The sequence below is a fragment of the Symphalangus syndactylus genome, chromosome 7 (genome assembly GCF_028878055.3).
Source record: "Symphalangus syndactylus isolate Jambi chromosome 7, NHGRI_mSymSyn1-v2.1_pri, whole genome shotgun sequence".
NCBI classification, from domain to species: Eukaryota; Metazoa; Chordata; class Mammalia; order Primates; family Hylobatidae; genus Symphalangus; species Symphalangus syndactylus.
In genome coordinates this window covers 152,679,821-152,751,909 of record NC_072429.2, presented here as the reverse complement: position 1 = coordinate 152,751,909, position 72,089 = coordinate 152,679,821, and positions in this window count along the sequence as shown.

The following is a 72,089-nucleotide window of genomic DNA, read 5'->3' as shown; positions in this document are numbered from 1 at the left end:
TCAGAAAGAAGTTTCACAGAATGCTTCTGTGTAGTTTATATTTGAATATATTCCTTTTTCCACTACTACGCTCTTAGCGCTCCAAATGTCCAGTTGCATTTTCTAGAGAAAGAGTGTTCAGATCTGCTCAATCAAAAGTATGGTTTAACTCTGTTAGCTGAATGCACAGATCAGAAAGAAGTTTCACCGAATGATTCTGTGTAGTTTATATTTGAAGACATTCCTTTTTCCACTATTACCCTCTTAGCGCTCCGAATCTCCACTTGCATTTTCTACAAAAAGAGTGTTTCATAACTGCTCAATCAAAAACATGTTTTATCTCTGTTAACTGAATTTACAGATCAGAAATAAGTTTCACAGAATGCATCTGTGTAGTTTTTATTTGAAGATATTCTTTTTCCCAATGAAGGCCTCTTAGCGCTTAGCATGTCCAATTGCAGTTTCTACAGAAAGAGTGTTTCAGAACGGCTCAATCAAAAGTAAGGTTCAACTCTGTTAGTTGAATGCACAGAACAGAAAGAATTTTCACAGAATGCTACTGTGTAGTTTATATTTGAATATATTCCTTTTTCAACTATTACCCTCTTAGCGCTACGAATGTCCAGTTGCATTTCCTACAGACAGAGTGTTTCAAAACTGCTCAATCATAAGTATGGTTTAACTCTGTTAGCTGAATGCTCAGATCAGAAAGAAGTTTCACAGAATGCTTCTGTGTAGTTTATATTTGAATATATTCCTTTTTCCACTACTACTCTCTTAGCGCTCCAAATGTCCAGTTGCATTTTCTACAGAAAGAGTGTTCAGATCTGCTCAATCAAAAGTATGGTTTAACTCTGTTAGCTGAATGCACAGATCAGAAAGAAGTTTCACCGAATGATTCTGTGTAGTTTATATTTGAAGTCATTCCTTTTTCCACTATTACCCTCTTAGCGCTCCGAATCTCCACTTGCATTTTCTACAAAAAGAGTGTTTCATAACTGCTCAATCAAAAATATGTTTTATCTCTGTTAACTGAATTTACAGATCAGAAATAAGTTTCACAGAATGCATCTGTGTAGTTTTTATTTGAAGATATTCTTTTTCCCAATGTAGGCCTCTTAGCGCTTAGCATGTCCAATTGCAGTTTCTACAGAAAGAGTGTTTCAGAAAGGCTCAATCAAAAGTAAGGTTCAACTCTGTTAGTTGAATGCACAGAACAGAAAGAATTTTCACAGAATGCTACTGTGTAGTTTATATTTGAAGACATTCATTTTTCCACTATTACCCTCTTAGCGCTCCGAATCTCCACTTGCATTTTCTACAAAAAGAGTGTTTCATAAATGCTCAATCAAAAATATGTTTTATCTCTGTTAAATGAATTTACAGATCAGAAATAAGTTCCACAGAATGCATCTGTGTAGTTTTTATTTGAAGATATTCTTTTACCCAATGTAGGCCTCTTAGCGCTTAGCATGTCCAATTGCAGTTTCTACAGAAAGAGTGTTTCAGAACGGCTCAATCAAAAGTAAGGTTCAACTCTGTTAGTTGAATGCACAGAACAGAAAGAATTTTCACAGAATGCTACTGTGTAGTTTATATTTGAATATATTCCTTTTTCAACTATTACCCTCTTAGCGCTACGAATGTCCAGTTGCATTTCCTACAGACAGAGTGTTTCAAAACTGCTCAATCATAAGTATGGTTTAACTCTGTTAGCTGAATGCTCAGATCAGAAAGAAGTTTCACAGAATGCTTCTGTGTAGTTTATATTTGAATATATTCCTTTTTCCACTACTACTCTCTTAGCGCTCCAAATGTCCAGTTGCATTTTCTACAGAAAGAGTGTTCAGATCTGCTCAATCAAAAGTATGGTTTAACTCTGTTAACTGAATGCACAGATCAGAAAGAAGTTTCACAGAATGATTCTGTGTAGTTTATATTTGTAGACATTCCTTTTTCCACTATTACCCTCTTAGCGCTCCGAATCTCCACTTGCATTTTCTACAGAAAGAGTGTTTAAGACCGGCACAATCAAAACTAAGGTTCAACTCTTTTAGTTGAACCAACAGAACAGAAAGAAGTTTCACACAATTCTTCTGTGTAGTTTTTATTTGTAGACATTCTTTTTCCCAATATAGGCCTCTTAGCGCTCAGAATGTCCTATTGCAGTTTCTAGAGAAAGAGTGTTTCAGAACGGTTCAATCAAAAGTAAGGTTCAACTCTGTTAGTTGAATGCGCAGAACAGAAAGAAGTTTCATACAATGCTTCTGTGTAGTTTATATTTGAACATATTCTTTTTTCCACTATTACCCACTTAGCGCTACGAATGTCCAGTTGCATTTTCTACAGACTGACTGTTTCAAAACTGCTCAATCAAAAGTATGGTATAACTCTGTTAGCTGAATGCTCAGATCAGAAAGAAGTTTCACAGAATGCTTCTGTGTAGTTTATATTTGAATATATTCCTTTTTCCACTACTACGCTCTTAGCGCTCCAAATGTCCAGTTGCATTTTCTAGAGAAAGAGTGTTCAGATCTGCTCAATCAAAAGTATGGTTTAACTCTGTTAGCTGAATGCACAGATCAGAAAGAAGTTTCACCGAATGATTCTGTGTAGTTTATATTTGAAGACATTCCTTTTTCCACTATTACCCTCTTAGCGCTCCGAATCTCCACTTGCATTTTCTACAAAAAGAGTGTTTCATAACTGCTCAATCAAAAACATGTTTTATCTCTGTTAACTGAATTTACAGATCAGAAATAAGTTTCACAGAATGCATCTGTGTAGTTTTTATTTGAAGATATTCTTTTTCCCAATGAAGGCCTCTTAGCGCTTAGCATGTCCAATTGCAGTTTCTACAGAAAGAGTGTTTCAGAACGGCTCAATCAAAAGTAAGGTTCAACTCTGTTAGTTGAATGCACAGAACAGAAAGAATTTTCACAGAATGCTACTGTGTAGTTTATATTTGAATATATTCCTTTTTCAACTATTACCCTCTTAGCGCTACGAATGTCCAGTTGCATTTCCTACAGACAGAGTGTTTCAAAACTGCTCAATCATAAGTATGGTTTAACTCTGTTAGCTGAATGCTCAGATCAGAAAGAAGTTTCACAGAATGCTTCTGTGTAGTTTATATTTGAATATATTCCTTTTTCCACTACTACTCTCTTAGCGCTCCAAATGTCCAGTTGCATTTTCTACAGAAAGAGTGTTCAGATCTGCTCAATCAAAAGTATGGTTTAACTCTGTTAACTGAATGCACAGATCAGAAAGAAGTTTCACAGAATGATTCTGTGTAGTTTATATTTGTAGACATTCCTTTTTCCACTATTACCCTCTTAGCGCTCCGAATCTCCACTTGCATTTTCTACAGAAAGAGTGTTTAAGACCGGCACAATCAAAACTAAGGTTCAACTCTTTTAGTTGAACCAACAGAACAGAAAGAAGTTTCACACAATTCTTCTGTGTAGTTTTTATTTGTAGACATTCTTTTTCCCAATATAGGCCTCTTAGCGCTCAGAATGTCCTATTGCAGTTTCTAGAGAAAGAGTGTTTCAGAACGGTTCAATCAAAAGTAAGGTTCAACTCTGTTAGTTGAATGCGCAGAACAGAAAGAAGTTTCATACAATGCTTCTGTGTAGTTTATATTTGAACATATTCTTTTTTCCACTATTACCCACTTAGCGCTACGAATGTCCAGTTGCATTTTCTACAGACTGACTGTTTCAAAACTGCTCAATCAAAAGTATGGTATAACTCTGTTAGCTGAATGCTCAGATCAGAAAGAAGTTTCACAGAATGCTTCTGTGTAGTTTATATTTGAATATATTCCTTTTTCCACTACTACGCTCTTAGCGCTCCAAATGTCCAGTTGCATTTTCTAGAGAAAGAGTGTTCAGATCTGCTCAATCAAAAGTATGGTTTAACTCTGTTAGCTGAATGCACAGATCAGAAAGAAGTTTCACCGAATGATTCTGTGTAGTTTATATTTGAAGACATTCCTTTTTCCACTATTACCCTCTTAGCGCTCCGAATCTCCACTTGCATTTTCTACAAAAAGAGTGTTTCATAACTGCTCAATCAAAAACATGTTTTATCTCTGTTAACTGAATTTACAGATCAGAAATAAGTTTCACAGAATGCATCTGTGTAGTTTTTATTTGAAGATATTCTTTTTCCCAATGTAGGCCTCTTAGCGCTTAGCATGTCCAATTGCAGTTTCTACAGAAAGAGTGTTTCAGAACGGCTCAATCAAAAGTAAGGTTCAACTCTGTTAGTTGAATGCACAGAACAGAAAGAATTTTCACAGAATGCTACTGTGTAGTTTATATTTGAAGACATTCCTTTTTCCACTATTACCCTCTTAGCGCTCCGAATCTCCACTTGCATTTTCTACAAAAAGAGTGTTTCATAAATTCTCAATCAAAAATATGTTTTATCTCTGTTAAATGAATTTACAGATCAGAAATAATTTCCACAGAATGCATCTGTGTAGTTTTTATTTGAAGATATTCTTTTACCCAATGTAGGCCTCTTAGCGCTTAGCATGTCCAATTGCAGTTTCTACAGAAAGAGTGTTTCAGAACGGCTCAATCAAAAGTAAGGTTCAACTCTGTTAGTTGAATGCACAGAACAGAAAGAATTTTCACAGAATGCTACTGTGTAGTTTATATTTGAATATATTCCTTTTTCAACTATTACCCTCTTAGCGCTACGAATGTCCAGTTGCATTTCCTACCGACAGAGTGTTTCAAAACTGCTCAATCATAAGTATGGTTTAACTCTGTTAGCTGAATGCTCAGATCAGAAAGAAGTTTCACAGAATGCTTCTGTGTAGTTTATATTTGAATATATTCCTTTTTCCACTACTACTCTCTTAGCGCTCCAAATGTCCAGTTGCATTTTCTACAGAAAGAGTGTTCAGATCTGCTCAATCAAAAGTATGGTTTAACTCTGTTAACTGAATGCACAGATCAGAAAGAAGTTTCACAGAATGATTCTGTGTAGTTTATATTTGGAGACATTCCTTTTTCCACTATTATCCTCTTAGCGCTCCGAATCTCCACTTGCATTTTCTACAGAAAGAGTGTTTAAGAACGGCACAATCAAAACTAAGGTTCAACTCTTTTAGTTGAACCAACAGAACAGAAAGAAGTTTCACACAATTCTTCTGTGTATTTTTTATTTGTAGACATTCTTTTTCCCAATATAGGCCTCTTAGCGCTCAGAATGTCCTATTGCAGTTTCTAGAGAAAGAGTGTTTCAGAACGGCTCAATCAAAAGTAAGGTTCAACTCTGTTAGTTGAATGCGCAGAACAGAAAGAAGTTTCATACAATGCTTCTGTGTAGTTTATATTTGAACATATTCTTTTTTCCACTATTACCCACTTAGCGCTACGAATGTCCAGTTGCATTTTCTACAGACAGAGTGTTTCAAAACTGCTCAATCAAAAGTATGGTTTAACTCTGTTAGCTGAATGCTCAGATCAGAAAGAAGTTTCACAGAATGCTTCTGTGTAGTTTATATTTGAATATATTCCTTTTTCCACTACTACGCTCTTAGCGCTCCAAATGTCCAGTTGCATTTTCTAGAGAAAGAGTGTTCAGATCTGCTCAATCAAAAGTATGGTTTAACTCTGTTAGCTGAATGCACAGATCAGAAAGAAGTTTCACCGAATGATTCTGTGTAGTTTATATTTGAAGTCATTCCTTTTTCCACTATTACCCTCTTAGCGCTCCGAATCTCCACTTGCATTTTCTACAAAAAGAGTGTTTCATAACTGCTCAATCAAAAATATGTTTTATCTCTGTTAACTGAATTTACAGATCAGAAATAAGTTTCACAGAATGCATCTGTGTAGTTTTTATTTGAAGATATTCTTTTTCCCAATGTAGGCCTCTTAGCGCTTAGCATGTCCAATTGCAGTTTCTACAGAAAGAGTGTTTCAGAAAGGCTCAATCAAAAGTAAGGTTCAACTCTGTTAGTTGAATGCACAGAACAGAAAGAATTTTCACAGAATGCTACTGTGTAGTTTATATTTGAATATATTCCTTTTTCCACTATTACCCTCTTAGCGCTCCGAATGTCCACTTGCATTTTCTACAGAAAGAGTGTTCAGAACTGCGCAATCAAAAGTATGGATTAACTCTGTTAGCTTAATGAACATATCAGAAATAAGTTTCACACAATGCTTCTGTGTAGTTTTTATTTGAAGATATTATTTTTCCCAATAGAGGCCTCTTAGCGCTCAGAATGTCCAATTGCAGTTTCTACAGAAAGAGTGTTTCAGAAAGGCTCAATCAAAAGTAAGGTTCAACTCTGTTAGTTGAATGCACAGAACAGAAAGAAGTTTCATACAATCCTTCTGTATAGTTTATATCTGAACATACTCTTTTTTCCACTATTACACACTTAGCGCTACGAATGTCCAGTTGCATTTTCTACAGACAGAGTGTTTCAAAACTGCTCAATCAAAAGTATGGTTTAACTCTGTTAGCTGAATGCTCAGATCAGAAAGAAGTTTCACAGAATGCTTCTGTGTAGTTTATATTTGAATATATTCCTTTTTCCACTACTACTCTCTTAGCGCTCCAAATGTCCAGTTGCATTTTCTACAGAAAGAGTGTTCAGATCTGCTCAATCAAAAGTATGGTTTAACTCTGTTACCTGAATGCACAGATCAGAAAGAAGTTTCACAGAATGATTCTGTGTAGTTTATATTTGCAGACATTCCTTTTTCCACTATTAACCTCTTAGCACTCCGAATCTCCACTTGCATTTTCAACAGAAAGAGTGTTTAAGAACGGCTCAATCAAAACTAAGTTTCAACTCTTTTAGTTGAACAAACAGAACAGAAAGAAGTTTCACACAATGCTTCTGTGTAGTTTTTATTTGTGGACATTCTTTTTCCCAATATAGGCCTCTTAGCGCTCAGAATGTCCAATTGCAGTTTCTACAGAAAGAGTGTTTCAGAACGGCTCAATCAAAAGTAAGGTTCAACTCTGTTAGTTGAATGCACAGAACAGAAAGAAGTTTCATACAATGCTTCTGTGTAGTTTATATTTGAACATATTCTTTTTTCCACTATTACCCACTTAGCGCTACGAATGTCCAGTTGCATTTTCTACAGACAGACTGTTTCAAAACTGCTCAATCAAAAGTATGGTTTAACTCTGTTAGCTGAATGCTCAGATCAGAAAGAAGTTTCACAGAATGCTTCTGTGTAGTTTATATTTGAATATATTCCTTTTTCCACTACTACGCTCTTAGCGCTCCAAATGTCCAGTTGCATTTTCTAGAGAAAGAGTGTTCAGATCTGCTCAATCAAAAGTATGGTTTAACTCTGTTAGCTGAATGCACAGATCTGAAAGAAGTTTCACCGAATCATTCTGTGTAGGTAATATTTGAAGACATTCCTTTTTCCACTATTACCCTCTTAGCGCTCCGAATCTCCACTTGCATTTTCTACAAAAAGAGTGTTTCATAACTGCTCAATCAAAAATATGTTTTATCTCTGTTAACTGAATTTACAGATCAGAAATAAGTTTCACAGAATGCATCTGTGTAGTTTTTATTTGAAGATATTTTTTTTCCCAATGTAGGCCTCTTAGCGCTTAGCATGTCCAATTGCAGTTTCTACAGAAAGAGTGTTTCAGAACGGCTCAATCAAAAGTAAGGTTCAACTCTGTTAGTTGAATGCACAGAACAGAAAGAATTTTCACAGAATGCTACTGTGTAGTTTATATTTGAAGACATTCCTTTTTCCACTATTACCCTCTTAGCGCTCCGAATCTCCACTTGCATTTTCTACAAAAAGAGTGTTTCATAAATGCTCAATCAAAAATATGTTTTATCTCTGTTAAATGAATTTACAGATCAGAAATAAGTTCCACAGAATGCATCTGTGTAGTTTTTATTTGAAGATATTCTTTTACCCAATGTAGGCCTCTTAGCGCTTAGCATGTCCAATTGCAGTTTCTACAGAAAGAGTGTTTCAGAACGGCTCAATCAAAAGTAAGGTTCAACTCTGTTAGTTGAATGCACAGAACAGAAAGAATTTTCACAGAATGCTACTGTGTAGTTTATATTTGAATATATTCCTTTTTCAACTATTACCCTCTTAGCGCTACGAATGTCCAGTTGCATTTCCTACAGACAGAGTGTTTCAAAACTGCTCAATCATAAGTATGGTTTAACTCTGTTAGCTGAATTCTCAGATCAGAAAGAAGTTTCACAGAATGCTTCTGTGTAGTTTATATTTGAATATATTCCTTTTTCCACTACTACTCTCTTAGCGCTCCAAATGTCCAGTTGCATTTTCTACAGAAAGAGTGTTCAGATCTGCTCAATCAAAAGTATGGTTTAACTCTGTTACCTGAATGCACAGATCAGAAAGAAGTTTCACAGAATGATTCTGTGTAGTTTATATTTGGAGACATTCCTTTTTCCACTATTAACCTCTTAGCGCTCCGAATCTCCACTTGCATTTTCAACAGAAAGAGTGTTTAAGAACGGCTCAATCAAAACTAAGTTTCAACTCTTTTAGTTGAACAAACAGAACAGAAAGAAGTTTCACACAATGCTTCTGTGTAGTTTTTATTTGTGGACATTCTTTTTCCCAATATAGGCCTCTTAGCGCTCAGAATGTCCAATTGCAGTTTCTACAGAAAGAGTGTTTCAGAACGGCTCAATCAAAAGTAAGGTTCAACTCTGTTAGTTGAATGCACAGAACAGAAAGAAGTTTCATACAATGCTTCTGTGTAGTTTATATTTGAACATATTCTTTTTTCCACTATTACCCACTTAGCGCTACGAATGTCCAGTTGCATTTTCTACAGACAGACTGTTTCAAAACTGCTCAATCAAAAGTATGGTTTAACTCTGTTAGCTGAATGCTCAGATCAGAAAGAAGTTTCACAGAATGCTTCTGTGTAGTTTATATTTGAATATATTCCTTTTTCCACTACTACGCTCTTAGCGCTCCAAATGTCCAGTTGCATTTTCTAGAGAAAGAGTGTTCAGATCTGCTCAATCAAAAGTATGGTTTAACTCTGTTAGCTGAATGCACAGATCAGAAAGAAGTTTCACCGAATCATTCTGTGTAGGTAATATTTGAAGACATTCCTTTTTCCACTATTACCCTCTTAGCGCTCCGAATCTCCACTTGCATTTTCTACAAAAAGAGTGTTTCATAACTGCTCAATCAAAAATATGTTTTATCTCTGTTAACTGATTTTACAGATCAGAAATAAGTTTCACAGAATGCATCTGTGTAATTTTTATTTGAAGATATTTTTTTTCCCAATGTAGGCCTCTTAGCGCTTAGCATGTCCAATTGCAGTTTCTACAGAAAGAGTGTTTCAGAACGGCTCAATCAAAAGTAAGGTTCAACTCTGTTAGTTGAATGCACAGAACAGAAAGAATTTTCACAGAATGCTACTGTGTAGTTTATATTTGAAGACATTCCTTTTTCCACTATTACCCTCTTAGCGCTCCGAATCTCCACTTGCATTTTCTACAAAAAGAGTGTTTCATAAATGCTCAATCAAAAATATGTTTTATCTCTGTTAAATGAATTTACAGATCAGAAATAAGTTCCACAGAATGCATCTGTGTAGTTTTTATTTGAAGATATTCTTTTACCCAATGTAGGCCTCTTAGCGCTTAGCATGTCCAATTGCAGTTTCTACAGAAAGAGTGTTTCAGAACGGCTCAATCAAAAGTAAGGTTCAACTCTGTTAGTTGAATGCACAGAACAGAAAGAATTTTCACAGAATGCTACTGTGTAGTTTATATTTGAATATATTCCTTTTTCAACTATTACCCTCTTAGCGCTACGAATGTCCAGTTGCATTTCCTACAGACAGAGTGTTTCAAAACTGCTCAATCATAAGTATGGTTTAACTCTTTTAGCTGAATGCTCAGATCAGAAAGAAGTTTCACAGAATGCTTCTGTGTAGTTTATATTTGAATATATTCCTTTTTCCACTACTACTCTCTTAGCGCTCCAAATGTCCAGTTGCATTTTCTACAGAAAGAGTGTTCAGATCTGCTCAATCAAAAGTATGGTTTAACTCTGTTAACTGAATGCACAGATCAGAAAGAAGTTTCACAGAATGATTCTGTGTAGTTTATATTTGGAGACATTCCTTTTTCCACTATTACCCTCTTAGCGCTCCGAATCTCCACTTGCATTTTCTACAGAAAGAGTGTTTAAGAACGGCACAATCAAAACTAAGGTTCAACTCTTTTAGTTGAACCAACAGAACAGAAAGAAGTTTCACACAATTCTTCTGTGTAGTTTTTATTTGTAGACATTCTTTTTCCCAATATAGGCCTCTTAGCGCTCAGAATGTCCTATTGCAGTTTCTAGAGAAAGAGTGTTTCAGAACGGTTCAATCAAAAGTAAGGTTCAACTCTGTTAGTTGAATGCGCAGAACAGAAAGAAGTTTCATACAATGCTTCTGTGTAGTTTATATTTGAACATATTCTTTTTTCCACTATTACCCACTTAGCGCTACGAATGTCCAGTTGCATTTTCTACAGACTGACTGTTTCAAAACTGCTCAATCAAAAGTATGGTTTAACTCTGTTAGCTGAATGCTCAGATCAGAAAGAAGTTTCACAGAATGCTTCTGTGTAGTTTATATTTGAATATATTCCTTTTTCCACTACTACGCTCTTAGCGCTCCAAATGTCCAGTTGCATTTTCTAGAGAAAGAGTGTTCAGATCTGCTCAATCAAAAGTATGGTTTAACTCTGTTAGCTGAATGCACAGATCAGAAAGAAGTTTCACCGAATGATTCTGTGTAGTTTATATTTGAAGACATTCCTTTTTCCACTATTACCCTCTTAGCGCTCCGAATCTCCACTTGCATTTTCTACAAAAAGAGTGTTTCATAACTGCTCAATCAAAAACATGTTTTATCTCTGTTAACTGAATTTACAGATCAGAAATAAGTTTCACAGAATGCATCTGTGTAGTTTTTATTTGAAGATATTCTTTTTCCCAATGTAGGCCTCTTAGCGCTTAGCATGTCCAATTGCAGTTTCTACAGAAAGAGTGTTTCAGAACGGCTCAATCAAAAGTAAGGTTCAACTCTGTTAGTTGAATGCACAGAACAGAAAGAATTTTCACAGAATGCTACTGTGTAGTTTATATTTGAAGACATTCCTTTTTCCACTATTACCCTCTTAGCGCTCCGAATCTCCACTTGCATTTTCTACAAAAAGAGTGTTTCATAAATGCTCAATCAAAAATATGTTTTATCTCTGTTAAATGAATTTACAGATCAGAAATAATTTCCACAGAATGCATCTGTGTAGTTTTTATTTGAAGATATTCTTTTACCCAATGTAGGCCTCTTAGCGCTTAGCATGTCCAATTGCAGTTTCTACAGAAAGAGTGTTTCAGAACGGCTCAATCAAAAGTAAGGTTCAACTCTGTTAGTTGAATGCACAGAACAGAAAGAATTTTCACAGAATGCTACTGTGTAGTTTATATTTGAATATATTCCTTTTTCAACTATTACCCTCTTAGCGCTACGAATGTCCAGTTGCATTTCCTACAGACAGAGTGTTTCAAAACTGCTCAATCATAAGTATGGTTTAACTCTGTTAGCTGAATGCTCAGATCAGAAAGAAGTTTCACAGAATGCTTCTGTGTAGTTTATATTTGAATATATTCCTTTTTCCACTACTACTCTCTTAGCGCTCCAAATGTCCAGTTGCATTTTCTACAGAAAGAATGTTCAGATCTGCTCAATCAAAAGTATGGTTTAACTCTGTTAACTGAATGCACAGATCAGAAAGAAGTTTCACAGAATGATTCTGTGTAGTTTATATTTGGAGACATTCCTTTTTCCACTATTATCCTCTTAGCGCTCCGAATCTCCACTTGCATTTTCTACAGAAAGAGTGTTTAAGAACGGCACAATCAAAACTAAGGTTCAACTCTTTTAGTTGAACCAACAGAACAGAAAGAAGTTTCACACAATTCTTCTGTGTATTTTTTATTTGTAGACATTCTTTTTCCCAATATAGGCCTCTTAGCGCTCAGAATGTCCTATTGCAGTTTCTAGAGAAAGAGTGTTTCAGAACGGCTCAATCAAAAGTAAGGTTCAACTCTGTTAGTTGAATGCGCAGAACAGAAAGAAGTTTCATACAATGCTTCTGTGTAGTTTATATTTGAACATATTCTTTTTTCCACTATTACCCACTTAGCGCTACGAATGTCCCGTTGCATTTTCTACAGACAGAGTGTTTCAAAACTGCTCAATCAAAAGTATGGTTTAACTCTGTTAGCTGAATGCTCAGATCAGAAAGAAGTTTCACAGAATGCTTCTGTGTAGTTTATATTTGAATATATTCCTTTTTCCACTACTACGCTCTTAGCGCTCCAAATGTCCAGTTGCATTTTCTAGAGAAAGAGTGTTCAGATCTGCTCAATCAAAAGTATGGTTTAACTCTGTTAGCTGAATGCACAGATCAGAAAGAAGTTTCACCGAATGATTCTGTGTAGTTTATATTTGAAGTCATTCCTTTTTCCACTATTACCCTCTTAGCGCTCCGAATCTCCACTTGCATTTTCTACAAAAAGAGTGTTTCATAACTGCTCAATCAAAAATATGTTTTATCTCTGTTAACTGAATTTACAGATCAGAAATAAGTTTCACAGAATGCATCTGTGTAGTTTTTATTTGAAGATATTCTTTTTCCCAATGTAGGCCTCTTAGCGCTTAGCATGTCCAATTGCAGTTTCTACAGAAAGAGTGTTTCAGAAAGGCTCAATCAAAAGTAAGGTTCAACTCTGTTAGTTGAATGCACAGAACAGAAAGAATTTTCACAGAATGCTACTGTGTAGTTTATATTTGAATATATTCCTTTTTCCACTATTACCCTCTTAGCGCTCCGAATGTCCACTTGCATTTTCTACAGAAAGAGTGTTCAGAACTGCGCAATCAAAAGTATGGATTAACTCTGTTAGCTTAATGAACATATCAGAAATAAGTTTCACACAATGCTTCTGTGTAGTTTTTATTTGAAGATATTATTTTTCCCAATAGAGGCCTCTTAGCGCTCAGAATGTCCAATTGCAGTTTCTACAGAAAGAGTGTTTCAGAAAGGCTCAATCAAAAGTAAGGTTCAACTCTGTTAGTTGAATGCACAGAACAGAAAGAAGTTTCATACAATCCTTCTGTATAGTTTATATCTGAACATACTCTTTTTTCCACTATTACACACTTAGCGCTACGAATGTCCAGTTGCATTTTCTACAGACAGAGTGTTTCAAAACTGCTCAATCAAAAGTATGGTTTAACTCTGTTAGCTGAATGCTCAGATCAGAAAGAAGTTTCACAGAATGCTTCTGTGTAGTTTATATTTGAATATATTCCTTTTTCCACTACTACTCTCTTAGCGCTCCAAATGTCCAGTTGCATTTTCTACAGAAAGAGTGTTCAGATCTGCTCAATCAAAAGTATGGTTTAACTCTGTTACCTGAATGCACAGATCAGAAAGAAGTTTCACAGAATGATTCTGTGTAGTTTATATTTGCAGACATTCCTTTTTCCACTATTAACCTCTTAGCACTCCGAATCTCCACTTGCATTTTCAACAGAAAGAGTGTTTAAGAACGGCTCAATCAAAACTAAGTTTCAACTCTTTTAGTTGAACAAACAGAACAGAAAGAAGTTTCACACAATGCTTCTGTGTAGTTTTTATTTGTGGACATTCTTTTTCCCAATATAGGCCTCTTAGCGCTCAGAATGTCCAATTGCAGTTTCTACAGAAAGAGTGTTTCAGAACGGCTCAATCAAAAGTAAGGTTCAACTCTGTTAGTTGAATGCACAGAACAGAAAGAAGTTTCATACAATGCTTCTGTGTAGTTTATATTTGAACATATTCTTTTTTCCACTATTACCCACTTAGCGCTACGAATGTCCAGTTGCATTTTCTACAGACAGACTGTTTCAAAACTGCTCAATCAAAAGTATGGTTTAACTCTGTTAGCTGAATGCTCAGATCAGAAAGAAGTTTCACAGAATGCTTCTGTGTAGTTTATATTTGAATATATTCCTTTTTCCACTACTACGCTCTTAGCGCTCCAAATGTCCAGTTGCATTTTCTAGAGAAAGAGTGTTCAGATCTGCTCAATCAAAAGTATGGTTTAACTCTGTTAGCTGAATGCACAGATCAGAAAGAAGTTTCACCGAATCATTCTGTGTAGGTAATATTTGAAGACATTCCTTTTTCCACTATTACCCTCTTAGCGCTCCGAATCTCCACTTGCATTTTCTACAAAAAGAGTGTTTCATAACTGCTCAATCAAAAATATGTTTTATCTCTGTTAACTGATTTTACAGATCAGAAATAAGTTTCACAGAATGCATCTGTGTAATTTTTATTTGAAGATATTTTTTTTCCCAATGTAGGCCTCTTAGCGCTTAGCATGTCCAATTGCAGTTTCTACAGAAAGAGTGTTTCAGAACGGCTCAATCAAAAGTAAGGTTCAACTCTGTTAGTTGAATGCACAGAACAGAAAGAATTTTCACAGAATGCTACTGTGTAGTTTATATTTGAAGACATTCCTTTTTCCACTATTACCCTCTTAGCGCTCCGAATCTCCACTTGCATTTTCTACAAAAAGAGTGTTTCATAAATGCTCAATCAAAAATATGTTTTATCTCTGTTAAATGAATTTACAGATCAGAAATAAGTTCCACAGAATGCATCTGTGTAGTTTTTATTTGAAGATATTCTTTTACCCAATGTAGGCCTCTTAGCGCTTAGCATGTCCAATTGCAGTTTCTACAGAAAGAGTGTTTCAGAACGGCTCAATCAAAAGTAAGGTTCAACTCTGTTAGTTGAATGCACAGAACAGAAAGAATTTTCACAGAATGCTACTGTGTAGTTTATATTTGAATATATTCCTTTTTCAACTATTACCCTCTTAGCGCTACGAATGTCCAGTTGCATTTCCTACAGACAGAGTGTTTCAAAACTGCTCAATCATAAGTATGGTTTAACTCTTTTAGCTGAATGCTCAGATCAGAAAGAAGTTTCACAGAATGCTTCTGTGTAGTTTATATTTGAATATATTCCTTTTTCCACTACTACTCTCTTAGCGCTCCAAATGTCCAGTTGCATTTTCTACAGAAAGAGTGTTCAGATCTGCTCAATCAAAAGTATGGTTTAACTCTGTTAACTGAATGCACAGATCAGAAAGAAGTTTCACAGAATGATTCTGTGTAGTTTATATTTGGAGACATTCCTTTTTCCACTATTACCCTCTTAGCGCTCCGAATCTCCACTTGCATTTTCTACAGAAAGAGTGTTTAAGAACGGCACAATCAAAACTAAGGTTCAACTCTTTTAGTTGAACCAACAGAACAGAAAGAAGTTTCACACAATTCTTCTGTGTAGTTTTTATTTGTAGACATTCTTTTTCCCAATATAGGCCTCTTAGCGCTCAGAATGTCCTATTGCAGTTTCTAGAGAAAGAGTGTTTCAGAACGGTTCAATCAAAAGTAAGGTTCAACTCTGTTAGTTGAATGCGCAGAACAGAAAGAAGTTTCATACAATGCTTCTGTGTAGTTTATATTTGAACATATTCTTTTTTCCACTATTACCCACTTAGCGCTACGAATGTCCAGTTGCATTTTCTACAGACTGACTGTTTCAAAACTGCTCAATCAAAAGTATGGTTTAACTCTGTTAGCTGAATGCTCAGATCAGAAAGAAGTTTCACAGAATGCTTCTGTGTAGTTTATATTTGAATATATTCCTTTTTCCACTACTACGCTCTTAGCGCTCCAAATGTCCAGTTGCATTTTCTAGAGAAAGAGTGTTCAGATCTGCTCAATCAAAAGTATGGTTTAACTCTGTTAGCTGAATGCACAGATCAGAAAGAAGTTTCACCGAATGATTCTGTGTAGTTTATATTTGAAGACATTCCTTTTTCCACTATTACCCTCTTAGCGCTCCGAATCTCCACTTGCATTTTCTACAAAAAGAGTGTTTCATAACTGCTCAATCAAAAACATGTTTTATCTCTGTTAACTGAATTTACAGATCAGAAATAAGTTTCACAGAATGCATCTGTGTAGTTTTTATTTGAAGATATTCTTTTTCCCAATGTAGGCCTCTTAGCGCTTAGCATGTCCAATTGCAGTTTCTACAGAAAGAGTGTTTCAGAACGGCTCAATCAAAAGTAAGGTTCAACTCTGTTAGTTGAATGCACAGAACAGAAAGAATTTTCACAGAATGCTACTGTGTAGTTTATATTTGAAGACATTCCTTTTTCCACTATTACCCTCTTAGCGCTCCGAATCTCCACTTGCATTTTCTACAAAAAGAGTGTTTCATAAATGCTCAATCAAAAATATGTTTTATCTCTGTTAAATGAATTTACAGATCAGAAATAATTTCCACAGAATGCATCTGTGTAGTTTTTATTTGAAGATATTCTTTTACCCAATGTAGGCCTCTTAGCGCTTAGCATGTCCAATTGCAGTTTCTACAGAAAGAGTGTTTCAGAACGGCTCAATCAAAAGTAAGGTTCAACTCTGTTAGTTGAATGCACAGAACAGAAAGAATTTTCACAGAATGCTACTGTGTAGTTTATATTTGAATATATTCCTTTTTCAACTATTACCCTCTTAGCGCTACGAATGTCCAGTTGCATTTCCTACAGACAGAGTGTTTCAAAACTGCTCAATCATAAGTATGGTTTAACTCTGTTAGCTGAATGCTCAGATCAGAAAGAAGTTTCACAGAATGCTTCTGTGTAGTTTATATTTGAATATATTCCTTTTTCCACTACTACTCTCTTAGCGCTCCAAATGTCCAGTTGCATTTTCTACAGAAAGAATGTTCAGATCTGCTCAATCAAAAGTATGGTTTAACTCTGTTAACTGAATGCACAGATCAGAAAGAAGTTTCACAGAATGATTCTGTGTAGTTTATATTTGGAGACATTCCTTTTTCCACTATTATCCTCTTAGCGCTCCGAATCTCCACTTGCATTTTCTACAGAAAGAGTGTTTAAGAACGGCACAATCAAAACTAAGGTTCAACTCTTTTAGTTGAACCAACAGAACAGAAAGAAGTTTCACACAATTCTTCTGTGTATTTTTTATTTGTAGACATTCTTTTTCCCAATATAGGCCTCTTAGCGCTCAGAATGTCCTATTGCAGTTTCTAGAGAAAGAGTGTTTCAGAACGGCTCAATCAAAAGTAAGGTTCAACTCTGTTAGTTGAATGCGCAGAACAGAAAGAAGTTTCATACAATGCTTCTGTGTAGTTTATATTTGAACATATTCTTTTTTCCACTATTACCCACTTAGCGCTACGAATGTCCCGTTGCATTTTCTACAGACAGAGTGTTTCAAAACTGCTCAATCAAAAGTATGGTTTAACTCTGTTAGCTGAATGCTCAGATCAGAAAGAAGTTTCACAGAATGCTTCTGTGTAGTTTATATTTGAATATATTCCTTTTTCCACTACTACGCTCTTAGCGCTCCAAATGTCCAGTTGCATTTTCTAGAGAAAGAGTGTTCAGATCTGCTCAATCAAAAGTATGGTTTAACTCTGTTAGCTGAATGCACAGATCAGAAAGAAGTTTCACCGAATGATTCTGTGTAGTTTATATTTGAAGTCATTCCTTTTTCCACTATTACCCTCTTAGCGCTCCGAATCTCCACTTGCATTTTCTACAAAAAGAGTGTTTCATAACTGCTCAATCAAAAATATGTTTTATCTCTGTTAACTGAATTTACAGATCAGAAATAAGTTTCACAGAATGCATCTGTGTAGTTTTTATTTGAAGATATTCTTTTTCCCAATGTAGGCCTCTTAGCGCTTAGCATGTCCAATTGCAGTTTCTACAGAAAGAGTGTTTCAGAAAGGCTCAATCAAAAGTAAGGTTCAACTCTGTTAGTTGAATGCACAGAACAGAAAGAATTTTCACAGAATGCTACTGTGTAGTTTATATTTGAATATATTCCTTTTTCCACTATTACCCTCTTAGCGCTCCGAATGTCCACTTGCATTTTCTACAGAAAGAGTGTTCAGAACTGCGCAATCAAAAGTATGGATTAACTCTGTTAGCTTAATGAACATATCAGAAATAAGTTTCACACAATGCTTCTGTGTAGTTTTTATTTGAAGATATTATTTTTCCCAATAGAGGCCTCTTAGCGCTCAGAATGTCCAATTGCAGTTTCTACAGAAAGAGTGTTTCAGAAAGGCTCAATCAAAAGTAAGGTTCAACTCTGTTAGTTGAATGCACAGAACAGAAAGAAGTTTCATACAATCCTTCTGTATAGTTTATATCTGAACATACTCTTTTTTCCACTATTACACACTTAGCGCTACGAATGTCCAGTTGCATTTTCTACAGACAGAGTGTTTCAAAACTGCTCAATCAAAAGTATGGTTTAACTCTGTTAGCTGAATGCTCAGATCAGAAAGAAGTTTCACAGAATGCTTCTGTGTAGTTTATATTTGAATATATTCCTTTTTCCACTACTACTCTCTTAGCGCTCCAAATGTCCAGTTGCATTTTCTACAGAAAGAGTGTTCAGATCTGCTCAATCAAAAGTATGGTTTAACTCTGTTACCTGAATGCACAGATCAGAAAGAAGTTTCACAGAATGATTCTGTGTAGTTTATATTTGCAGACATTCCTTTTTCCACTATTAACCTCTTAGCACTCCGAATCTCCACTTGCATTTTCAACAGAAAGAGTGTTTAAGAACGGCTCAATCAAAACTAAGTTTCAACTCTTTTAGTTGAACAAACAGAACAGAAAGAAGTTTCACACAATGCTTCTGTGTAGTTTTTATTTGTGGACATTCTTTTTCCCAATATAGGCCTCTTAGCGCTCAGAATGTCCAATTGCAGTTTCTACAGAAAGAGTGTTTCAGAACGGCTCAATCAAAAGTAAGGTTCAACTCTGTTAGTTGAATGCACAGAACAGAAAGAAGTTTCATACAATGCTTCTGTGTAGTTTATATTTGAACATATTCTTTTTTCCACTATTACCCACTTAGCGCTACGAATGTCCAGTTGCATTTTCTACAGACAGACTGTTTCAAAACTGCTCAATCAAAAGTATGGTTTAACTCTGTTAGCTGAATGCTCAGATCAGAAAGAAGTTTCACAGAATGCTTCTGTGTAGTTTATATTTGAATATATTCCTTTTTCCACTACTACGCTCTTAGCGCTCCAAATGTCCAGTTGCATTTTCTAGAGAAAGAGTGTTCAGATCTGCTCAATCAAAAGTATGGTTTAACTCTGTTAGCTGAATGCACAGATCAGAAAGAAGTTTCACCGAATCATTCTGTGTAGGTAATATTTGAAGACATTCCTTTTTCCACTATTACCCTCTTAGCGCTCCGAATCTCCACTTGCATTTTCTACAAAAAGAGTGTTTCATAACTGCTCAATCAAAAATATGTTTTATCTCTGTTAACTGATTTTACAGATCAGAAATAAGTTTCACAGAATGCATCTGTGTAATTTTTATTTGAAGATATTTTTTTTCCCAATGTAGGCCTCTTAGCGCTTAGCATGTCCAATTGCAGTTTCTACAGAAAGAGTGTTTCAGAACGGCTCAATCAAAAGTAAGGTTCAACTCTGTTAGTTGAATGCACAGAACAGAAAGAATTTTCACAGAATGCTACTGTGTAGTTTATATTTGAAGACATTCCTTTTTCCACTATTACCCTCTTAGCGCTCCGAATCTCCACTTGCATTTTCTACAAAAAGAGTGTTTCATAAATGCTCAATCAAAAATATGTTTTATCTCTGTTAAATGAATTTACAGATCAGAAATAAGTTCCACAGAATGCATCTGTGTAGTTTTTATTTGAAGATATTCTTTTACCCAATGTAGGCCTCTTAGCGCTTAGCATGTCCAATTGCAGTTTCTACAGAAAGAGTGTTTCAGAACGGCTCAATCAAAAGTAAGGTTCAACTCTGTTAGTTGAATGCACAGAACAGAAAGAATTTTCACAGAATGCTACTGTGTAGTTTATATTTGAATATATTCCTTTTTCAACTATTACCCTCTTAGCGCTACGAATGTCCAGTTGCATTTCCTACAGACAGAGTGTTTCAAAACTGCTCAATCATAAGTATGGTTTAACTCTTTTAGCTGAATGCTCAGATCAGAAAGAAGTTTCACAGAATGCTTCTGTGTAGTTTATATTTGAATATATTCCTTTTTCCACTACTACTCTCTTAGCGCTCCAAATGTCCAGTTGCATTTTCTACAGAAAGAGTGTTCAGATCTGCTCAATCAAAAGTATGGTTTAACTCTGTTAACTGAATGCACAGATCAGAAAGAAGTTTCACAGAATGATTCTGTGTAGTTTATATTTGGAGACATTCCTTTTTCCACTATTACCCTCTTAGCGCTCCGAATCTCCACTTGCATTTTCTACAGAAAGAGTGTTTAAGAACGGCACAATCAAAACTAAGGTTCAACTCTTTTAGTTGAACCAACAGAACAGAAAGAAGTTTCACACAATTCTTCTGTGTAGTTTTTATTTGTAGACATTCTTTTTCCCAATATAGGCCTCTTAGCGCTCAGAATGTCCTATTGCAGTTTCTAGAGAAAGAGTGTTTCAGAACGGTTCAATCAAAAGTAAGGTTCAACTCTGTTAGTTGAATGCGCAGAACAGAAAGAAGTTTCATACAATGCTTCTGTGTAGTTTATATTTGAACATATTCTTTTTTCCACTATTACCCACTTAGCGCTACGAATGTCCAGTTGCATTTTCTACAGACTGACTGTTTCAAAACTGCTCAATCAAAAGTATGGTTTAACTCTGTTAGCTGAATGCTCAGATCAGAAAGAAGTTTCACAGAATGCTTCTGTGTAGTTTATATTTGAATATATTCCTTTTTCCACTACTACGCTCTTAGCGCTCCAAATGTCCAGTTGCATTTTCTAGAGAAAGAGTGTTCAGATCTGCTCAATCAAAAGTATGGTTTAACTCTGTTAGCTGAATGCACAGATCAGAAAGAAGTTTCACCGAATGATTCTGTGTAGTTTATATTTGAAGACATTCCTTTTTCCACTATTACCCTCTTAGCGCTCCGAATCTCCACTTGCATTTTCTACAAAAAGAGTGTTTCATAACTGCTCAATCAAAAATATGTTTTATCTCTGTTAACTGAATTTACAGATCAGAAATAAGTTTCACAGAATGCATCTGTGTAGTTTTTATTTGAAGATATTTTTTTTCCCAATGTAGGCCTCTTAGCGCTTAGCATGTCCAATTGCAGTTTCTACAGAAAGAGTGTTTCAGAACGGCTCAATCAAAAGTAAGGTTCAACTCTGTTAGTTGAATGCACAGAACAGAAAGAATTTTCACAGAATGCTACTGTGTAGTTTATATTTGAAGACATTCCTTTTTCCACTATTACCCTCTTAGCGCTCCGAATCTCCACTTGCATTTTCTACAAAAAGAGTGTTTCATAAATGCTCAATCAAAAATATGTTTTATCTCTGTTAAATGAATTTACAGATCAGAAATAATTCCACAGAATGCATCTGTGTAGTTTTTATTTGAAGATATTCTTTTACCCAATGTAGGCCTCTTAGCGCTTAGCATGTCCAATTGCAGTTTCTACAGAAAGAGTGTTTCAGAACGGCTCAATCAAAAGTAAGGTTCAACTCTGTTAGTTGAATGCACAGAACAGAAAGAATTTTCACAGAATGCTACTGTGTAGTTTATATTTGAATATATTCCTTTTTCAACTATTACCCTCTTAGCGCTACGAATGTCCAGTTGCATTTCCTACAGACAGAGTGTTTCAAAACTGCTCAATCATAAGTATGGTTTAACTCTGTTAGCTGAATGCTCAGATCAGAAAGAAGTTTCACAGAATGCTTCTGTGTAGTTTATATTTGAATATATTCCTTTTTCCACTACTAATCTCTTAGCGCTCCAAATGTCCAGTTGCATTTTCTACAGAAAGAGTGTTCAGATCTGCTCAATCAAAAGTATGGTTTAACTCTGTTAACTGAATGCACAGATCAGAAAGAAGTTTCACAGAATGATTCTGTGTAGTTTATATTTGGAGACATTCCTTTTTCCACTATTATCCTCTTAGCGCTCCGAATCTCCACTTGCATTTTCTACAGAAAGAGTGTTTAAGAACGGCACAATCAAAACTAAGGTTCAACTCTTTTAGTTGAACCAACAGAACAGAAAGAAGTTTCACACAATTCTTCTGTGTATTTTTTATTTGTAGACATTCTTTTTCCCAATATAGGCCTCTTAGCGCTCAGAATGTCCTATTGCAGTTTCTAGAGAAAGAGTGTTTCAGAACGGCTCAATCAAAAGTAAGGTTCAACTCTGTTAGTTGAATGCGCAGAACAGAAAGAAGTTTCATACAATGCTTCTGTGTAGTTTATATTTGAACATATTCTTTTTTCCACTATTACCCACTTAGCGCTACGAATGTCCAGTTGCATTTTCTACAGACAGACTGTTTCAAAACTGCTCAATCAAAAGTATGGTTTAACTCTGTTAGCTGAATGCTCAGATCAGAAAGAAGTTTCACAGAATGCTTCTGTGTAGTTTATATTTGAATATATTCCTTTTTCCACTACTACGCTCTTAGCGCTCCAAATGTCCAGTTGCATTTTCTAGAGAAAGAGTGTTCAGATCTGCTCAATCAAAAGTATGGTTTAACTCTGTTAGCTGAATTCACAGATCAGAAAGAAGTTTCACCGAATGATTCTGTGTAGTTTATATTTGAAGACATTCTTTTTTCCACTATTACCCTCTTAGCGCTCCGAATCTCCACTTGCATTTTCTACAAAAAGAGTATTTCATAACTGCTCAATCAAAAATATGTTTTATCTCTGTTAACTGAATTTACAGATCAGAAATAAGTTTCACAGAATGCATCTGTGTAGTTTTTATTTGAAGATATTCTTTTTCCCAATATAGGCCTCTTAGCGCTTAGCATGTCCAATTGCAGTTTCTACAGAAAGAGTGTTTCAGAACGGCTCAATCAAAAGTAAGGTTCAACTCTGTTAGTTGAATGCACAGAACAGAAAGAATTTTCACAGAATGCTACTGTGTAGTTTATATTTGAATATATTCCTTTTTCCACTATTACCCTCTTAGCGATCCGAATGTCCACTTGCATTTTCTACAGAAAGAGTGTTCAGAACTGCGCAATCAAAAGTATGGATTAACTCTGTTAGCTTAATGAACATATCAGAAATAAGTTTCACACAATGCTTCTGTGTAGTTTTTATTTGAAGATATTATTTTTCCCAATAGAGGCCTCTTAGCGCTCAGAATGTCCAATTGCAGTTTCTACAGAAAGAGTGTTTCAGAAAGGCTCAATCAAAAGTAAGGTTCAACTCTGTTAGTTGAATGCACAGAACAGAAAGAAGTTTCATACAATCCTTCTGTATAGTTTATATCTGAACATACTCTTTTTTCCACTATTACCCACTTAGCGCTACGAATGTCCAGTTGCATTTTCTACAGACAGAGTGTTTCAAAACTGCTCAATCAAAAGTATGGTTTAACTCTGTTAGCTGAATGCTCAGATCAGAAAGAAGTTTCACAGAATGCTTCTGTGTAGTTTATATTTGAATATATTCCTTTTTCCACTACTACTCTCTTAGCGCTCCAAATGTCCAGTTGCATTTTCTACAGAAAGAGTGTTCAGATCTGCTCAATCAAAAGTATGGTTTAACTCTGTTAGCTGAATGCACAGATCAGAAAGAAGTTTCACAGAATGATTCTGTGTAGTTTATATTTGGAGACATTCCTTTTTCCACTATTACCCTCTTAGCACTCCGAATCTCCACTTGCATTTTCAACAGAAAGAGTGTTTAAGAACGGCTCAATCAAAACTAAGTTTCAACTCTTTTAGTTGAACAAACAGAACAGAAAGAAGTTTCACACAATTCTTCTGTGTAGTTTTTATTTGTAGACATTCTTTTTCCCAATATAGGCCTCTTAGCGCTCAGAATGTCCAACTGCAGTTTCTACAGAAAGAGTGTTTCAGAACGGCTCAATCAAAAGTAAGGTTCAACTCTGTTAGTTGAATGCACAGAACAGAAAGAAGTTTTATACAATGCTTCTGTGTAATTTATATTTGAACATATTCTTTTTTCCACTATTACCCACTTAGCGCTACGAATGTCCAGTTGCATTTTCTACAGACAGAGTGTTTCAAAACTGCTCAATCAAAAGTATGGTTTAACTCTGTTAGCTGAATGCTCAGATCAGAAAGAAGTTTCACAGAATGCTTCTGTGTAGTTTATATTTGAATATATTCCTTTTTCCACTACTACGCTCTTAGCGCTCCAAATGTCCAGTTGCATTTTCTACAGAAAGAGTGTTCAGATCTGCTCTATCAAAAGTATGGTTTAACTCTGTTAGCTGAATGCACAGATCAGAAAGAAGTTTCACCGAATGATTCTGTGTAGTTTATATTTGAAGACATTCCTTTTTCCACTATTACCCTCTTAGCGCTCCGAATCTCCACTTGCATTTTCTACAAAAAGAGTGTTTCATAACTGCTCAATCAAAAATATGTTTTACCTCTGTTAACTGAATTTACAGATCAGAAATAAGTTTCACAGAATGCATCTGTGCAGTTTTTATTTGAAGATATTCTTTTTCCCAATGTAGGCCTCTTAGCGCTTAGCATGTCCAATTGCAGTTTCTGCAGAAAGAGTGTTTCAGAACGGCTCAATCAAAAGTAAGGTTCAACTCTGTTAGTTGAATGCACAGAACAGAAAGAATTTTCACAGAATGCTACTGTGTAGTTTATATTTGAATATATTCCTTTTTCCACTATTACCCTCTTAGCGCTCCGAATGTCCACTTGCATTTTCTACAGAAAGAGTGTTCAGAACTGCGCAATCAAAAGTATGGTTTAACTCTGTTAGCTTAATGAACATATCAGAAATAAGTTTCACACAATGCTTCTGTGTAGTTTTTATTTGAAGATATTATTTTTCCCAATAGAGGCCTCTTAGCCCTCAGAATGTCCAATTGCAGTTTCTACAGAAAGAGTGTTTCAGAAAGGCTCAATCAAAAGTAAGGTTCAACTCTGTTAGTTGAATGCACAGAACAGAAAGAAGTTTCATACAATGCTTCTGTGTAGTTTATATTTGGACATATTCTTTTTTCCACTATTACCCACTTAGGGCTACGAATGTCCAGTTGCATTTTCTACAGACAGAGTGTTTCAAAACTGCTCAATCAAAAGTATGGTTTAACTCTGTTAGCTGAATGCACAGATCAGAAAGAAGTTTCACCGAATGATTCTGTGTAGTTTATATTTGAAGACATTCCTTTTTCCGCTATTACCCTCTTAGCGCTCCGAATCTCCACTTGCATTTTCTACAAAAAGAGTGTTTCATAAATGCTCAATCAAAAATATGTTTTATCTCTGTTAAATGAATTTACAGATCAGAAATAAGTTCCACAGAATGCATCTGTGTAGTTTTTATTTGAAGATATTCTTTTTCCCTATGTAGGCCTCTTAGCGCTTAGCATGTCCAATTGCAGTTTCTACAGAAAGAGTGTTTCAGAACGGCTCAATCAAAAGTAAGGTTCAAATCTGTTAGTTGAATGCACAGAACAGAAAGAATTTTCACAGAATGCTACTGTGTAGTTTATATTTGAATATATTCCTTTTTCCACTATTACCCTCTTAGCGCTCCGAATGTCCACTTGCATTTTCTACAGAAAGAGTGTTCAGAACTGTGCAATCAAAAGTATGGTTTAAATCTGTTAGCTTAATGAACATATCAGAAATAAGTTTCACACAATGCTTCTGTGTAGTTTTTATTTGAAGATATTATTTTTCCCAATAGAGGCCTCTTAGCGCTCAGAATGTCCAATTGCAGTTTCTACAGAAAGAGTGTTTCAGAAAGGCTCAATCAAAAGTAAGGTTCAACTCTGTTAGTTGAATGCACAGAACAGAAAGAAGTTTCATACAATGCTTCTGTGTAGTTTATATTTGAACATATTCTTTTTTCCACTATTACCCACTTAGCGCTACGAATGTCCAGTTGCATTTTCTACAGACAGAGTGTTTCAAAACTGCTCAATCAAAAGTATGGTTTAACTCTGTTAGCTGAATGCTCAGATCAGAAAGAAGTTTCACAGAATGCTTCTGTGTAGTTTATATTTGAATATATTCCTTTTTCCACTACTACTCTCTTAGCGCTCCAAATGTCCAGTTGCATTTTCTACAGAAAGAGTGTTCAGATCTGCTCAATCAAAAGTATGGTTTAACTTTGTTAGCTGAATGCACAGATCAGAAAGAAGTTTCACAGAATGATTCTGTGTAGTTTATATTTGGAGACATTCCTTTTTCCACTATTACCCTCTTAGCGCTCCGAATCTCCACTTGCATTTTCTACAGAAAGAGTGTTTCAGAACGGCTCAATCAAAACTAAGGTTCAACTCTTTTAGTTGAACAAACAGAACAGAAAGAAGTTTCACACAATTCTTCTGTGTAGTTTTTATTTGTAGACATTCTTTTTCCCAATATAGGCCTCTTAGCGCTCAGAATGTCCAATTGCAGTTTCTACAGAAAGAGTGTTTCAGAACGGCTCAATCAAAAGTAAGGTTCAAGTCTGTTAGTTGAATGCACAGAACAGAAAGAATTTTCACAGAATGCTACTGTGTAGTTTATATTTGAATATATTCCTTTTTCCAATATTACCCTCTTAGCGCTCCGAATGTCCACTTGCATTTTCTACAGAAAGAGTGTTCAGAACTGCGCAATCAAAAGTATGGTTTAACTCTGTTGGCTTAATGAACATATCAGAAATAAGTTTCACACAATGCTTCTGTGTAGTTTTTATTTGAAGATATTATTTTTCCCAATAGAGGCCTGTTAGCGCTCAGAATGTCCAATTGCAGTTTCTACAGAAAGAGTGTTTCAGAAAGGCTCAATCAAAAGTAAGGTTCAACTCTGTTAGTTGAATGCACAGAACAGAAAGTAGTTTCATACGATGCTTCTGTGTAGTTTATATTTGAACATATTCTTTTTTCCACTATTACCCACTTAGCGCTACGAATGTCCAGTTGCATTTTCTACAGACAGAGTGTTTCAAAACTGCTCAATCAAAAGTATGGTTTAACTCTGTTAGCTGAATGCTCAGATCAGAAAGAAGTTTCACAGAATGCTTCTGTGTAGTTTATATTTGAATATATTCCTTTTTCCACTACTACTCTCTTAGCCCTCCAAATGTCCAGTTGCATTTTCTACAGAAAGAGTGTTCAGATCTGCTCAATCAAAAGTATGGTTTAACTCTGTTAGCTGAATGCACAGATCAGAAAGAAGTTTCACAGAATGATTCTGTGTAGTTTATATTTGGAGACATTCCTTTTTCCACTATTACCCTCTTAGCGCTCCGAATCTCCACTTGCATTTTCTACAGAAAGAGTGTTTCAGAACGGCTCAATCAAAACTAAGGTTCAACTCTTTTAGTTGAACAAACAGAACAGAAAGAAGTTTCACACAATTCTTCTGTGTAGTTTTCATTTGTAGACATTCTTTTTCCCAATATAGGCCTCTTAGCGCTCAGAATGTCCTATTGCAGTTTCTAGAGAAAGAGTGTTTCAGAACGGCTCAATCAAAAGTAAGGTTCAACTCTGTTAGTTGAATGCGCAGAACAGAAAGAAGTTTCATACAATGCTTCTGTGTAGTTTATATTTGAACATATTCTTTTTTCCACTATTACCCACTTAGCGCTACGAATGTCCAGTTGCATTTTCTACAGACAGAGTGTTTCAAAACTGCTCAATCAAAAGTATGGTTTAACTCTGTTAGCTGAATGCTCAGATCAGAAAGAAGTTTCACAGAATGCTTCTGTGTAGTTTATATTTGAATATATTCCTTTTTCCACTACTACGCTCTTAGCGCTCCAAATGTCCAGTTGCATTTTCTAGAGAAAGAGTGTTCAGATCTGCTCAATCTAAAGTATGGTTTAACTCTGTTAGCTGAATGCACAGATCAGAAAGAAGTTTCACCGAATGATTCTGTGTAATTTATATTTGAAGACATTCCTTTTTCCACTATTACCCTCTTAGCGCTCCGAATCTCCACTTGCATTTTCTACAAAAAGAGTGTTTCATAACTGCTCAATCAAAAATATGTTTTATCTCTGTTAACTGAATTTACAGATCAGAAATAAGTTTCACAGAATGCATCTGTGTAGTTTTTATTTGAAGATATTTTTTTTCCCAATGTAGGCCTCTTAGCGCTTAGCATGTCCAATTGCAGTTTCTACAGAAAGAGTGTTTCAGAACGGCTCAATCAGAAGTAAGGTTCAACTCTGTTAGTTGAATGCACAGAACAGAAAGAATTTTCACAGAATGCTACTGTGTAGTTTATATTTGAAGACATTCCTTTTTCCACTATTACCCTCTTAGCGCTCCGAATCTCCACTTGCATTTTCTACAAAAAGAGTGTTTCATAAATGCTCAATCAAAAATATGTTTTATCTCTGTTAAATGAATTTACAGATCAGAAATAAGTTCCACAGAATGCATCTGTGTAGTTTTTATTTGAAGATATTCTTTTACCCAATGTAGGCCTCTTAGCGCTTAGCATGTCCAATTGCAGTTTCTACAGAAAGAGTGTTTCAGAACAGCTCAATCAAAAGTAAGGTTCAACTCTGTTAGTTGAATGCACAGAACAGAAAGAATTTTCACAGAATGCTACTGTGTAGTTTATATTTGAATATATTCCTTTTTCCACTATTACCCTCTTAGCGATCCGAATGTCCACTTGCATTTTCTACAGAAAGAGTGTTCAGAACTGCGCAATCAAAAGTATGGATTAACTCTGTTAGCTTAATGAACATATCAGAAATAAGTTTCACACAATGCTTCTGTGTAGTTTTTATTTGAAGATATTATTTTTCCCAATAGAGGCCTCTTAGCGCTCAGAATGTCCAATTGCAGTTTCTACAGAAAGAGTGTTTCAGAAAGGCTCAATCAAAAGTAAGGTTCAACTCTGTTAGTTGAATGCACAGAACAGAAAGAAGTTTCATACAATCCTTCTGTATAGTTTATATCTGAACATACTCTTTTTTCCACTATTACCCACTTAGCGCTACGAATGTCCAGTTGCATTTTCTACAGACAGAGTGTTTCAAAACTGCTCAATCAAAAGTATGGTTTAACTCTGTTAGCTGAATGCTCAGATCAGAAAGAAGTTTCACAGAATGCTTCTGTGTAGTTTATATTTGAATATATTCCTTTTTCCACTACTACTCTCTTAGCGCTCCAAATGTCCAGTTGCATTTTCTACAGAAAGAGTGTTCAGATCTGCTCAATCAAAAGTATGGTTTAACTCTGTTAGCTGAATGCACAGATCAGAAAGAAGTTTCACAGAATGATTCTGTGTAGTTTATATTTGGAGACATTCCTTTTTCCACTATTACCCTCTTAGCGCTCCGAATCTCCACTTGCATTTTCTACAGAAAGAGTGTTTCAGAACGGCTCAATCAAAACTAAGGTTCAACTCTTTTAGTTGAACAAACAGAACAGAAAGAAGTTTCACACAATTCTTCTGTGTAGTTTTTATTTGTAGACATTCTTTTTCCCAATATAGGCCTCTTAGCGCTCAGAATGTCCAATTGCAGTTTCTACAGAAAGAGTGTTTCAGAACGGCTCAATCAAAAGTAAGGTTCAACTCTGTTAGTTGAATGCACAGAACAGAAAGAATTTTCACAGAATGCTACTGTGTAGTTTATATTTGAATATATTCCTTTTTCCACTATTACCCTCTTAGCGCTCCGAATGTCCACTTGCATTTTCTACAGAAAGAGTGTTCAGAACTGCGCAATCAAAAGTATGGTTTAACTCTGTTAGCTTAATGAACATATCAGAAATAAGTTTCACACAATGCTTCTGTGTAGTTTTTATTTGAAGATATTATTTTTCCCAATAGAGGCCTGTTAGCGCTCAGAATGTCCAATTGCAGTTTCTACAGAAAGAGTGTTTCAGAAAGGCTCAATCAAAAGTAATGTTCAACTCTGTTAGTTGAATGCACAGAACAGAAAGAAGTTTCAAACGATGCTTCTGTGTAGTTTATATTTGAACATATTCTTTTTTCCACTATTACCCACTTAGCGCTACGAATGTCCAGTTGCATTTTCTACAGACAGAGTGTTTCAAAACTGCTCAATCAAAAGTATGGTTTAACTCTGTTAGCTGAATGCTCAGATCAGAAAGAAGTTTCACAGAATGCTTCTGTGTAGTTTATATTTGAATATATTCCTTTTTCCACTACTACTCTCTTAGCGCTCCAAATGTCCAGTTGCATTTTCTACAGAAAGAGTGTTCAGATCTGCTCAATCAAAAGTATGGTTTAACCCTGTTAGCTGAATGCACAGATCAGAAAGAAGTTTCACAGAATGATTCTGTGTAGTTCAAATTTGGAGACATTCCTTTTTCCACTATTACCCCCTTAGCGCTCCGAATCTCCACTTGCATTTTCTACAGAAAGAGTGTTTCAGAACGGCTCAATCAAAACTAAGGTTCAACTCTTTTAGTTGAACAAACATAACAGAAAGATGTTTCACACAATTCTTCTGTGTAGTTTTTATTTGTAGACATTCTTTTTCCCAATATAGGCCTCTTAGCGCTCAGAATGTCCAATTGCAGTTTCTACAGAAAGAGTGTTTCAGAACGGCTCAATCAAAGTAAGGTTCAACTCTGTTAGTTGAATGCACAGAAAAGAAAGAAGTTTCATACAATGCTTCTGTGTAGTTTATATTTGAACATATTCTTTTTTCCACTATTACCCACTTAGCGCTACGAATGTCCAGTTGCATTTTCTACAGACAGAGTGTTTCAAAACTGCTCAATCAAAAGTATGGTTTAACTCGGTTAGCTGAATGCTCAGATCAGAAAGAAGTTTCACAGAATGCTTCTGTGTAGTTTATATTTGAATATATTCCTTTTTCCACTACTACGCTCTTAGCGCTCCAAATGCCCAGTTGCATTTTCAACAGAAAGAGTGTTCAGATCTGCTCAATCAAAAGTATTTTTTAACTCTGTTAGCTGAATGCACAGATCAGAAAGAAGTTTCACCGAATGATTCTGTGTAGTTTATATTTGAAGACATTCCTTTTTCCACTATTACCCTCTTAGCGCTCCGAATCTCCACTTGCATTTTCTACAAAAAGAGTGTTTCATAACTGCTCAATCAAAAATATGTTTTATCTCTGTTAACTGAATTTACAGATCAGAAATAAGTTTCACAGAATGCATCTGTGTAGTTTTTATTTGAAGATATTCTTTTTCCCAATGTAGGCCTCTTAGCGCTTAGCATGTCCAATTGCAGTTTCTACAGAAAGAGTGTTTCAGAACGGCTCAATCAAAAGTAAGGTTCAACTCTGTTAGTTGAATGCACAGAACAGAAAGAATTTTCACAGAATGCTACTGTGTAGTTTATATTTGAATATATTCCTTTTTCCACTATTACCCTCTTAGCGCTCCGAATGTCCACTTGCATTTTCTACAGAAAGAGTGTTCAGAACTGCGCAATCAAAAGTATGGTTTAACACTGTTAGCTTAATGAACATATCAGAAATAAGTTTCACACAATGCTTCTGTGTAGTTTTTATTTGAAGATATTTTTTTTCCCAATAGAGGACTCTTAGCGCTCAGAATGTCCAATTGCATTTTCTACAGAAAGAGTGTTTCAGAAAGGCTCAATCAAAAGTAAGGTTCAACTCTGTTAGTTGAATGCACAGAACAGAAAGAAGTTTCATACGATGCTTCTGTGTAGTTTATATTTGAAAATACTATTTTTTCCACTATTACCCACTTAGCGCTACGAATGTCCAGTTGTATTTTCTACAGACAGAGTGTTTCAAAACTGCTCAATCAAAAGTATGGTTTAACTCTGTTAGCTGAATGCTCAGATCAGAAAGAAGTTTCACAGAATGCTTCTGTGTAGTTTATATTTGAATATATTCCTTTTTCCACTACTACTCTCTTAGCGCTCCAAATGTCCAGTTGCATTTTCTACAGAAAGAGTGTTCAGATCTGCTCAATCAAAAGTATGGTTTAACTCTGTTAGCTGAATGCACAGATCAGAAAGAAGTTTCACAGAATGCTTCTGTGTAGTTCATATTTGGAGACATTCCTTTTTCCACTATTACCCCCTTAGCGCTCCGAATCTCCACTTGCATTTTCTACAGAAAGACTGTTTCAGAACGGCTCAATCAAAACTAAGGTTCAACTCTTTTAGTTGAACAAACAGAACAGAAAGAAGTTTCACACAATTCTTCTGTGTAGTTTTTATTTGTAGACATTCTTTTTCCCAATATAGGCCTCTTAGCGCTCAGAATGTCCAATTGCAGTTTCTACAGAAAGAGTGTTTCAGAACGGCTCAATCAAAAGTAAGGTTCAACTCTGTTAGTTGAATGCACAGAACAGAAAGTAGTTTCATACAATGCTTCTGTGTAGTTTATATTTGAACATATTCTTTTTTCCACTATTACCCACTTAGCGCTACGAATGTCCAGTTGCATTTTCTACAGACAGAGTGTTTCAAAACTGCTCAATCAAAAGTATGGTTTAACTCTGTTAGCTGAATGCTCAGATCAGAAATAAGTTTCACAGACTGCTTCTGTGTAGTTTATATTTGAATATATTCCTTTTTCCACTACTGCGCTCTTAGCGCTCCAATTGTCCAGTTGCATTTTCAACAGAAAGAGTGTTCAGATCTGCTCAATCAAAAGTATGGTTTAACTCTGTTAGCTGAATGCACAGATCAGAAAGAAGTTTCACCGAATGATTCTGTGTAGTTTATGTTTGAAGACATTCCTTTTTCCACTATTACCCTCTTAGCGCTCCGAATCTCCACTTGCATTTTCTACAAAAAGAGTGTTTCATAAATGCTCAATCAAAAATATGTTTTATCTCTGTTAAATGAATTTACAGATCAGAAATAAGTTCCACAGAATGCATCTGTGTAGTTTTTATTTGAAGATATTCTTTTACCCAATGTAGGCCTCTTAGCGCTTAGCATGTCCAATTGCAGTTTCTACAGAAAGAGAGTTTCAGAACGGCTCAATCAAAAGTAAGGTTCAAATCTGTTAGTTGAATGCACAGAACAGAAAGAATTTTCACAGAATGCTACTGTGTAGTTTATATTTGAATATATTCCTTTTTCCACTATTACCCTCTTAGCGCTCCGAATGTCCACTTGCATTTTCTACAGAAAGAGTGTTCAGAACTGCGCAATCAAAAGTATGGTTTAACTCTGTTAGCTTAATGAACATATCAGAAATAAGTTTCACACAATACTTCTGTGTAGTTTTTATTTGAAGATATTATTTTTCCCAATAGAGGCCTCTTAGCGCTCAGAATGTCCAATTGCAGTTTCTACAGAAAGAGTGTTTCAGAACGGCTCAATCAAAAGTAAGGTTCAACTCTGTTAGTTGAATGCACAGAACAGAAAGAAGTTTCATACAATGCTTCTGTGTAGTTTATATTTGAACATATTCTTTTTTCCACTATTACCCACTTAGCGCTACGAATGTCCAGTTGCATTTTCTACAGACAGAGTGTTTCAAAACTGCTCAATCAAAAGTATGGTTTAACTCTGTTAGCTGAATGCTCAGATCAGAAAGAAGTTTCACAGAATGCTTCTGTGTAGTTTATATTTGAATATATTCCTTTTTCCACTACTACTCTCTTAGCGCTCCAAATGTCCAGTTGCATTTTCTACAGAAGGAGTGTTCAGATCTGCTCAATCAAAAGTATGGTTTAACTCTGTTAGCTGAATGCACAGATCAGAAAGAAGTTTCACAGAATGATTTTGTGTAGTTTATATTTGGAGACATTCCTTTTTCCACTATTACCCCCTTAGCGCTCCGAATCTCCACTTGCATTTTCTACAGAAAGACTGTTACAGAACGGCTCAATCAAAACTAAGGTTCAACACTTTTAGTTGAACAAACAGAACAGAAAGAAGTTTCACACAACTCTTCTGTGTAGTTTTTATTTGTAGACATTCTTTTTCCCAATATAGGCCTCTTAGCGCTCAGAATGTCCAATTGCACTTTCTACAGAAAGTGTGTTTCAGAACGGCTCAATCAAAAGTAAGGTTCAATTCTGTAGTTGAATGCACAGAACAGAAAGAAGTTTCATACAATGCTTCTGTGTAGTTTATATTTGAACATATTCTTTTTTCCACTATTACCCACTTAGCGCTACGAATGTCCAGTTGCATTTTCTACAGACAGAGTGTTTCAAAACTGCTCAATCAAAAGTATGGTTTAACTCTGTTAGCTGAATGCTCAGATCAGAAAGAAGTTTCACAGAATGCTTCTGTGTAGTTTATATTTGAATATATTCCTTTTTCCACTACTACGCTCTTAGCGCTCCAATTGTCCAGTTGCATTTTCAACAGAAAGAGTGTTCAGATCTGCTCAATCAAAAGTATGTTTTAACTCTGTTAGCTGAATGCACAGATCAGAAAGAAGTTTCACCGAATGATTCTGTGTAGTTTATATTTGAAGACATTCCTTTTTCCACTATTACCCTCTTAGCGCTCCGAATCTCCACTTGCATTATCTACAAAAAGAGTGTTTCATAAATGCTCAATCAAAAATATGTTTTATCTCTGTTAAATGAATTTACAGATCAGAAATAAGTTCCACAGAATGCATCTGTGTAGTTTTTATTTGAAGATATTCTTTTACCCAATGTAGGCCTGTTAGCGCTTAGCATGTCCAATTGCAGTTTCTACAGAAAGAGAGTTTCAGAACGGCTCAATCAAAAGTAAGGTTCAAATCTGTTAGTTGAATGCACAGAACAGAACGAATTTTCACAGAATGCTACTGTGTAGTTTATATTTGAATATATTCCTTTTTCCACTATTACCCTCTTAGCGCTCCGAATGTCCACTTGCATTTTCTACAGAAAGAGTGTTCAGAACTGCGCAATCAAAAGTATGGTTTAACTCTGTTAGCTTAATGAACATATCAGAAATAAGTTTCACACAATTCTTCTGTGTAGTTTTTATTTGAAGATATTATTTTTCCCAATAGAGGCCTCTTAGCGCTCAGAATGTCCAATTGCAGTTTCTACAGAAAGAGTGTTTCAGAAAGGCTCAATCAAAAGTAAGGTTCAACTCTGTTAGTTGAATGCACAGAACAGAAAGAAGTTTCATACAATGCTTCTGTGTAGTTTATATTTGAACATATTCTTTTTTCCACTATTACCCACTTAGCGCTACGAATGTCCAGTTGCATTTTCTACAGACAGAGTGTTTCAAAACTGCTCAATCAAAAGTATGGTTTAACTCTGTTAGCTGAATGCTCAGATCAGAAAGAAGTTTCACAGAATGCTTCTGTGTAGTTTATATTTGAATATATTCCTTTTTCCACTACTACTCTCTTAGAGCTCCAAATGTCCAGTTGCATTTTCTACAGAAAGAGTGTTCAGATCTGCTCAATCAAAAGTATGGTTTAACTCTGTTAGCTGAATGCACAGATCAGAAAGAAGTTTCACAGAATGATTCTGTGTAGTTTATATTTGGAGACATTCCTTTTTCCACTATTACCCTCTTAGCGCTCCGAATCTTCACTTGCATTTTCTACAGAAAGAGTGTTTCAGAACGGCTCAATGAAAACAAATGTTCAACTCTTTTAGTTGAACAAACAGAACAGAAAGAAGTTTCACACAATTCTTCTGTGTAGTTTTTATTTGTAGACATTCTTTTTCCCAATATAGGCCTCTTAGCGCTCAGAATGTCCAATTGCAGTTTCTACAGAAAGAGTGTTTCAGAACGGCTCAATCAAAAGTAAGGTTCAACTCTGTTAGTTGAATGCACAGAACAGAAAGAATTTTCACAGAATGCTACTGTGTAGTTTATATTTGAATATATTCCTTTTTCCACTATTACCCTCTTAGCGCTCCGAATGTCCACTTGCATTTTCTACAGAAAGAGTGTTCAGAACTGCGCAATCAAAAGTATGGTTTAACTCTGTTAGCTTAATGAACATATCAGAAATAAGTTTCACACAATGCTTCTGTGTAGTTTTTATTTGAAGATATTATTTTTCCCAATAGAGGCCTCTTAGCGCTCAGAATGTCCAATTGCAGTTTCTACAGAAAGAGTGTTTCAGAAAGGCTCAATCAAAAGTAAGGTTCAACTCTGTTAGTTGAATGCACAGAACAGAAAGAAGTTTCACAGAATGCTTCTGTGTAGTTTATATTTGAACATATTCTTTTTTCCACTATTACCCACTTAGCGCTACGAATGTCCAGTTTCATTTTCTACAGACAGAGTGTTTCAAAACTGCTCAATCAAAAGTGTGGTTTAACTCTGTTAGCTGAATGCACAGATCAGAAAGAAGTTTCACAGAATGATTCTGTGTAGTTCATATTTGGAGACATTCCTTTTTCCACTATTACCCCCTTAGCGCTCTGAATCTCCACTTGCATTTTCTACAGAAAGAGTGTTTCAGAACGGCTCAATCAAAACTAAGGTTCAACTCTTTTAGTTGAACAAACAGAACAGAAAGAAGTTTCACACAATTCTTCTGTGTAGTTTTTATTTGTAGACATTCTTTTTCCCAATATAGGCCTCTTAGCACTCAGAATGTCCAATTGCAGTTTCTACAGAAAGAGTGTTTCAGAACGGCTCAATCAAAAGTAAGGTTCAACTCTGTTAGTTGAATTCACAGAACAGAAAGAAGTTTCATACAATGCTTCTGTGTAGTTTATATTTGAACATATTCTTTTTTCCACTATTACCCACTTAGCGCTACGAATGTCCAGTTGCATTTTCTACAGACAGAGTGTTTCAAAACTGCTCAATCAAAAGTATGGTTTAACTCTGTTAGCTGAATGCACAGATCAGAAAGAAGTTTCACCGAATGATACTGTGTAGTTTATATTTGAAGACATTCCTTTTTCCACTATTACCCTCTTAGCGCTCCGAATCTCCACTTGCATTTTCTACAAAAAGAGTGTTTCATAACTGCTCAATCAAAAATATGTTTTATCTCTGTTAACTGAATTTACAGATCAGAAATAATTTTCACAGAATGCATCTGTGTAGTTTTTATTTGAAGATATTCTTTTTCCCAATGTAGGCCTCTTAGCGCTTAGCATGTCCAATTGCAGTTTCTACAGAAAGAGTGTTTCAGAACGGCTCAATCAAAAGTAAGGTTCAACTCTGTTTGTTGAATGCACAGAACAGAAAGAATTTTCACAGAATGCTACTGTGTAGTTTATATTTGAATATATTCCTTTTTCCACTATTACCCTCTTAGCGCTCCGAATGTCCACTTGCATTTTCTACAGAAAGAGTGTTCAGAACTGCGCAATCAAAAGTATGGTTTAACTCTGTTTGCTTAATGAACATATCAGAAATAAGTTTCACACAATGCTTCTGTGTAGTTTTTATTTGAAGATATTATTTTTCCCAATAGAGGCCTCTTAGCGCTCAGAATGTCCAATTGCAGTTTCTACAGAAAGAGTGTTTCAGAAAGGCTCAATCAAAAGTAAGGTTCAACTCTGTTAGTTGAATGCACAGAAGAGAAAGAAGTTTCATACAATGCTTCTGTGTAGTTTATATTTGAACATATTCTTTTTTCCACTATTACCCACTTAGCGCTACGAATATCCAGTTGCATTTTCTACAGACAGAGTGTTTCAAAACTGCTCAATCAAAAGTATGGTTTAACTCTGTTAGCTGAATGCTCAGATCAGAAAGAAGTTTCACAGAATGCTTCTGTGTTGTTTATATTTGAATATATTCCTTTTTCCACTACTACGCTCTTAGCGCTCCAAATGTCCAGTTGCATTTTCAACAGAAAGAGTGTTCAGATCTGCTCAATCAAAAGTATGGTTTAACTCTGTTAGCTGAATGCACAGATCAGAAAGAAGTTTCACCGAATGATTCTGTGTAGTTTATATTTGAAGACATTCCTTTTTCCACTATTACACTCTTAGCGCTCCGAATCTCCACTTGCATTTTCTACAAAAAGAGTGTTTCATAACTGCTCAATGAAAAATATGTTTTATCTCTGTTAACTGAATTTACAGATCAGAAATAAGTTTCACAGAATGCATCTGTGTAGTTTTTATTTGAAGATATTCTTTTTCCCAATGTAGGCCTCTTAGCGCTTAGCATGTCCAATTGCAGTTTCTACAGAAAGAGTGTTTCAGAACGGCTCAATCAAAAGTAAGGTTCAACTCTGTTAGTTGAATGCACAGAACAGAAAGAATTTTCACAGAATGCTACTGTGTAGTTTATATTTGAATATATTCCTTTTTCCACTATTACCCTCTTAGCGCTCCGAATGTCCACTTGCATTTTCTACAGAAAGAGTGTTCAGAACTGCGCAATCAAAAGTATGGTTTAACTCTGTTAGCTTAATGAACATATCAGAAATAAGTTTCACACAATGCTTCTGTGTAGTTTTCATTTGAAGATATTATTTTTCCCAATAGAGGCCTCTTAGCGCTCAGAATGTCCAATTGCAGTTTCTACAGAGAGAGTGTTTCAGAAAGGCTCAATCAAAAGTAAGGTTCAACTCTGTTAGTTGAATGCACAGAACAGAAAGATGTTTCATTCAATGCTTCCGTGTAGTTTATATTTGAACATATTCTTTTTTCCACTATTACCCACTTAGCGCTACGAATGTCCAGTTGCATTTTCTACAGACAGAGTGTTTCAAAACTGCTCAATCAAAAGTATGGTTTAACTCTGTTAGCTGAATGCTCAGATCAGAAAGAAGTTTCACAGAATGCTTCTGTGTAGTTTATATTTGAATATATTCCTTTTTCCACTACTACTCTCTTAGCGCTCCAAATGTCCAGTTGCATTTTCAACAGAAAGAGTGTTCAGATCTGCTCAATCAAAAGTATGGTTTAACTCTGTTAGCTGAATGCACAGATCAGAAAGAAGTTTCACAGAATGATTCTGTGTAGTTTATATTTGGAGACATTCCTTTTTCCACTATTACCCTCTTAGCGCTCCGAATCTCCACTTGCATTTTCTACAGAAAGAGTGTTTCAGAACGGCCCAATCAAAACTAAGGTTCAAATCTTTTAGTTGAACAAACAGAACAGAAAGAAGTTTCACACGATTCTTCTGTGTAGTTTTTATTTGTAGACATTCTTTTTCCCAATATAGGCCTCTTAGCGCTCAGAATGTCCAATTGCAGTTTCTACAGAAAGAGTGTTTCAGAACGGCTCAATCAAAAGTAAGGTTCAACTCTGTTAGTTGAATGCACAGAACAGAAAGTATTTTCATACAATGCTTCTGTGTAGTTTATATTTGAATATATTCCTTTTTCCACTACTACGCTCTTAGCGCTCCAAATGTCCAGTTGCATTTTCTACAGAAAGAGTGTTCAGATCTGCTCAATCAAAACTATGGTTTAACTCTGTCAGCTGAATGCACAGATCAGAAAGAAGTTTCACCGAATGATTCTGTGTAGTTAATATTTGAAGACATTACTTTATCCACTATTACCCTCTTAGCGCTCCGAATCTCCACTTGCATTTTCTACAAAAAGAGTGTTTCATAACTGCTCAATCAAAAATATGTTTTATCTCTGTTAAATGAATTTACAGATCAGAAATAAGTTCCACAGAATGCATCTGTGTAGTTTTTATTTAAAGATATTCTTTTACCCAATGTAGGCCTCTTAGCGCTTAGCATGTCCAATTGCAGTTTCTACAGAAAGAGTGTTTCAGAACGACTCAATCAAAAGTAAGGTTCAACTCTGTTAGTTGAATGCACAGAACAGAAAGAATTTTCACAGAATGCTACTGTGTAGTTTATATTTGAATATATTCCTTTTTCCACTATTACCCTCTTAGCGCTCCGAATGTCCACTTGCATTTTCTACAGAAAGAGTGTTCAGAACTGCGCAATCCAAAGTATGGTTTAACTCTGTTAGCTTAATGAACATATCAGAAATAAGTTTCACACAATGCTTCTGTGTAGTTTTTATTTGAAGATATTATTTTTCCCAATAGAGGCCTCTTAGCGCTCAGAATGTCCAATTGCAGTTTCTACAGAAAGAGTGTTTCAGAAAGGCTCAATCAAAAGTAAGGTTCAACTCTGTTAGTTGAATGCACAGAACAGAAAGAAGTTTCATACGATGCTTCTGTGTAGTTTATATTTGAACATATTCTTTTTTCCACTATTACCCACTTAGCGCTACGAATGTCCAGTTGCATTTTCTACAGACAGAGTGTTTCAAAACTGCTCAATCAAAAGTATGGTTTAACTCTGTTAGCTGAATGCTCAGATCAGAAAGAAGTTTCACAGAATGCTTCTGTGTAGTTTATATTTGAATATATTCCTTTTTCCACTACTACTCTCTTAGAGCTCCAAATGTCCAGTTGCATTTTCTACAGAAAGAGTGTTCAGATCTGCTCAATCAAAAGTATGGTTTAACTCTGTTAGCTGAATGCACAGATCAGAAAGAAGTTTCACAGAATGATTCTGTGTAGTTTATATTTGGAGACATTCCTTTTTCCACTATTACCCTCTTAGCGCTCCGAATCTTCACTTGCATTTTCTACAGAAAGAGTGTTTCAGAACGGCTCAATGAAAACAAATGTTCAACTCTTTTAGTTGAACAAACAGAACAGAAAGAAGTTTCACACAATTCTTCTGTGTAGTTTTTATTTGTAGACATTCTTTTTCCCAATATAGGCCTCTTAGCGCTCAGAATGTCCAATTGCAGTTTCTACAGAAAGAGTGTTTCAGAACGGCTCAATCAAAAGTAAGGTTCAACTCTGTTAGTTGAATGCACAGAACAGAAAGAATTTTCACAGAATGCTACTGTGTAGTTTATATTTGAATATATTCCTTTTTCCACTATTACCCTCTTAGCGCTCCGAATGTCCACTTGCATTTTCTACAGAAAGAGTGTTCAGAACTGCGCAATCAAAAGTATGGTTTAACTCTGTTAGCTTAATGAACATATCAGAAATAAGTTTCACACAATGCTTCTGTGTAGTTTTTATTTGAAGATATTATTTTTCCCAATAGAGGCCTCTTAGCGCTCAGAATGTCCAATTGCAGTTTCTACAGAAAGAGTGTTTCAGAAAGGCTCAATCAAAAGTAAGGTTCAACTCTGTTAGTTGAATGCACAGAACAGAAAGAAGTTTCACAGAATGCTTCTGTGTAGTTTATATTTGAACATATTCTTTTTTCCACTATTACCCACTTAGCGCTACGAATGTCCAGTTGCATTTTCTACAGACAGAGTGTTTCAAAACTGCTCAATCAAAAGTATGGTTTAACTCTGTTAGCTGAATGCACAGATCAGAAAGAAGTTTCACCGAATGATACTGTGTAGTTTATATTTGAAGACATTCCTTTTTCCACTATTACCCTCTTAGCGCTCCGAATCTCCACTTGCATTTTCTACAAAAAGAGTGTTTCATAACTGCTCAATCAAAAATATGTTTTATCTCTGTTAACTGAATTTACAGATCAGAAATAATTTTCACAGAATGCATCTGTGTAGTTTTTATTTGAAGATATTCTTTTTCCCAATGTAGGCCTCTTAGCGCTTAGCATGTCCAATTGCAGTTTCTACAGAAAGAGTGTTTCAGAACGGCTCAATCAAAAGTAAGGTTCAACTCTGTTTGTTGAATGCACAGAACAGAAAGAATTTTCACAGAATGCTACTGTGTAGTTTATATTTGAATATATTCCTTTTTCCACTATTACCCTCTTAGCGCTCCGAATGTCCACTTGCATTTTCTACAGAAAGAGTGTTCAGAACTGCGCAATCAAAAGTATGGTTTAACTCTGTTTGCTTAATGAACATATCAGAAATAAGTTTCACACAATGCTTCTGTGTAGTTTTTATTTGAAGATATTATTTTTCCCAATAGAGGCCTCTTAGCGCTCAGAATGTCCAATTGCAGTTTCTACAGAAAGAGTGTTTCAGAAAGGCTCAATCAAAAGTAAGGTTCAACTCTGTTAGTTGAATGCACAGAAGAGAAAGAAGTTTCATACAATGCTTCTGTGTAGTTTATATTTGAACATATTCTTTTTTCCACTATTACCCACTTAGCGCTACGAATATCCAGTTGCATTTTCTACAGACAGAGTGTTTCAAAACTGCTCAATCAAAAGTATGGTTTAACTCTGTTAGCTGAATGCTCAGATCAGAAAGAAGTTTCACAGAATGCTTCTGTGTTGTTTATATTTGAATATATTCCTTTTTCCACTACTACGCTCTTAGCGCTCCAAATGTCCAGTTGCATTTTCAACAGAAAGAGTGTTCAGATCTGCTCAATCAAAAGTATGGTTTAACTCTGTTAGCTGAATGCACAGATCAGAAAGAAGTTTCACCGAATGATTCTGTGTAGTTTATATTTGAAGACATTCCTTTTTCCACTATTACACTCTTAGCGCTCCGAATCTCCACTTGCATTTTCTACAAAAAGAGTGTTTCATAACTGCTCAATGAAAAATATGTTTTATCTCTGTTAACTGAATTTACAGATCAGAAATAAGTTTCACAGAATGCATCTGTGTAGTTTTTATTTGAAGATATTCTTTTTCCCAATGTAGGCCTCTTAGCGCTTAGCATGTCCAATTGCAGTTTCTACAGAAAGAGTGTTTCAGAACGGCTCAATCAAAAGTAAGGTTCAACTCTGTTAGTTGAATGCACAGAACAGAAAGAATTTTCACAGAATGCTACTGTGTAGTTTATATTTGAATATATTCCTTTTTCCACTATTACCCTCTTAGCGCTCCGAATGTCCACTTGCATTTTCTACAGAAAGAGTGTTCAGAACTGCGCAATCAAAAGTATGGTTTAACTCTGTTAGCTTAATGAACATATCAGAAATAAGTTTCACACAATGCTTCTGTGTAGTTTTCATTTGAAGATATTATTTTTCCCAATAGAGGCCTCTTAGCGCTCAGAATGTCCAATTGCAGTTTCTACAGAGAGAGTGTTTCAGAAAGGCTCAATCAAAAGTAAGGTTCAACTCTGTTAGTTGAATGCACAGAACAGAAAGATGTTTCATTCAATGCTTCCGTGTAGTTTATATTTGAACATATTCTTTTTTCCACTATTACCCACTTAGCGCTACGAATGTCCAGTTGCATTTTCTACAGACAGAGTGTTTCAAAACTGCTCAATCAAAAGTATGGTTTAACTCTGTTAGCTGAATGCTCAGATCAGAAAGAAGTTTCACAGAATGCTTCTGTGTAGTTTATATTTGAATATATTCCTTTTTCCACTACTACTCTCTTAGCGCTCCAAATGTCCAGTTGCATTTTCAACAGAAAGAGTGTTCAGATCTGCTCAATCAAAAGTATGGTTTAACTCTGTTAGCTGAATGCACAGATCAGAAAGAAGTTTCACAGAATGATTCTGTGTAGTTTATATTTGGAGACATTCCTTTTTCCACTATTACCCTCTTAGCGCTCCGAATCTCCACTTGCATTTTCTACAGAAAGAGTGTTTCAGAACGGCCCAATCAAAACTAAGGTTCAAATCTTTTAGTTGAACAAACAGAACAGAAAGAAGTTTCACACGATTCTTCTGTGTAGTTTTTATTTGTAGACATTCTTTTTCCCAATATAGGCCTCTTAGCGCTCAGAATGTCCAATTGCAGTTTCTACAGAAAGAGTGTTTCAGAACGGCTCAATCAAAAGTAAGGTTCAACTCTGTTAGTTGAATGCACAGAACAGAAAGTATTTTCATACAATGCTTCTGTGTAGTTTATATTTGAATATATTCCTTTTTCCACTACTACTCTCTTAGCGCTCCAAATGTCCAGTTGCATTTTCTACAGAAAGAGTGTTCAGATCTGCTCAATCAAAAGTATGCTTTAACTCTGTTAGCTGAATGCACATATCAGAAAGAAGTTTCACAGAATGATTCTGTGTAGTTCATATTTGGAGACATTCCTTTTTCCACTATTACCCCCTTAGCGCTCCGAATCTCCACTTGCATTTTCTACAGAAAGAGTGTTTCAGAACGGCTCAATCAAAACTAAGGTTCAAATCTTTTAGTTGAACAAACAGAACAGAAAGAAGTTTCACACAATTCTTCTGTGTAGTTTTTATTTGTAGACATTCTTTTTCCCAATATAGGCCTCTTAGGGCTCAGAATGTCCAATTGCAGTTTCTACAGAAAGAGTGTTTCAGAACGGCTCAATCAAAAGTAAGGTTCAACTCTGTTAGTTGAATGCACAGAACAGAAAGAATTTTCATACAATGCTTCTGTGTAGTTTATATTTGAACATATTCTTTTTTCCACTATTACCCACTTAGCGCTACGAATGTCCAGTTGCATTTTCTACAGACAGAGTGTTTCAAAACTGCTCAATCAAAAGTATGGTTTAACTCTGTTAGCTGAATGCTCAGATCAGAAAGAAGTTTCACAGAATGCTTCTGTGTAGTTTATATTTGAATATATTTCTTTTTCCACTACTACGCTCTTAGCGCTCCAAATGTCCAGTTGCATTTTCTACAGAAAGAGTGTTCAGATCTGCTCAATCAAAACTATGGTTTAACTCTGTTAGCTGAATGCACAGATCAGAAAGAAGATTCACCGAATGATTCTGTGTAGTTAATATTTGAAGACATTCCTTTATCCACTATTACCCTCTTAGCGCTCCGAATCTCCACTTGCATTTTCTACAAAAAGAGTGTTTCATAACTGCTCAATCAAAAATATGTTTTATCTCTGTTAAATGAATTTACAGATCAGAAATAAGTTCCACAGAATGCATCTGTGTAGTTTTTATTTGAAGATATTCTTTTACCCAATGTAGGCCTCTTAGCACTTAGCATGTCCAATTGCAGTTTCTACAGAAAGAGTGTTTCAGAACGGCTCAATCAAAAGTAAGGTTCAACTCTGTTAGTTGAATGCACAGAACAGAAAGAATTTTCACAGAATGCTACTGTGTAGTTTATATTTGAATATATTCCTTTTTCCACTATTACCCTCTTAACGCTCCGAATGTCCACTTGCATTATCTACAGAAAGAGTGTTCAGAACTGCGCAATCAAAAGTATGGTTTAACTCTGTTAGCTTAATGAACATATCAGAAATAAGTTTCACACAATGCTTCTGTGTAGTTTTTATTTGAAGATATTATTTTTCCCAATAGAGGCCTCTTAGCGCTCAGAATGTCCAATTGCAGTTTCTACAGAAAGAGTGTTTCAGAACGGCTCAATCAAAAGTAAGGTTCAACTCTGTTAGTTGAATGCACAGAACAGAAAGAAGTTTCATACAAGGCTTCTGTGTAGTTTATATTTGAACATATTCTTTTTTCCACTATTACCCACTTAGCGCTGCGAATGTCAAGTTGCATTTTCTACAGACAGAGTGTTTCAAAACTGCTCAATCAAAAGTATGGTTTAACTCTGTTAGCTGAATGCTCAGATCAGAAAGAAGTTTCACAGAATGCTTCTGTGTAGTTTATATTTGAATATATTCCTTTTTCCACTACTACGCTCTTAGCGCTCCAAATGTCCAGTTGCATTTTCTACAGAAAGAGTGTTCAGATCTGCTCAATCAAAAGTATGGTTTAACTCTGTTAGCTGAATGCTCAGATCAGAAAAAAGTTTCACAGAATGCTTCTGTGTAGTTTATATTTGAATATATTCCTTTTTCCACTACTACGCTCTTAGCGCTCCAAATGTCCAGTTGCATTTTCTACAGAAAGAGTGTTCAGATCTCCTCAATCAAAAGTATGGTTTAACTCTGTTAGCTGAATGCACAGATCAGAAAGAAGTTTCACCGAATGATTCTGTGTAGTTTATATTTGAAGACATTCCTTTTTCCACTATTACCCTCTTAGCGCTCCGAATCTCCACTTGCATTTTCTACAAAAAGAGTGTTTCAAAACTGCTCAATCAAAAGTATGGTTTAACTCTGTTAGCTTAATGAACATATCAGAAAGAAGTTTCACACAATGCTTCTGTGTAGTTTTTATTTGAAGATATTATTTTTCCCAATAGAGGCCTCTTAGCGCTCAGAATGTCCAATTGCAGTTTCTACAGAAAGAGTGTTTCAGAAAGGCTCAATCAAAAGTAAGGTTCAACTCTGTTAGTTGAATGCACAGAACAGAAAGAAGTTTCATACACTGCTTCTGTGTAGTTTATATTTGAACATATTCTTTTTTCCACTATTACCCACTTAGCGCTACGAATGTCCAGTTGCATTTTCTACAGACAGAGTGTTTCAAAACTGCTCAATCAAAAGTATGGTTTAACTCTGTTAGCTGAATGCTCAGATCAGAAAGAAGTTTCACAGAATCCTTCTGTGTAGTTTATATTTGAATATATTCCTTTTTCCACTACTACTCTCTTAGCGCTCCAAATGTCCAGTTGCATTTTCTACAGAAAGAGAGTTCAGATCTGCTCAATCAAAAGTATGGTTTAACTCTGTTAGCTGAATGCACAGATCAGAAAGTAGTTTCACCGAATGATTCTGTGTAGTTTATATTTGAAGACATTCCTTTTTCCACTATTACCCTCTTAGCGCTCCGAATCTCCACTTGCATTTTCTACAAAAAGAGTGTTTCATAACTGCTCATTCAAAAATATGTTTTATCTCTTTTAACTGAATTTACAGATCAGAAATAAGTTTCACAGAATGCATCTGTGTAGTTTTTATTTGAAGATATTCTTTTTCCCAATGTAGGCCTCTTAGCGCTTAGCATGTCCAATTGCAGTTTCTACAGAAAGTGTTTCAGAACGGCTCAATCAAAAGTAAGGTGCAACTCTGTTAGTTGAATGCACAGAACAGAAAGAATTTTCACAGAATGCTACTGTGTAGTTTATATTTGAATATATTCTTTTTCCACTATTACCCTCTTAGCGCTCCGAATGTCCACTTGCATTTTCTACAGAAAGAGTGTTCAGAACTGCGCAATCAAAAGTATGATTTAACTCTGTTAGCTTAATGAACATATCAGAAATAAGTTTCACACAATGCTTCTGTGTAGTTTTTATTTGAAGATATTATTTTTCCCAATATAGGCCTCTTAGCGCTCAGAATGTCCAATTGCTGTTTCTACAGAAACAGTGTTTCAGAAAGGCTCAATCAAAAGTAAGGTTCAACTCTGTTAGTTGAATGCACAGAACAGAAAGAAGTTTCATACAATGCTTCTGTGTAGTTTATATTTGAACATATTCTTTTTTCCACTATTACCCACTTAGCGCTACGAATGTCCAGTTGCATTTTCTACAGACAGAGTGTTTCAAAACTGCTCAATCAAAAGTATGGTTTAACTCTGTTAGCTGAATGCTCAGATCAGAAAGAAGTTTCACAGAATGCTTCTGTGTAGTTTATATTTGAATATATTCCTTTTTCCACTACTACTCTCTTAGCGCTCCAAATGTGCAGTTGCATTTTCTACCGAAAGAGTGTTCAGATCTGCTCCATCAAAAGTATGGTTTAACTCTGTTAGCTGAATGCACAGATCAGAAAGAAGTTTCACAAAATGATTCTGTGTAGTTTATATTTGGAGACATTCCTTTTTCCACTATTACCCTCTTAGCGCTCCGAATCTCCACTTGCATTTTCTACAGAAAGTGTGTTTCAGAACGGCTCAATCAAAACTAAGGTTCAACTCTTTTAGTTGAACAAACAGAACAGAAAGAAGTTTCACACAATTCTTCTGTGTAGTTTTTATTTGTAGACATTCTTTTTCCCAATATAGGCCTCTTAGCGCTCAGAATGTCCAATTGCAGTTTCTACAGAAAGAGTGTTTCAGAACGGCTCAATCAAAAGTAAGGTTCAACTCTGTTAGTTGAATGCACAGAACAGAAAGAAGTTTCATACAATGCTTCTGTGTAGTTTATATTTGAACATATTCTTTTTTCCACTATTACCCACTTAGCGCTACGAATGTCAAGTTGCATTTTCTACAGACAGAGTGTTTCAAAACTGCTCAATCAAAAGTATGGTTTAACTCTGTTAGCTGAATGCTCAGATCAGAAAGAAGTTTCACAGAATGCTTCTGTGTAGTTTATATTTGAATATATTCCTTTTTCCACTACTACGCTCTTAGCGCTCCAAATGTCCAGTTGCATTTTCTACAGAAAGAGTGTTCAGATCTGCTCAATCAAAAGTATGGTTTAACTCTGTTAGCTGAATGCACAGATCAGAAAGAAGTTTCACCGAATGATTCTGTGTAGTTTATATTTGAAGATATTCCTTTTTCCACTATTACCCTCTTAGCGCTCCGAATCTCCACTTGCATTTTCTACAAAAAGAGTGTTTCATAACTGCTCAATCAAAAATATGTTTTATCTCTGTTTACTGAATTTACAGGTCAGAAATAAGTTTCACAGAATGCATCTGTGTAGTTTTTATTTGAAGATATTCTTTTTCCCAATGTAGGCCTCTTAGCGCTTAGCATGTCCAATTGCAGTTTCTACAGAAAGAGTGTTTCAGAACGGCTCAATCAAAAGTAAGGTTCAACTCTGTTAGTTGAATGCACAGAACAGAAAGAATTTTCACAGAATGCTACTGTGTAGTTTATATTTGAATATATTCCTTTTTCCACTATTACCCTCTTAGCGCTCCGAATGTCCACTTGCATTTTCTACAGAAAGAGTGTTCAGAACTGCGCAATCAAAAGTATGGTTTAACTCTGTTAGCTTAATGAACATATCAGAAAGAAGTTTCACACAATGCTTCTGTGTAGTTTTTATTTGAAGATATTATTTTTCCCAATAGAGGCCTCTTAGCGCTCAGAATGTCCAATTGCAGTTTCTACAGAAAGAGTGTTTCAGAAAGGCTCAATCAAAAGTAAGGTTCAACTCTGTTAGTTGAATGCACAGAACAGAAAGAAGTTTCATACACTGCTTCTGTGTAGTTTATATTTGAACATATTCTTTTTTCCACTATTACCCACTTAGCGCTACGAATGTCCAGTTGCATTTTCTACAGACAGAGTGTTTCAAAACTGCTCAATCAAAAGTATGGTTTAACTCTGTTAGCTGAATGCTCAGATCAGAAAGAAGTTTCACAGAATCCTTCTGTGTAGTTTATATTTGAATATATTCCTTTTTCCACTACTACTCTCTTAGCGCTCCAAATGTCCAGTTGCATTTTCTACAGAAAGAGAGTTCAGATCTGCTCAATCAAAAGTATGGTTTAACTCTGTTAGCTGAATGCACAGATCAGAAAAAGTTTCACCGAATGATTCTGTGTAGTTTATATTTGAAGACATTCCTTTTTCCACTATTACCCTCATAGCGCTCCGAATCTCCACTTGCATTTTCTACAAAAAGAGTGTTTCATAACTGCTCATTCAAAAATATGTTTTATCTCTGTTAACTGAATTTACAGATCAGAAATAAGTTTCACAGAATGCATCTGTGTAGTTTTTATTTGAAGATATTCTTTTTCCCAATGTAGGCCTCTTAGCGCTTAGCATGTCCAATTGCAGTTTCTACAGAAAGAGTGTTTCAGAACGGCTCAATCAAAAGTAAGGTTCAACTCTGTTAGTTGAATGCACAGAACAGAAAGAATTTTCACAGAATGCTACTGTGTAGTTTATATTTGAATATATTCTTTTTCCACTATTACCCTCTTAGCGCTCTGAATGTCCACTTGCATTTTCTACAGAAAGAGTGTTCAGAACTGCGCAATCAAAAGTATGATTTAACTCTGTTAGCTTAATGAACATATCAGAAATAAGTTTCACACAATGCTTCTGTGTAGTTTTTATTTGAAGATATTATTTTTCCCAATATAGGCCTCTTAGCGCTCAGAATGTCCAATTGCTGTTTCTACAGAAAGAGTGTTTCAGAAAGGCTCAATCAAAAGTAAGGTTCAATTCTGTTAGTTGAATGCACAGAACAGAAAGAAGTTTCATACAATGCTTCTGTGTAGTTTATATTTGAACATATTCTTTTTTCCACTATTACCCACTTAGCGCTACGAATGTCCAGTTGCATTTTCTACAGACAGAGTGTTTCAAAACTGCTCAATCAAAAGTATGGTTTAACTCTGTTAGCTGAATGCTCAGATCAGAAAGAAGTTTCACAGAATGCTTCTGTGTAGTTTATATTTGAATATATTCCTTTTTCCACTACTACTCTCTTAGCGCTCCAAATGTCCAGTTGCATTTTCTACCGAAAGAGTGTTCAGATCTGCTCCATCAAAAGTATGGTTTAACTCTGTTAGCTGAATGCACAGATCAGAAAGAAGTTTCACCGAATGATTCTGTGTAGTTTATATTTGGAGACATTCCTTTTTCCACTATTACCCTCTTAGCGCTCGGAATCTCCACTTGCATTTTCTACAGAAAGTGTGTTTCAGAACGGCTCAATCAAAACTAAGGTTCAACTCTTTTAGTTGAACAAACAGAACAGAAAGAAGTTTCACACAATTCTTCTGTGTAGTTTTTATTTGTAGACATTCTTTTTCCCAATATAGGCCTCTTAGCGCTCAGAATGTCCAATTGCAGTTTCTACAGAAAGAGTGTTTCAGAACAGCTCAATCAAAAGTAAGGTTCAACTCTGTTAGTTGAATGCACAGAACAGAAAGAAGTTTCATACAATGCTTCTGTGTAGTTTATATTTGAACATATTCTTTTTTCCACTATTACCCACTTAGCGATACAAATGTCAAGTTGCATTTTCTACAGACAGAGTGTTTCAAAACTGCTCAATCAAAAGTATGGTTTAACTCTGTTAGCTGAATGCTCAGATCAGAAAGAAGTTTCACAGAATGCTTCTGTGTAGTTTATATTTGAATATATTCCTTTTTCCACTACTACGCTCTTAGCGCTCAAAATGTCCAGTTGCATTTTCTATAGAAAGAGTGTTCAGATCTGCTCAATCAAAAGTATGGTTTAACTCTGTTAGCTGAATGCACAGATCAGAAAGAAGTTTCACCGAATGATTCTGTGTAGTTTATATTTGAAGATATTCCTTTTTCCACTATTACCCTCTTAGCGCTCCGAATCTCAACTTGCATTTTCTACAAAAAGAGTGTTTCATAACTGCTCAATCAAAAATATGTTTTATCTCTGTTAACTGAATTTACAGATCAGAAATAAGTTTCACAGAATGCATCTGTGTAGTTTTTATTTGAAGATATTCTTTTTCCCAATGTAGGCCTCTTAGCGCTTAGCATGTCCAATTGCAGTTTCTACAGAAAGAGTGTTTCAGAACGGCTCAATCAAAAGTAAGGTTCAACTCTGTTAGTTGAATGCACAGAACAGAAAGAATTTTCACAGAATGCTACTGTGTAGTTTATATTTGAATATATCCCTTTTTCCACTATTACCCTCTTAGCGCTCCGAATGTCCACTTGCATTTTCTACCGAAAGAGTGTTCAGAACTGCGCAATCAAAAGTATGGTTTAACTCTGTTAGCTTAATGAACATATCAGAAAGAAGATTCACACAATGCTTCTGTGTAGTTTTTATTTGAAGATATTATTTTTCCCAATAGAGGCCTCTTAGCGCTCAGAATGTCCAATTGCAGTTTCTACAGAAAGAGTGTTTCAGAAAGGCTCAATCAAAAGTAAGGTTCAACTCTGTTAGTTGAATGCACAGAACAGAAAGAAGTTTCATACACTGCTTCTGTGTAGTTTATATTTGAAAATATTCTTTTTTCCACTATTACCCACTTAGCGCTACGAATGTCCAGTTGCATTTCCTACAGACAGAGTGTTTCAAAACTGCTCAATCAAAAGTATGGTTTAACTCTGTTAGCTGAATGCTCAGATCAGAAAGAAGTTTCACAGAATCCTTCTGTGTAGTTTATATTTGAATATATTCCTTTTTATACTACTACTCTCTTAGCGCTCCAAATGTCCAGTTGCATTTTCTACAGAAAGAGAGTTCAGATCTGCTCAATCAAAAGTATGGTTTAACTCTGTTAGCTGAATGCACAGATCAGAAAGAAGTTTCACAGAATGATTCTGTGTAGTTTATATTTGGAGACATTCCTTTTTCCACTATTACCCTCTTAGCGCTCCGAATCTCCACTTGCATTTTCTACAGAAAGAGTGTTTCAGAACGGCTCAATCAAAACTAAGGTTCAACTCTTTTAGTTGAACAAACAGAACAGAAAGAAGTTTCACACAATTCTTCTGTGTAGTTTTTATTTGTAGACATTCTTTTTCCCAATATAGGCCTCTTAGCGCTCAGAATGTCCAATTGCAGTTTCTACAGAAAGAGTGTTTCAGAACGGCTCAATCAAAAGTAAGGTTCAACTCTGTTAGTTGAATGCACAGAACAGAAAGAAGTTTCATACAATGCTTCTGTGTAGTTTATATTTGAACATATTCTTTTTTCCACTATTACCCACTTAGCACTACGAATGTCCAGTTGCATTTTCTACAGACAGAGTGTTTCAAAACTGCTCAATCAAAAGTATGGTTTAACTCTGTTAGATGAATGCTCAGATCAGAAAAAAGTTTCACAGAATGCTTCTGTGTAGTTTATATTTGAATATATTCCTTTTTCCACTACTACGCTCTTAGCGCTCCAAATGTCCAGTTGCATTTTCTACAGAAAGAGTGTTCAGATCTGCTCAATCAAAAGTATGGTTTAACTCTGTTAGCTGAATGCACAGATCAGAAAGAAGTTTCACCGAATGATTCTGTGTAGTTTATATTTGAAGACATTCCTTTTTCCACTATTACCCTCTTAGCGCTCCGAATCTCCAATTGCATTTTCTACAAAAAGAGTGTTTCATAACTGCTCAATCAAAAATATGTTTTATCTCTGTTAACTGAATTTACAGATCAGAAATAAGTTTCACAGAATGCATCTGTGTAGTTTTTATTTGAAGATATTCTTTTTCCCAATGTAGGCCTCTTAGCGCTTAGCATGTACAATTGCAGTTTCTACAGAAAGAGTGTTTCAGAACGGCTCAATCAAAAGTAAGGTTCAACTCTGTTAGTTGAATGCACAGAAGAGAAAGAATTTTCACAGAATGCTACTGTGTAGTTTATATTTGAATATATTCCTTTTTCCACTATTACCCTCTTAGCGCTCCGAATGTCCACTTGCATTTTCTACAGAAAGACTGTTCAGAACTGCGCAATCAAAAGTATGGTTTAACTCTGTTAGCTTAATGAACATATCAGAAATAAGTTTCACACAATGCTTCTGTGTAGTTTTTATTTGAAGATATTATTTTTCCCAATAGAGGCCTCTAAGCGCTCAGAATGTCCAATTGCAGTTTCTACAGAAAGAGTGTTTCAGAAAGGCTCAATCAAAAGTAAGGTTCAACTCTGTTAGTTGAATGCACAGAACAGAAAGAAGTTTCATACACTGCTTCTGTGTAGTTTATATTTGAACATATTCTTTTTTCCAATATTACCCACTTAGCGCTACGAATGTCCAGTTGCATTTTCTACAGACAGAGTGTTTCAAAACTGCTCAATCAAAAGTATGGTTTAACTCTGTTAGCTGAATGCTCAGATCAGAAAGAAGTTTCACAGAATCCTTCTGTGTAGTTTATATTTGAATATATTCCTTTTTCCACTACTACTCTCTTAGCGCTCCAAATGTCCAGTTGCATTTTCTACAGAAAGAGAGTTCAGATCTGCTCAACCAAAAGTATGGTTTAACTCTGTTAGCTGAATGCACAGATCAGAAAGAAGTTTCACAGAATGATTCTGTGTAGTTTATATTTGGAGACATTCCTTTTTCCACTATTACCCTCTTAGCGCTCCGAATCTCCACTTGCATTTTCTACAGAAAGAGTGTTTCAGAACGTCTCAATCAAAACTAAGGTTCAACTCTTTTAGTTGAACAAACAGAAGAGAAAGATGTTTCACACAATTCTTCTGTGTAGTTTTTATTTGTAGACATTCTTTTTCCCAATATAGGCCTCTTAGCGCTCAGAATGTCCAATTGCAGTTTCTACAGAAAGAGTGTTTCAGAACGGCTCAATCAAAAGTAAGGTTCAACTCTGTTAGTTGAATGCACAGAACAGAAAGAAGTTTCATACAATGCTTCTGTGTAGTTTATATTTGAACATATTCTTTTTTCCACTATTACCCACTTAGCACTACGAATGTCCAGTTGCATTTTCTACAGACAGAGTGTTTCAAAACTGCTCAATCAAAAGTATGGTTTAACTCTGTTAGATGAATGCTCAGATCAGAAAAAAGTTTCACAGAATGCTTCTGTGTAGTTTATATTTGAATATATTCCTTTTTCCACTACTACGCTCTTAGCGATCCAAATGTCCAGTTGCATTTTCTACAGAAAGAGTGTTCAGATCTGCTCAATCAAAAGTATGGTTTAACTCTGTTAGCTGAATGCACAGATCAGAAAGAAGTTTCACCGAATGATTCTGTGTAGTTTATATTTGAAGACATTCCTTTTTCCACTATTACCCTCTTAGCGCTCCGAATCTCCAATTGCATTTTCTACAAAAAGAGTGTTTCATAACTGCTCAATCAAAAATATGTTTTATCTCTGTTAACTGAATTTACAGATCAGAAATAAGTTTCACAGAATGCATCTGTGTAGTTTTTATTTGAAGATATTCTTTTTCCCAATGTAGGCCTCTTAGCGCTTAGCATGTACAATTGCAGTTTCTACAGAAAGAGTGTTTCAGAACGGCTCAATCAAAAGTAAGGTTCAACTCTGTTAGTTGAATGCACAGAAGAGAAAGAATTTTCACAGAATGCTACTGTGTAGTTTATATTTGAATATATTCCTTTTTCCACTATTACCCTCTTAGCGCTCCGAATGTCCACTTGCATTTTCTACAGAAAGACTGTTCAGAACTGCGCAATCAAAAGTATGGTTTAACTCTGTTAGCTTAATGAACATATCAGAAATAAGTTTCACACAATGCTTCTGTGTAGTTTTTATTTGAAGATATTATTTTTCCCAATAGAGGCGTCTAAGCGCTCAGAATGTCCAATTGCAGTTTCTACAGAAAGAGTGTTTCAGAAAGGCTCAATCAAAAGTAAGGTTCAACTCTGTTAGTTGAATGCACAGAACAGAAAGAAGTTTCATACACTGCTTCTGTGTAGTTTATATTTGAACATATTCTTTTTTCCAATATTACCCACTTAGCGCTACGAATGTCCAGTTGCATTTTCTACAGACAGAGTGTTTCAAAACTGCTCAATCAAAAGTATGGTTTAACTCTGTTAGCTGAATGCTCAGATCAGAAAGAAGTTTCACAGAATCCTTCTGTGTAGTTTATATTTGAATATATTTCTTTTTCCACTACTACTCTCTTAGCGCTCCAAATGTCCAGTTGCATTTTCTACAGAAAGAGAGTTCAGATCTGCTCAATCAAAAGTATGGTTTAACTCTGTTAGCTGAATGCACAGATCAGAAAGAAGTTTCACAGAATGATTCTGTGTAGTTTATATTTGGAGACATTCCTTTTTCCACTATTACCCCCTTAGCGCTCCGAATCTCCACTTGCATTTTCTACAGAAAGAGTGTTTCAGAACGGCTCAATCAAAACTAAGGTTCAACTCTTTTAGTTGAACAAACAGAACAGAAAGAAGTTTCACACAATTCTTCTGTGTAGTTTTTGTTGGTAGACATTCATTTTCCCAATATAGGCCTCTTAGCGCTCAGAATGTCCCATTGCAGTTTCTACAGAAAGAGTGTTTCAGAAAGGCTCAATCAAAAGTAAGGTTCAACTCTGTTAGTTGAATGCACAGAACAGAAAGTAGTTTCATACAATGCTTCTGTGTAGTTTATATTTGAACATATTCTTTTTTCCACTATTACCCACTTAGAGCTACGAATGTCCAGTTGCATTTTCTACAGACAGAGTGTTTCAAAACTGCTCAATCAAAATTATGGTTTAACTCTGTTATATGAATGCTCAGATCAGAAAAAAGTTTCACAGAATGCTTCTGTGTAGTTTATATTTGAATATATTCCTTTTTCCACTACTACGCTATTAGCGCTCCAAATGTCCAGTTGCATTTTCTAGAGAAAGAGTGTTCAGATCTGCTCAATCAAAAGTATGGTTTAACTCTGTTAGCTGAATGCACAGATCAGAAAGAAGTTTCACCGAATGATTCTGTGTAGTTTATATTTGAAGACATTCCTTTATCCACTATTACCCACTTAGCGCTCCGAATCTCCACTTGCATTTTCTACAAAAAGAGTGTTTCATAACTGCTCTATCAAAAATATGTTTTATCTCTGTTAACTGAATTTACAGATCAGAAATTAGTTTCACAGAATGCATCTGTGTAGTTTTTATTTGAAGATATTCTTTTTCCCAATGTAGGCCTCTTAGCGCTTAGCATGTCCAATTGCAGTTTCTACAGAAAGAGTGTTTCAGAACGGCTCAATCAAAAGTAAGGTTCAACTCTGTTAGTTGAATGCACAGAACAGAAAGAATTTTCACAGAATGCTACTGTGTAGTTTATATTTGAATATATTCCTTTTTCCACTATTACCCTCTTAGCGCTGCGAATGTCCACTTGCATTTTCTACAGAAAGAGTGTTCAGAACTGCGCAATCAAAAGTATGGTTTAACTCTGTTAGCTTAATGAACATATCAGAAATAAGTTTCACACAATGCTTCTGTGTAGTTTTTATTTGAAGATATTATTTTTCCCAATAGAGGTCTCTTAGCGCTCAGAATGTCCAATTGCAGTTTCTACAGAAAGAGTGTTTCAGAAAGGCTCAATCAAAAGTAAGGTTCAACTCTGTTAGTTGAATGCACAGAACAGAAAGAAGTTTCATACACTGCTTCTGTGTAGTTTATATTTGAACATATTCTTTTTTCCACTATTACCCACTTAGCGCTACGAATGTCTAGTTGCATTTTCTACAGACAGAGGGTTTCAAAACTGCTCAATCAAAAGTATGGTTTAACTCTGTTAGCTGAATGCTCAGATCAGAAAGAAGTTTCACAGAATCCTTCTGTGTAGTTTATATTTGAATATATTCCTTTTTCCACTACTACTCTCTTAGCGCTCCAAATGTCCAGTTGCATTTTCTACAGAAAGAGAGTTCAGTTCTGCTCAATCAAAAGTATGGTTTAACTCTGTTAGCTGAATGCACAGATCAGAAAGAAGTTTCACAGAATGATTCTGTGTAGTTTATATTTGGAGACATTCCTTTTTCCACTATTACCCTCTTAGCGCTCCGAATCTCCACTTGCATTTTCTACAGAAAGAGTGTTTCAGAACGGCTCAATCAAAACTAAGGTTCAACTCTTTTAGTTGAACAAACAGAACAGAAAGAAGTTTCACACAATTCTTCTGTGTAGTTTTTATTTGTAGACATTCTTTTTCCCAATATAGGCCTCTTAGCGCTCAGAATGTCCAATTGCAGTTTCTACAGAAAGAGTGTTTCAGAACGGCTCAATCAAAAGTAAGGTTCAACTCTGTTAGTTGAATGCACAGAACAGAAAGAAGTTTCATACAATGCTTCTGTGTAGTTTATATTTGAACATATTCTTTTTTCCACTATTACCCACTTAGCACTACGAATGTCCAGTTGCATTTTCTACAGACAGAGTGTTTCAAAACTGCTCAATCAAAAGTATGGTTTAACTCTGTTAGATGAATGCTCAGATCAGAAAAAAGTTTCACAGAATGCTTCTGTGTAGTTTATATTTGAATATATTCCTTTTTCCACTACTACGCTCTTAGCGCTCCAAATGTCCAGTTGCATTTTCTACAGAAAGAGTGTTCAGATCTGCTCAATCAAAAGTATGGTTTAACTCTGTTAGCTGAATGCACAGATCAGAAAGAAGTTTCACCGAATGATTCTGTGTAGTTTATATTTGAAGACATTCCTTTTTCCACTATTACCCTCTTAGCGCTCCGAATCTCCACTTGCATTTTCTACAAAAAGAGTGTTTCATAACTGCTCAATCAAAAATATGTTTTATCTCTGTTAACTGAATTTACAGATCAGAAATAAGTTTCACAGAATGCATCTGTGTAGTTTTTATTTGAAGATATTCTTTTTCCCAATGTAGGCCTCTTAGCGCTTAGCATGTCCAATTGCAGTTTCTACAGAAAGAGTGTTTCAGAACGGCTCAATCAGAAGTAAGGTTCAACTCTGTTAGTTGAATGCACAGAACAGAAAGAATTTTCACAGAATGCTACTGTGTAGTTTATATTTGAATATATTCCTTTTTCCACTATTACCCTCTTAGCGCTCCGAATGTCCACTTGCATTTTCTACAGAAAGAGTGTTCAGAACTGCGCAATCAAAAGTATGGTTTAACTCTGTTAGCTTAATGAACATATCAGAAATAAGTTTCACACAATGCTTCTGTGTAGTTTTTATTTGAAGATATTATTTTTCCCAATAGAGGCCTCTTAGCGCTCAGAATGTCCAATTGCAGTTTCTCCAGAAAGAGTGTTTCAGAAAGGCTCAATCAAAAGTAAGGTTCAACTCTGTTAGTTGAATGCACAGAACAGAAAGAAGTTTCATACAATGCTTCTGTGTAGTTTATATTTGAACATATTCTTTTTTCCACTATTACCCACTTAGCGCTACGAATGTCCAGTTGCATTTTCTACAGACAGAGTGTTTCAAAACTGCTCAATCAAAAGTATGGTTTAACTCTGTTAGCTGAATGCTCAGATCAGAAAGAAGTTTCACAGAATGCTTCTGTGTAGTTTATATTTGAATATATTCCTTTTTCCACTACTACTCTCTTAGCGCTCCAAATGTCCAGTTGCATTTTCTACAGAAAGAGAGTTCAGATCTGCTCAATCAAAAGTATGGTTTAACTCTGTTAGCTGAATGCACAGATCAGAAAGAAGTTTCACAGAATGATTCTGTGTAGTTTATATTTGGAGACATTCCTTTTTCCACTATTACCCCCTTAGCGCTCCGAATCTCCACTTGCATTTTCTACAGAAAGAGTGTTTCAGAACGGCTCAATCAAAACTAAGGTTCAACTCTTTTAGTTGAACAAACAGAACAGAAAGAAGTTTCACACAATTCTTCTGTGTAGTTTTTGTTTGTAGACATTCTTTTTCCCAATATAGGCCTCTTAGCGCTCAGAATGTCCAATTGCAGTTTCTACAGAAAGAGTGTTTCAGAAAGGCTCAATCAAAAGTAAGGTTCAACTCTGTTAGTTGAATGCAGAGAACAGAAAGAAGTTTCATACAATGCTTCTGTGTAGTTTATATTTGAACATATTCTTTTTTCCACTATTACCCACTTAGCTCTACGAATGTCCAGTTGCATTTTCTACAGACAGAGTGTTTCAAAATTGCTCAATCAGAAGTATGGTTTAACTCTGTTAGATGAATGCTCAGATCAGAAAAAAGTTTCACAGAATGCTTCTGTGTAGTTTATATTTGAATATATTCCTTTTTCCACTACTACGCTCTTAGCGCTCCAAATGTCCAGTTGCATTTTCTAGAGAAAGAGTGTTAAGATCTGCTCAATCAAAAGTATGGTTTAACTCTGTTAGCTGAATGCACAGATCAGAAAGAAGTTTCACCGAATGATTCTGTGTAGTTTATATTTGAAGACATTCCTTTTTCCACTATTACCCTCTTAGCGCTCCGAATCTCCACTTGCATTTTCTACAAAAAGAGTGTTTCATAACTGCTCAATCAAAAATATGTTTTATCTCTGTTAACTGAATTTACAGATCAGAAATAAGTTTCACAGAATGCATCTGTGTAGTTTTTATTTGAAGATATCCTTTTTCCCAATGTAGGCCTCTTAGCGCTTAGCATGTCCAATTGCAGTTTCTACAGAAAGAGTGTTTCAGAACGGCTCAATCAAAAGTAAGGTTCAACTCTGTTAGTTGAATGCACAGAACAGAAAGAATTTTCACAGAATGCTACTGTGTAGTTTATATTTGAATATATTCCTTTTTCCACTATTACCCTCTTAGCGCTCCGAATGTCCAGTTGCATTTTCTACAGAAAGAGTGTTCAGAACTGCGCAATCAAAAGTATGGTTTAATTCTGTTAGCTTAATGAACATATCAGAAATAAGTTTCACACAATGCTTCTGTGTAGTTTTTATTTGAAGATATTATTTTTCCCAATAGAGGTCTCTTAGCGCTCAGAATGTCCAATTGCAGTTTCTACAGAAAGAGTGTTTCAGAAAGGCTCAATCAAAAGTAAGGTTCAACTCTGTTAGTTGAATGCACAGAACAGAAAGAAGTTTCATACACTGCTTCTGTGTAGTTTATATTTGAACATATTCTTTTTTCCACTATTACCCACTTAGCGCTACGAATGTCTAGTTGCATTTTCTACAGACAGAGTGTTTCAAAACTGCTCAATCAAAAGTATGGTTTAACTCTGTTAGCTGAATGCTCAGATCAGAAAGAAGTTTCACAGAATCCTTCTGTGTAGTTTATATTTGAATATATTCCTTTTTCCACTACTACTCTCTTAGCGCTCCAAATGTCCAGTTGCATTTTCTACAGAAAGAGTGTTCAGATCTGCTCAACCAAAAGTATGGTTTAACTCTGTTAGCTGTATGCTCAGATCAGAAAGAAGTTTCACAGAATGCTTCTGTTTAGTTTATATTTGAATATATTCCTTTTTCCACTACTACGCTCTTAGCGCTCCAAATGTCCAGTTGCATTTTCAACAGAAAGAGTGTTCAGATCTGCTCAATCGCTATGGTTTAACTCTTTTAGCTGAATGCACAGATCAGAAAGAAGTTTCACCGAATGATTCTGTGTAGTTTATATTTGAAGCCATTCCTTTTTCCACTATTACCCACTTAGCGCTCCGAATCTCCACTTGCATTTTCTACAAAAAGAGTGTTTCATAACTGCTCAATCAAAAATATGTTTTATCTCCGTTAACTGAATTTACAGATCAGAAATAAGTTTCACAGAATGCTTCTGTGTAGTTTTTATTTGAAGATATTCTTTTTCCCAATGTAGGCCTCTTAGCGCTTAGCATGTCCAATTGCAGTTTCTACAGAAAGAGTGTTTCAGAACGGCTCAATCAAAAGTAAGGTTCAACTCTGTTAGTTGAATGCACAGAACAGAAAGAATTTTCACAGAATGCTACTGTGTAGTTTATATTTGAATATATTCCTTTTTCCACTATTACCCTCTTAGCGCTCCGAATGTCCACTTGCATTTTCTACAGAAAGAGTGTTCAGAACTGCGCAATCAAAAGTATGGTTTAACTCTGTTAGCTTAATGAACATATCAGAAATAAGTTTCACACAATGCTTCTGTGTAGTTTTTATTTGAAGATATTATTTTTCCCAATAGAGGCCTCTTAGCGCTCAGAATGTCCAATTGCAGTTTCTACAGAAAGAGTGTTTCAGAAAGGCTCAATCAAATGTAAGGTTCAACTCTGTTAGTTGAATGCACAGAACAGAAAGAAGTTTCATACAATGCTTCTGTGTAGTTTATATTTGAACATATTCTTTTTTCCACTATTACCCACTTAGCGCTACGAATGTCCAGTTGCATTTTCTACAGACAGAGTGTTTCAAAACTGCTCAATCAAAAGTATGGTTTACCTCTGTTAGCTGAATGCTCAGATCAGAAAGAAGTTTCACAGAATGCTTCTGTGTAGTTTATATTTGAATATATTCCTTTTTCCACTACTACTCTCTTAGCGCTCCAAATGTCCAGTTGCATTTTCTACAGAAAGAGTGTTCAGATCTGCTCAATCAAAAGTATGGTTTAACTCTGTTAGCTGAATGCACAGATCAGAAAGAAATTTCACAGAATGATTCTGTGTAGTTTATATTTGGAGACATTCCTTTTTCCACTATTACCCTCATAGCGCTCCGAATCTCCACTTGCATTTTCTACAGAAAGAGTGTTTCAGAACGGCTCAATCAAAACTAAAGTTCAACTCTTTTATTTGAACAAACAGAACAGAAAGAAGTTTCACACAATTCTTCTGTGTAGTTTTTATTTGTAGACATTCTTTTTCCCAATATAGGCCTCTTAGCGCTCAGAATGTCCAATTGCAGTTTCTACAGAAAGAGTGTTTCAGAACGGCTCAATCAAATTAAGGTTCAACTCTGTTAGTTGAATGCACAGAACAGAAAGAAGTTTCATACAATGCTTATGTGTAGTTCATATATGAACATATACTTTTTTCCACTATTACCCACTTAGCGCTACGAATGTCCAGTTGCATTTTCTACAGACAGAGTGTTTCAAAACTGCTCAATCAAAAGTATGGTTTAACTCTGTTAGCTGAATGCTCAGATCAGAAAGAAGTTTCACAGAATGCTTCTGTGAAGTTTATATTTGAATATATTCCTTTTTCCACTACTACGCTCTTAGCGCTCCAAATGTCCAGTTGCATTTTCAACAGAAAGAGTGTTCAGATCTGCTCAATCAAAAGTATGGTTTAACTCTGTTAGCTGAATGCACAGATCCGAAAGAAGTTTCACCGAATGATTCTGTGTAGTTTATATTTGAAGACATTCCTTTCTCCACTATTACCCTCTTAGCGCTCCGAATCTCCACTTGCATTTTCTACAAAAAGAGTGTTTCATAACTGCTCAATCAAAAATATGTTTTATCTCTGTTAACTGAATTTACAGATCAGGAATAAGTTTCACAGAATGCATCTGTGTAGTTTTTATTTGAAGATATTCTTTTTCCCAATGTAGGCCTCTTAGGGCTTAGCATGTCCAATTGCAGTTTCTACAGAAAGAGTGTTTCAGAACGGCTCAATCAAAAGTAAGGTTCAACTCTGTTAGTTGAATGCGCAGAACAGAAAGTATTTTCACAGAATGCTACTGTGTAGTTCATATTTGAATATATTCCTTTTTCCACTATTACCCTCTTAGCGCTCCGAATGTCCACTTGCATTTTCTACAGAAAGAGTGTTCAGAACTGCGCAATCAAAAGTATGGTTTAACACTGTTAGCTTAATGAACATATCAGAAATAAGTTTCACACAATGCTTCTGTGTAGTTTTTATTTGAAGATATTATTTTTCCCAATAGAGGCCTCTTAGCGCTCAGAATGTCCAATTGCAGTTTCTACAGAAAGAGTGTTTCAGAAAGGCTCAATCAAAAGTAAGGTTCAACTCTGTTAGTTTAATGCACAGAACAGAAAGAAGTTTCATACAATGCTTCTGTGTAGTTTATATTTGAAAATATTCTTTTTTCCACTATTACCCACTTAGCGCTACGAATGTCCAGTTGCATTTTCTACAGACAGAGTGTTTCAAAACTGCTCAATCAAAAGTATGGTTTAACTCTGTTAGCTGAATGCTCAGATCAGAAAGAAGTTTCACAGAATGCTTCTGTGTAGTTTATATTTGAATATATTACTTTTTCCACTACTACTCTCTTAGCGCTCAAAATGTCCAGTTGCATTTTCTACAGAAAGAGTGTTCAGATCTGCTCAATCAAAAGTATGGTTTAACTCTGTTAGCTGAATGCACAGATCAGAAAGAAGTTTCACAGAATGACTCTGTGTAGTTTATATTTGGAGACATTCCTTTTTCCACTATTACCCTCTTAGCGCTCCGAATCTCCACTTGCATTTTCTACAGAAAGAGTGTTTCAGAACGGCTCAATCAAAACTAAGGTTCAACTCTTTTAGTTGAACAAACAGAACAGAAAGAAGTTTCACACAATTATTCTGTGTAGCTTTTATTTGTAGACATTCTTTATCCCAATATAGGCCTCTTAGCGCTCAGAATGTCCAATTGCAGTTTCTACAGAAAGAGTGTTTCAGAACGGCTCAATCAAAAGTAAGGTTCAACTCTGTTAGTAGAATGCACTGAACAGAAAGAAGTTTCATACAATGCTTCTGTGTAGTTCATATTTGAACATATTCTTTTTTCCACTATTACCCACTTAGCGCTACGAATGTCCAGTTGCATTTTCTACAGACAGAGTGTTTCAAAACTGCTCAATCAAAAGCATGGTTTAACTCTGTTAGCTGAATGCTCAGATCAGAAAGAAGTTTCACAGAATGCTTCTGTGTAGTTTATATTTGAATATATTCCTTTTTCCACTACTACGCTCTTAGCGCTCCAAATGTCCAGTTGCATTTTCTACAGAAAGAGTGTTCAGATCTGCTCAATCAAAAGTATGGTTTAACTCTGTTAGCTGAATGCACAGATCAGAAAGAAGTTTCACCGAATGATTCTGTGTAGTTTATATTTGAAGACATTCCTTTTTCCACTATTACCCTCTTAGCGCTCCGAATCTCCACTTGCATTTTCTACAAAAAGAGTGTTTCATAACTGCTCAATCAAAAATATGTTTTATCTCTGTTAACTGAATTTACAGATCATAAATAAGTTTCACAGAATGCATCTGTGTAGTTTTTATTTGAAGATATTCTTTTTCCCAATGTAGGCCTCTTAGCGCTTAGCATGTCCAATTGCAGTTTCTACAGAAAGAGTGTTTCAGAACGGCTCAATCAAAAGTAAGGTTCAACTCTGTTAGTTGAATGCACAGAACAGAAAGAATTTTCACAGAATGCTACTGTGTAGTTTATATTTGAATATATTCCTTTTTCCACTATTACCCCCTTAGCGCTCCGAATGTCCACTTGCATTTTCTACAGAAAGAGTGTTCAGAACTGCGCAATCAAAAGTATGGTTTAACTCTGTTAGCTTAATGAACATATCAGAAATAAGTTTCACACAATGCTTCTGTGTAGTTTTTATTTGAAGATATTATTTTTCCCAATAGAGGCCTCTTAGCGCTCAGAATGTCCAATTGCAGTTTCTACAGAAAGAGTGTTTCAGAAAGGCTCAATCAAAAGTAAGGTTCAACTCTGTTAGTTGAATGCACAGATCAGAAAGAAGTTTCATACAATGCTTCTGTGTAGTTTATATTTGAACATATTCTTTTTTCCACTATTACCTACTTAGCGCTACGAATGTCCAGTTGCATTTTCTACAGACAGAGTGTTTCAAAACTGCTCAATCAAAAGTATGGTTTAACTCTGTTAGCTGAATGCTCAGATCAGAAAGAAGTTTCACAGAATGCTTCTGTGTAGTTTATATTTGAATATATTCCTTTTTCCACTACTACTCTCTTAGCGCTCCAAATGTCCAGTTGCATTTTCTACAGAAAGAGTGTTCAGATCTGCTCAATCAAAAGTATGGTTTAACTCTGTTAGCTGAATGCACAGATCAGAAAGAAGTTTCACAGAATGATTCTGTGTAGTTTATATTTGGAGACATTCCTTTTTCCACTATTACCCTCTTAGCGCTCCGAATCTCCACTTGCATTTTCTACAGAAAGAGTGTTTCAGAACGGCTCAAACAAAACTAAGGTTCAACTCTTTTAGTTGAACAAACAGAACAGAAATAAGTTTCACACAATTCTTCTGTGTAGTTTTTATTTGTAGACATTCTTTTTCCCAATATAGGCCTCTTAGCGCTCAGAATGTCCAATTGCAGTTTCTACAGAAAGAGTGTTTCAGAACGGCTCAATCAAAAGTAAGGTGCAACTCTGTTAGTTGAATGCACAGAACAGAAAGAAGTTTCATACAATGCTTCTGTGTAGTTTATATTTGAACATATTCTTTTTTCCACTATTACCCACTTAGTGCTACGAATGTCCAGTTGCATTTTCTACAGACAGAGTGTTTCAAAACTACTCAATCAAAAGTATGGTTTAACTCTGTTAGCTGAATGCTCAGATCAGAAAGAAGTTTCACAGAATGCTTCTGTGTAGTTTATATTTGAATATATTCCTTTTTCCACTACTACCCTCTTAGCGCTCCGAATCTCCACTTGCATTTTCTACAGAAAGAGTGTTTCAGAACGGCTCAATCAAAACTAAGGTTCAACTCTTTTAGTTGAACAAACAGAACAGAAAGAAGTTTCACACAATTCTTCTGTGTAGTTTTTATTTGTAGACATTCTTTTTCCCAATATAGGCCTCTTAGCGCTCAGAATGTCCAATTGCAGTTTCTACAGAAAGAGTGTTTCAGAACGGCTCAATCAAAAGTAAGGTTCAACTCTGTTAGTTGAATGCACAGAACAGAAAGAAGTTTCATACAATGCTTCTGTGTAGTTTATATTTGAACATATTCTTTTTTCCACTATTACCCACTTAGCGCTACGAATGTCCAGTTGCATTTTCTACAGACAGAGTGTTTCAAAACTGCTCAATCAAAAGTATGGTTTAACTCTGTTAGCTGAATGCTCAGATCAGAAAGAAGTTTCACAGAATGCTTCTGTGTAGTTTATATTTCAATATATTCCTTTTTCCACTACTACGCTCTTAGCGCTCCAAATGTCCAGTTGCATTTTCAACAGAAAGAGTGTTCAGATCTGCTCAATCAAAAGTATGGTTTAACTCTGTTAGCTGAATGCACAGATCAGAAAGAAGTTTCACCGAATGATTCTGTGTAGTTTATATTTGAAGACATTCCTTTTTCCACTATTACCCTCTTAGCGCTCCGAATCTCCACTTGCATTTTCTACAAAAAGAGTGTTTCATAACTGCTCAATCAAAAATATGTTTTATCTCTGTTAACTGAATTTACAGATCAGAAATAAGTTTCACAGAATGCATCTGTGTAGTTTTTATTTGAAGATATTCTTTTTCCCAATGTAGGCCTCTTAGCGCTTAGCATGTCCAATTGCAGTTTCTACAGAAAGAGTGTTTCAGAACGGCTCAATCAAAAGTAAGGTTCAACTCTGTTAGTTGAATGCACAGAACAGAAAGAATTTTCACAGAATGCTACTGTGTAGTTCATATTTGAATATATTCCTTTTTCCACTATTACAGTCTTAGCGCTCCGAATGTCCACTTGCATTTTCTACAGAAAGAGTGTTCAGAACTGTGCAATCAAAAGTATGGTTTAACTCTGTTAGCTTAATGAACATATCAGAAATAAGTTTCACACAATGCTTCTGTGTAGTTTTTATTTGAAGATATTATTTTTCCCAATAGAGGCCTCTTAGCGCTCAGAATGTCCAATTGCAGTTTCTACAGAGTGTTTCAGAAAGGCTCAATCAAAAGTAAGGTTCAACACTGTTAGTTGAATGCACAGAACAGAAAGAAGTTTCATACAATGCTTCTGTGTAGTTTATATTTGAACATATTCTTTTTTCCACTATTACCCACTTAGCGCTACGAATGTCCAGTTGCATTTTCTACAGACAGAGTGTTTCAAAACTGCTCAATCAAAAGTATGGTTTAACTCTGTTAGCCGAATGCTCAGATCAGAAAGAAGTTTCACAGAATGCTTCTGTGTAGTTTATATTTGAATATATTCCTTTTTCCAATACTACTCTCTTAGCGCTCCAAATGTCCAGTTGCATTTTCTACAGAAAGAGTGTTCAGATCTGCTCAATCAAAACTATGGTTTAACTCTGTTAGCTGAATGTACAGACCAGAAAGAAGTTTCACAGAATGATTCTGTGTAGTTTATATTTGGAGACATTACTTTTTCCACTATTACCCTCTTAGCGCTCCGAATCTCCACTTGCATTTTCTACAGAAAGAGTGTTTCAGAACGGCTCAATCAAAACTAAGGTTCAACTCTTTTAGTTGAACAAACAGAACAGAAAGAAGTTTCACACAATTCTTCTGTGTAGTTTTTATTTGTAGACATTCTTTTTCCCAATATAGGCCTCTTAGCGCTCAGAATGTCCAATTGCAGTTTCTACAGAAAGAGTGTTTCAGAACGGCTCAATCAAAAGTAAGGTTCAACTCTGTTAGTTGAATGCACAGAACAGAAAGAATTTTCACAGAATGCTACTGTGTAGTTTATATTTGAATATATTCCTTTTTCCACTATTACCCTCTTAGCGCTCCGAATGTCCACTTGCATTTTCTACAGAAAGAGTGTTCAGAACTGTGCAATCAAAAGGATGGTTTAACTCTGTTAGCTTAATGAACATATCAGAAATAAGTTTCACACAATGCTTCTGTGTAGTTTTTATTTGAAGATATTATTTTTCCCAATAGAGGCCTCTTAGCGCTCAGAATGTCCAATTGCAGTTTCTACAGAAAGAGTGTTTCAGAAAGGCTCTATCAAATGTAAGGTTCAACTCTGTTAGTTGAATGCACAGAACAGAAAGAAGTTTCATACAATGCTTCTGTGTAGTTTATATTTGAACATATTCTTTTTTCCACTATTACCCACTTAGCGCTACGAATGTCCAGTTGCATTTTCTACAGACAGAGTGTTTCAAAACTGCTCAATCAAAAGTATGGTTTAACTCTGTTAGCTGAATGCTCAGATCAGAAAGAAGTTTCACAGAATGCTTCTGTGTAGTTTATATTTGAATATATTCCTTTTTCCACTACTACGCTCTTTCCGCTCCAAATGTCCAGTTGCATTTTCAACAGAAAGAGTGTTCAGATCTGCTCAATCAAAAGTATGGTTTAAGTCTGTTAGCTGAATGCACAGATCAGAAAGAAGTTTCACCGAATGATTCTGTGTAGTTTATATTTGGAGACATTCCTTTTTCCACTATTACCCTCATAGCGCTCCGAATCTCCACTTGCATTTTCTACAGAAAGAGTGTTTCAGAACGGCTCAATCAAAACTAAAGTTCAACTCTTTTATTTGAACAAACAGAACAGAAAGAAGTTTCACACAATTCTTCTGTGTAGTTTTTATTTGTAGACATTCTTTTTCCCAATATAGGCCTCTTAGCGCTCAGAATGTCCAATTGCAGTTTCTACAGAAAGAGTGTTTCAGAACGGCTCAATCAAATTAAGGTTCAACTCTGTTAGTTGAATGCACAGAACAGAAAGAAGTTTCATACAATGCTTATGTGTAGTTCATATATGAACATATACTTTTTTCCACTATTACCCACTTAGCGCTACGAATGTCCAGTTGCATTTTCTACAGACAGAGTGTTTCAAAACTGCTCAATCAAAAGTATGGTTTAACTCTGTTAGCTGAATGCTCAGATCAGAAAGAAGTTTCACAGAATGCTTCTGTGAAGTTTATATTTGAATATATTCCTTTTTCCACTACTACGCTCTTAGCGCTCCAAATGTCCAGTTGCATTTTCAACAGAAAGAGTGTTCAGATCTGCTCAATCAAAAGTATGGTTTAACTCTGTTAGCTGAATGCACAGATCCGAAAGAAGTTTCACCGAATGATTCTGTGTAGTTTATATTTGAAGACATTCCTTTCTCCACTATTACCCTCTTAGCGCTCCGAATCTCCACTTGCATTTTCTACAAAAAGAGTGTTTCATAACTGCTCAATCAAAAATATGTTTTATCTCTGTTAACTGAATTTACAGATCAGGAATAAGTTTCACAGAATGCATCTGTGTAGTTTTTATTTGAAGATATTCTTTTTCCCAATGTAGGCCTCTTAGGGCTTAGCATGTCCAATTGCAGTTTCTACAGAAAGAGTGTTTCAGAACGGCTCAATCAAAAGTAAGGTTCAACTCTGTTAGTTGAATGCGCAGAACAGAAAGTATTTTCACAGAATGCTACTGTGTAGTTCATATTTGAATATATTCCTTTTTCCACTATTACCCTCTTAGCGCTCCGAATGTCCACTTGCATTTTCTACAGAAAGAGTGTTCAGAACTGCGCAATCAAAAGTATGGTTTAACACTGTTAGCTTAATGAACATATCAGAAATAAGTTTCACACAATGCTTCTGTGTAGTTTTTATTTGAAGATATTATTTTTCCCAATAGAGGCCTCTTAGCGCTCAGAATGTCCAATTGCAGTTTCTACAGAAAGAGTGTTTCAGAAAGGCTCAATCAAAAGTAAGGTTCAACTCTGTTAGTTTAATGCACAGAACAGAAAGAAGTTTCATACAATGCTTCTGTGTAGTTTATATTTGAAAATATTCTTTTTTCCACTATTACCCACTTAGCGCTACGAATGTCCAGTTGCATTTTCTACAGACAGAGTGTTTCAAAACTGCTCAATCAAAAGTATGGTTTAACTCTGTTAGCTGAATGCTCAGATCAGAAAGAAGTTTCACAGAATGCTTCTGTGTAGTTTATATTTGAATATATTACTTTTTCCACTACTACTCTCTTAGCGCTCAAAATGTCCAGTTGCATTTTCTACAGAAAGAGTGTTCAGATCTGCTCAATCAAAAGTATGGTTTAACTCTGTTAGCTGAATGCACAGATCAGAAAGAAGTTTCACAGAATGACTCTGTGTAGTTTATATTTGGAGACATTCCTTTTTCCACTATTACCCTCTTAGCGCTCCGAATCTCCACTTGCATTTTCTACAGAAAGAGTGTTTCAGAACGGCTCAATCAAAACTAAGGTTCAACTCTTTTAGTTGAACAAACAGAACAGAAAGAAGTTTCACACAATTATTCTGTGTAGCTTTTATTTGTAGACATTCTTTATCCCAATATAGGCCTCTTAGCGCTCAGAATGTCCAATTGCAGTTTCTACAGAAAGAGTGTTTCAGAACGGCTCAATCAAAAGTAAGGTTCAACTCTGTTAGTAGAATGCACTGAACAGAAAGAAGTTTCATACAATGCTTCTGTGTAGTTCATATTTGAACATATTCTTTTTTCCACTATTACCCACTTAGCGCTACGAATGTCCAGTTGCATTTTCTACAGACAGAGTGTTTCAAAACTGCTCAATCAAAAGCATGGTTTAACTCTGTTAGCTGAATGCTCAGATCAGAAAGAAGTTTCACAGAATGCTTCTGTGTAGTTTATATTTGAATATATTCCTTTTTCCACTACTACGCTCTTAGCGCTCCAAATGTCCAGTTGCATTTTCTACAGAAAGAGTGTTCAGATCTGCTCAATCAAAAGTATGGTTTAACTCTGTTAGCTGAATGCACAGATCAGAAAGAAGTTTCACCGAATGATTCTGTGTAGTTTATATTTGAAGACATTCCTTTTTCCACTATTACCCTCTTAGCGCTCCGAATCTCCACTTGCATTTTCTACAAAAAGAGTGTTTCATAACTGCTCAATCAAAAATATGTTTTATCTCTGTTAACTGAATTTACAGATCATAAATAAGTTTCACAGAATGCATCTGTGTAGTTTTTATTTGAAGATATTCTTTTTCCCAATGTAGGCCTCTTAGCGCTTAGCATGTCCAATTGCAGTTTCTACAGAAAGAGTGTTTCAGAACGGCTCAATCAAAAGTAAGGTTCAACTCTGTTAGTTGAATGCACAGAACAGAAAGAATTTTCACAGAATGCTACTGTGTAGTTTATATTTGAATATATTCCTTTTTCCACTATTACCCCCTTAGCGCTCCGAATGTCCACTTGCATTTTCTACAGAAAGAGTGTTCAGAACTGCGCAATCAAAAGTATGGTTTAACTCTGTTAGCTTAATGAACATATCAGAAATAAGTTTCACACAATGCTTCTGTGTAGTTTTTATTTGAAGATATTATTTTTCCCAATAGAGGCCTCTTAGCGCTCAGAATGTCCAATTGCAGTTTCTACAGAAAGAGTGTTTCAGAAAGGCTCAATCAAAAGTAAGGTTCAACTCTGTTAGTTGAATGCACAGATCAGAAAGAAGTTTCATACAATGCTTCTGTGTAGTTTATATTTGAACATATTCTTTTTTCCACTATTACCTACTTAGCGCTACGAATGTCCAGTTGCATTTTCTACAGACAGAGTGTTTCAAAACTGCTCAATCAAAAGTATGGTTTAACTCTGTTAGCTGAATGCTCAGATCAGAAAGAAGTTTCACAGAATGCTTCTGTGTAGTTTATATTTGAATATATTCCTTTTTCCACTACTACTCTCTTAGCGCTCCAAATGTCCAGTTGCATTTTCTACAGAAAGAGTGTTCAGATCTGCTCAATCAAAAGTATGGTTTAACTCTGTTAGCTGAATGCACAGATCAGAAAGAAGTTTCACAGAATGATTCTGTGTAGTTTATATTTGGAGACATTCCTTTTTCCACTATTACCCTCTTAGCGCTCCGAATCTCCACTTGCATTTTCTACAGAAAGAGTGTTTCAGAACGGCTCAAACAAAACTAAGGTTCAACTCTTTTAGTTGAACAAACAGAACAGAAATAAGTTTCACACAATTCTTCTGTGTAGTTTTTATTTGTAGACATTCTTTTTCCCAATATAGGCCTCTTAGCGCTCAGAATGTCCAATTGCAGTTTCTACAGAAAGAGTGTTTCAGAACGGCTCAATCAAAAGTAAGGTGCAACTCTGTTAGTTGAATGCACAGAACAGAAAGAAGTTTCATACAATGCTTCTGTGTAGTTTATATTTGAACATATTCTTTTTTCC